At 34.5% G+C, this 72,089-nt stretch overlaps 6 protein-coding genes across 8 annotated transcripts; 2 read left to right on the forward strand and 4 right to left on the reverse strand.

The window, feature by feature from the left end:
* Positions 1–215: 215 nt before the first annotated feature.
* LOC147388581 (uncharacterized) lies at positions 216–4,399 on the forward strand. The gene is made up of 4 exons (XM_086419274.1): positions 216–303; positions 386–492; positions 3,927–4,005; positions 4,100–4,399. Exons 1-4 carry the CDS (start codon positions 301–303, stop codon positions 4,145–4,147), a joined length of 237 nt encoding a protein of 78 aa, XP_086275400.1. The 5' UTR covers positions 216–300; the 3' UTR covers positions 4,148–4,399.
* Positions 4,400–8,625: 4,226 nt separating this feature from the next.
* Positions 8,626–17,185, forward strand: LOC147388582 (WD-40 repeat-containing protein MSI4-like). Its single transcript, XM_086419010.1, has 15 exons — positions 8,626–8,840; positions 9,077–9,140; positions 10,362–10,448; positions 10,697–10,759; positions 12,125–12,190; positions 12,331–12,405; positions 12,760–12,835; positions 13,577–13,787; positions 14,414–14,495; positions 15,404–15,477; positions 15,665–15,776; positions 15,893–15,967; positions 16,122–16,201; positions 16,388–16,487; positions 16,942–17,185. Exons 1-15 carry the CDS (start codon positions 8,713–8,715, stop codon positions 17,041–17,043), a joined length of 1,395 nt encoding a protein of 464 aa, XP_086275136.1. The 5' UTR covers positions 8,626–8,712; the 3' UTR covers positions 17,044–17,185.
* Positions 17,186–27,251: 10,066 nt separating this feature from the next.
* On the reverse strand, positions 27,252–27,749 carry LOC147388583 (cation/H(+) antiporter 15-like). The gene has a single exon (XM_086418312.1). It carries the CDS (start codon positions 27,747–27,749, stop codon positions 27,252–27,254), a length of 498 nt encoding a protein of 165 aa, XP_086274438.1.
* Positions 27,750–27,873: 124 nt separating this feature from the next.
* On the reverse strand, positions 27,874–32,615 carry LOC147388584 (rhazimal reductase 2-like). The gene is made up of 6 exons (XM_086419314.1): positions 32,579–32,615; positions 32,035–32,154; positions 30,366–30,511; positions 30,131–30,209; positions 28,122–28,318; positions 27,874–28,003 (listed from the first exon to the last, which is right to left on the reverse strand). Exons 4-6 carry the CDS (start codon positions 30,147–30,149, stop codon positions 27,986–27,988), a joined length of 234 nt encoding a protein of 77 aa, XP_086275440.1. The 5' UTR covers positions 30,150–30,209; positions 30,366–30,511; positions 32,035–32,154; positions 32,579–32,615; the 3' UTR covers positions 27,874–27,985.
* A 6,495-nt stretch (positions 32,616–39,110) lies between these two features.
* Positions 39,111–45,386, reverse strand: LOC147388585 (uncharacterized). The gene is made up of 6 exons (XM_086419264.1): positions 44,618–45,386; positions 40,476–40,528; positions 40,288–40,375; positions 40,098–40,196; positions 39,384–39,511; positions 39,111–39,263 (listed from the first exon to the last, which is right to left on the reverse strand). Exons 1-6 carry the CDS (start codon positions 45,287–45,289, stop codon positions 39,227–39,229), a joined length of 1,077 nt encoding a protein of 358 aa, XP_086275390.1. The 5' UTR covers positions 45,290–45,386; the 3' UTR covers positions 39,111–39,226.
* A 2,636-nt stretch (positions 45,387–48,022) lies between these two features.
* LOC147388586 (beta-galactosidase 1-like) lies at positions 48,023–56,786 on the reverse strand. Of its 3 annotated transcripts, none has more exons than XM_086417651.1 (19): positions 56,434–56,786; positions 55,867–55,962; positions 55,670–55,770; positions 55,510–55,552; positions 55,325–55,417; positions 55,043–55,186; positions 54,063–54,151; positions 53,806–53,911; positions 53,624–53,711; positions 52,377–52,495; positions 52,131–52,295; positions 51,382–51,554; positions 51,151–51,260; positions 50,584–50,693; positions 50,389–50,499; positions 50,190–50,300; positions 49,439–49,644; positions 49,016–49,352; positions 48,023–48,476 (listed from the first exon to the last, which is right to left on the reverse strand). In XM_086417651.1, exons 1-19 carry the CDS (start codon positions 56,614–56,616, stop codon positions 48,366–48,368), a joined length of 2,496 nt encoding a protein of 831 aa, XP_086273777.1. In that variant the 5' UTR covers positions 56,617–56,786; the 3' UTR covers positions 48,023–48,365. The 3 variants fall into 3 exon arrangements, with proteins under 3 accessions (XP_086273777.1, XP_086273778.1, XP_086273779.1); XM_086417652.1 differs by having other exon boundaries at positions 56,424–56,661; XM_086417653.1 differs by lacking the exon at positions 56,434–56,786 and having other exon boundaries at positions 55,670–55,773; positions 55,867–55,968.
* Positions 56,787–72,089: the final 15,303 nt, after the last annotated feature.

Below are 72,089 nucleotides of genomic sequence, written 5' to 3' on the forward strand. Positions count from 1 at the left end.
GGCCCAACCCACCTAAGTAACAGCCCTAAGCAGTATAAGGAGGGCCCAATTGCTAGCACAAGACATGAGCAGTTCAAAACATCCGATGTCTGAATGAATCGGATTCTTGTTGGATCTCGAAACGCCCATAATCGGTTTGGATTTTCGATTTTGGATTTTGGATTTTGGGTGTGATCCAATCCATTGGTAGCCCTTCTAAGTAGAAAAGCTTGACTTTGGGTCAAAGAGCTCTCATAGGAATCAGAAGAGGGGCAGCGCAACTACTGTGACAGATCTTCGTCTCCGCACTAATCATAAGAGATGGTAAGTTTGTTTTAAACAGAAACCCATCTCAGATTCATCTCTAAGATTTCTAGGGTTTTGTCTGATTTTATGTATTTTAAAGGCTTCAGCAGCGAAACCCATCACGAGTCCCGTCCCTGTCGCTTGGTTTCCATCTCTAGCTGTTCTCATGCTCGCAATCGGTCTTGTCGTCTCCGCTTCTTTCTTCATGTAAGCGATCCAATTTAACATTCTGGATTTAATACAGATAAACCCCCAATTTTGCTTTTTTTTTTTTTATTTAAAAAAAAATGTTCGGATCTCCTTTGCTGATTTAAAGAAAAAAAGAGAGGATCTTTTTATATATAAATCCCTGAAAAAATTATATCTAATGCGAAAATGGTTTAGGTCTGAAAGTTGAATAAAGTAATTCATGAATCACATTTTTGTGATCCGATTTAAAATTCTGATCTTTTGTTTTTTGTTTTATTTTTGTGCGATTTTTAATAAAATTCTAAGTTGAAGTGTATGTTTGGATCTCCGTTGATGATTTAGCCCCCAATAAATGATCTTTTGTATGGAAATCTCTGAAAAAAATTATATCTAATGTGAGAATGGCAATTAGGCCCTGAAGTTGAATAAAGTAAACCATGAATCACGATTTTATTATCCAGTATAGAAATTTTAAGGAAATCTCATGTTAAGTTTAAGAGTATTTTCTTAATGTAATTTTGATACCTTCTTCCTACTGGAGAAAATCCCATGATTTGGAAATGGTGATACACGATCAAATGAAGTTCACTAAGAAAACGTATACTCAATTGTCTGAAATCAAGGATTAGCTATTCATAATTTTGTTAGCAGCTTTGGATAAAATTCTAACCACAAATTGTTTTATAAATTGGTGATTATCTATGCCTCACCTCCGCTTTCTCAGTAAATCAAGTGGTGAATCAGTTGATTGCCTGATTATTCATTGCACATTCATTAGGGATATTTAATCGCATTTTCCTTCATTATTCCATACATCATGGGTCTTTCCTATGTCTACTGTAGTATTATTCCATAGTTTTCAGATTAAGGTCTTATACTCTTATGTGGGATTTGGTTGGAGAGGAATAGTAGAGTTTTTCCGGGAGTCGAGTCTTCTTTTCAGGAGTTTTGTCTAAATATTATCGGGTTGTTGTTTTTTTGGTGTAAGTCCAAGGGGGTTCCTTTTGAGGAGTTTGTCTTGAGGTGGGAGTCTTTATGCTTGAGATAGTATTTTCTGTTTTTGCTTTTTGCTTTTTGTTCTTGTTTCTTAGGTTGGTTCACCTTGATGGTCTGTTGTAATTCTTTTCATTCTTGAAATAAAGGTATACTTTTAAAAAATAAGAATAAAAAATGTGGCCCATATCACCTTTTTATGGGTGTTGAGGATCCAGAAGGAAAGAAACAAACTTGTTTGAAGGAATAGAAGCAATCTATTACTTATATAAAAAAAAAGCAATCTCTTCAGGAAGTGATATTTAGTATCTTAGGCATTTTGTTTTACTGGTGTAAGCTTTTTGTGGAGTTCAAAGGGGTGTTTTTTGTTTAAATGGGACCTCCTGTTTTTTGGCCTAATTTAGATTGTGGTTACCTCATTCTTTCTTCGTAAAACCATACTTACAAAGAAATAAACATAAATCAAGGATTTTAAAACACGATTTTTAAGGGCAATCGACCGCCGCCCCTTTTTTTTTGGTAACAATTAGCTTGCCTAATAGCTCATATGGAAAGCTGCTCAAGTACTACTTGAATAATAAGAATTGGAGAGTTGGGCGTAGAAGAAGAGTTGTTCTATGGACCCAGAAGAACGTGTATTTATTCCCAAGAGTCATTGCAAGGGGATCCTTTTTTGTTGAAATACGGAATAGTTGGATAACCACCGAAGTTATAAAGTTATGAAGGTTCAGTGGTTGCTGTCTTGGGTTTATCTTTGAGTAATTCTTAGATAATACTGCCAATAGTTCTCTTAAATATGCTTTGTTTGGGATTTTTTCTAGTTGCATTGCTATTTTTGGCTCTTTTACCGTGCTTAAAAGGAAAACAAATTTCACAGGATTGGTTATCTTCTACTTTTTTTGTTTTTTCAAAAAAATATGAATCAGGAAACTTTCTGGGGTCGGAAAGATGGTGTTTGGAGAACCCACATGTCCATTTTGAAGGAGTATCTGACAACATTTATTTATATGACAAATAGCATCATCATTGACAATGAGAATAGCCCAATACTTGCAATATGATTTCATTTTTAGAATTACAAAACCTAGAAAAAAAAACACTGGCTTGGTTGCTTTCTCATCAAGCACGCTCTCAAACTCATATAAATTAATATTTTTCATTAATCCATGATGATTGTGTTTGATTTTCCTTGGGCATTTAATAATAATCCTGCATCAATTTCCGTTCTAGAATCCAATCAGATAATTGCACTCCAACACCTTTAGGAAATCTTTTAGTGTTTCTATTAGTTAATAACATCATACACTCTTCCAACATGTTTTTTTGCAATCTTAACTAGGTGGTTCAAGGATGTGGACACATTCTATGCGGGTTGACTAGATTTGATTGGCCAAAGTTCAGAATTGAGCAAATCTTGTTAAAGGGCCTCGCTGAAAGCATATCGCTTTCCCTATAGCTCGAATTTTTTACAATCCTTCCAAAATCTGCTGATTTAGACTCACCAGCCTTATCAAATCTTCAAGTTGTTAGAAACCTTAACCCTGCACTTATGAAAAAAGAGAGAAAAATAAAAACAAAAAGGGAAAACTTAATCCTGCTGAACTCGTGAGGCGATTTTTCTTTTGTTGTGTTTTCATTTAAGTTCCCTGACCTCTACATCATGGACCTGAAAATTGTTATAGCTTACACACTTAATATTTTTTTATGCTTTTGAATAGATGGGTGCTTGCCTATATTTTATTTAGTTCAGATTTTATCTTATTTTCTGTTCTGATTTAAGGAGATTTTTAATTTTAAATATGTATGAATAATCACTAATATATCCAGTTAATTTTCCTATTTACTTATAGGATCAATTATAGTAAATGGAGGTGCGGGGAATCGAACACTGTGCCTCTCACACGCCCATATGCTTATAATACATCAAAATGAGATGATACGTAAATTACTTTGTTCATACTAATGCATGGATATTATGTGTAATTACACGTCCTTTCTCCAATTAGTTTGTCATTTTTGTTATGTCTATAAATTCTATCAATAGTTTTCGAAATATTGCATTTTATATTTGAAATTTGATTATTTCAGTCAAAAATTATTATCAATATTCACAAAGTAAATCATGTTGTCCACCTAAATATACACCAAAAAGAAACTGTAGGTTGAATTTCTTACCAATTCTTGTGGAAATGGAAATATTTTGATATATTTAATGGAGATATGTTGAAGTTAAAATATTATGCTTTCCATCATTCTCATAAAACATGGACAAAGACCGGGTACGAAGTATTATAATACAGGTTATTTATTCTGTCAAAATTATGGGCATTTCGATGACAGTGTGGCACTATACAAAAGAAATCTGTGCTGAAAGTCTTTGAAGCATGTTGTTTCTCTCATTTGATGGCCTATCTTACCTTCCATCTCACAGTTTGGATAACAAAATGTTCCTTTTGCAGCTATGAAGCCACTTCGTCCAGAAGAAGCCGCAGCATAGCCAAGGAGCTTACTACTGGAGCAGTGGCATCTTTTTTCCTGGTACTTTGATGAATTATTAATTCTGTTTTCTTCTCATTTCATTATGAGAGACTCTGTCCATTTCCAAGCCTGAAACTTTTTCTCTCTTTTGCAGGGCTTTGGATCTTTATTCTTGCTACTTGCCACTGGTGTTTATGTTTGATTCTGGTGGAGTCTAAAGGGAGGGAGATTTTGACGAACAGAATCAAAGTATCGGTTTAATGTGATTCTATTTTTGACATTTTTAGTAAAAACTTGTTCATGATTAATGAATGTGACATGTTGAAGATTTGTTCTTAGTCTCTGCTGAGAATGTACCACCCCCACACACTTAGATGACTAGCCCAGGAATTAAATGTTTTGAGATATTTAATTTGGTAATTTTAATTGAAAGGACTGCAGGCAATTTGAAATATGTCCATCTCAGTATTATGCAATATATAGAAACAGGGCTGAAACCTGGGTAGGTTGGCCTAAACTCAATCCGATTGATGGGCGAGCTTGGGTCGAGATATGTAGAAAATGAGTTGAACCTGGGTTAGAATATCTCAACCCGAACCCAATGCTATATACTAATATATAAATATTTTTATATTAATTATAGATTTTTATTTAACTTTTTTTTATTCCATCTTATTATTATGACTTGTGTACAATTTGGTTATTAATGTGAACTCTGGTTTGTCTAAATATTCTCTCACTGATAGATTTGAAGGTTGTATGCAATTTTATTTACCAGTAGTTTTTATTTTTATTTTTTTATATTATATATATTTTTATTTATTTTTTAATATAAAATTTATTTGCTAATCAACATGAAATTAGATTTATTCAACGAGCCCAACCTGCCCGAAATTACCTAACTCGGCTAACTCGAACTTAACCCGATTTTAGAAGATCAAGCTTGGGGGTTGAGCTTGGGTTAGTGAGCTTAGGCCCGATGGTCAGGTTGAGGGTTCTGCTAGTTGGGTTGAGCCTGGGTTTACCTGGCCAGATTGCAGCCCTATATAGAAATACAACCTTGTAACGGGATGAGCGTAGGAGCTGGCCAAGGTTTAGAGAGTTTGCTCATGTTGGCTTGGCTGTGATCTTATAAATATTTGTATGAATGTTTTTTTCTTCTTCTCATATTTGTCTTATCCTTGTGCCTTACATGCTTGGGCTCAATCTTCTGGTGCCCCGCCCCTCTCTTTCCTTTTTGGATAAAAGATTAGTTAAGATAGAGAAGGGAAGAGAACAACATGAGTAGGTAGATGAGACTTACCAAGAACATGAAACAATCAGCACGTAATTGAACAAATAGGAAAAACAGCAAATGAAAGACAAGGGAGACCTTATTAACTTCCCTCCAATTAGGAAAATCTTCAAAGAGGGCACCTTGAATTTCTTGAAGGGTTTGCATCAAAATAAATAAGCAGCTTACAATAGATATGATGATGTTGATGATGATCTGCATAGAGTGCTCACATCCTTCGGTAGTGTGATTACTCCTTTTCTTTCAGATCCCTCGACACGGCCAAAGGGGTAGGAGTCAGTATGGAGGTGTCTTGTAAGCAAGCAATGTTTTGTAAAAGTGTTTTGAGTTATCAACGAAAGGTGTATTTTGAGTATTTGTTCACCCATGTTGTCTTTCTAGTAGTTGTGTCCTTTATGTGTCTTGGCATGTGAGGGTTTCATTTACGGGTTGGGATCCGTTGGCTCATGAAGAATGACTCATGAGAAAACACATGATCCCAACTGTTGAGATACAAAATCCAAAAGTTGAGATTTATGCGTATCTTGATAACACAAATCAAGAAGATACTTATCGTGAGGATAAATATCAACCATTGGATTTTGTGTTTAAACGATTGGAATCATGTATTTTTATTCCTGAGTCAAGGGATCTTTGGCCCTTCATGTACTTACTTGTATAGGTCACAACCTCGAAGTATGGCGTAATTAGCATCACAGATAACACTACCATGACACCATAAAAATGAAAAAAAATTCATTAAATATATATATTAATTAAATTCATTTGAACCGATTTGGAACGATTGATCCCAAAGGGAGTGGAACTAAAAAATCATTATGAATCACCCATCACATTGGTTCATCTAATGTTCATTATGAATCACTCAATATATTGAAAAACTCTACTAATCTTATGAAATTCAATCAAATGAACTACTTAATTTTTTGGATTTTTATCATAAGTAATCATTTTTCTTTCTAAATTTTAAAAAATGTCATCTATGCACAATAAGATTTGCAATTAAGCATCCATTAATCCACGTCATAATAGAAAGAAAAAAAAAAGTAATAATCATTTAGGGCATGTTTGGATACCAGGAGCAGAACTACTGTTCCAAAGAGTATGAGCTGAAGTACTCTGTGGAGGAGCTGGAAAAGTAATTCTATGCAGAAAGGGCGTTTGGCAATCAACTCTGTGAAGTACTGACAGAAGTACTTTTGTGCTAGAAGTCTGTATGTCTGTTTGAGAACCATACAGACTTCTCATGACTTCTACAAAAAGACCAAAATATCCTTATATTATACCAGTTACTGTTTTTTGTCTTTTAGTGTCATAATATGCCTTCAAACTATATTGTTTTTGACATTTTAACTATAAATATTAATATAATATAACATAAGATTTTAAATATTAAATATTAATATAATTTGTTTAAATCCATTATACTCAAAATTTAAAAAAAAAATTTGACAGACTGTCTTTTAGTGTCATAATATGCTTTCAAACTATACTGTTTTTGACATTTTAGCTATAAATATTAATATAACATTATATAATAAATATTAAATATTAAATATTAATATAATGTGTTTAAATCCATTATACTCAAAATTAAAAAAAAAAAAATTAACAGACTATTTTTAACATAATATTAAAAAAAAAATTGACAGACTGTCTTTTAGTGTCATAATATACCTTCAAACTATATTGTTTTTGACATTTTAACTATAAATATTAATATAATATAATATAATATAATAAATATTAATATAATGTGTTTAACTATAAATATTAATATAATATTTTAAATATTAAATATTAATATAATGTGTTTAAATCCATTATACTCAAAATTTAAAAAAAAAATTTAATATTAATAAAAGTTTCTTTCGTTTGATTTAAGGGCAAATGAATTAGGAATATTTTCATAGAAAATTAATAAAGTTAATGGTATTTTGGTAAAACGAACCGTTAGATTTTGACTCCCCGCAAGATGAATTTTGAGAAATAGGTTTTCTCGACTTCTTCACAAAGAGTAATTTCTTGCTTTTACACGGAGTAACTCTTCGAAGGAGTTGTTCATCCAAACGACTTCTAACTTCTCGCAAGAGTCAGAAGTAGCCAAGGAGTCCTACCAAACGCCTACTTAATATCCATACATATTAATTGAATAGAGATTTACTTGGTCGTAGACCTGATTGTTACATTTTTATTACAAAAACTCCAAATTAATTGAAGAGAGATTTACCTGACAAACCTGACTATTGCATTTTTATTACAAAAACTCCTTTAGAGTTCTGACAACTCGAAGTCTTACTTTACTAAATTGAGTTGTACTTTAGTGACCTCAAGATTAGACCTCACATCGCATCGCACACCCTGACGTGAAAGTAAATAGGAACCATAGATACTTTTTCACTCGTATCTCAGGAAAAAGCATCTATGGTTCCCATACACTTTCACAAGTGTGCGATGCAAGGTCAAATCTTGAGGTCACTTCAACATTATTTTACTAAGTTTGTTACCCAACGAACCTTCAATTGGGGATCCATGTCATAAAATTCAAATTGATGTGTTAATTTGTTACTCAACATACCTTGGAGTGGATTCTAACAACGTCAATTTGTGAAAAGTTGAAAAAAGGTAGCTTTCACTGTTGAATTTTATATTTAAATTTGGGAGTTTGATAGCTATCCATTTTCAACACCTTAGATCATGTTCAAAAAAGATTTTTTTTCTTTTTAATTTGACTTTTCCCATGAAATATAGAAGTATATAGTGTTGGATTCATGGTTTCAAACTCATCTGAGATGAGATGTATTGTCCGCGTCGTCTCGATATTAGGCATGAACGAGACGAATGCACAAGTCAATTTTTAGAATGAGACTAATATCTCACATTCATTTTTGAAATTTTTGGACAAAACATCTCAAACATATCGGAAAACTCGTCTGAGACGACTCAGTATCTGGCATGGACAAGATAAGACGCAAAACAGAGTTTTAAAATCATAATGGATTGCCAATTTGATAATCCACGTGGGCCCAACAACTCATAGTAAGATTTTAAATCTTACTAATCTAGTCATGCTTGCTTATTCCTAAAGTAAAGGTCTGTTCAGGTAACAAACATGATAAAGTAAGGGAGTTTTTGTAATAAAATTGGAACAGATTGGCCTGTCCGGTAAATCTCTCTTGAAACAATTAAATCGATTTGTAAATCGTCCGAGTTACGACTTATTGGTTTTACTGAAGGACTAGGCTATTTGCACCCACCTGAAGCACATTATTCATGGGATTCGGTGGGGTGTACGGAATAAAGTGGGTGCAAATAGAACGTAAAGCCCCTTGCTACACTTGGCACGCCTCTTTATAACGGATGGCCATGTCTGTTTCCCTCCCATTTTTATTTCACAAGTGTAAGAGAGAGTGTGTGTTAAGCGGGAAAAAGAAAAGAGAGCCAGCGAGGGCAGAGAGGAGAGAAGAGAGAAAATGAGGGATAGAGGGAAAGCAGTTCAGACATCAGTGGAAGAGAGGTACACTCAATGGAAGTCTCTGGTTCCCATCCTCTACGACTGGTTCGCTAACCACAACCTCGTCTGGCCTTCTCTCTCTTGTCGGTCCGTACACCTCTCTCTCTATCTCTCCTCTTATCTAACTAGGGTTTCATCTCTTCTTCAACGACTCTACTTCTCACCTATACTAGGGTTTTGCATCGGTGTACTTTGTTTTACAATCTGAAACTGAAACCCTAGTTGATCTAAACATGCATTTAGTTGCAGAAATAGATGAAAAAAAAATAGAGATCGTTTCTGCAAATTTATTAATTTGGATGAATTTTTTTTGGTCTGATTAGGTGGGGTCCGCATCTAGAACAAGCAACCTACAAGAATCGCCAGCGTCTCTACCTCTCTGAACAGGCAAGTGAACTGTAAATCTTCTCCATTTCTCAATCACATTGTTTCTTGATGTGCTTCGGCTTTTGACCCGCTTTGGTTCGTGTTCTCTTGCATATTGTACTCCATTTCTAATGCTCAAAGTTCCATTAAATGAAACATTTCATCATAGTTGGTAAGATCGCATGAACACTGTTGTTAGATCCGTTGATCTAAGAAGTGTTCTCTAATACTTCATTTACGTACGTGTTTTGGCTTTTGATCTGCTTTGGTTCGTGTTCTCTTGCATTTTATACTTCATTTCTAATGCTTAAAAGTTCCACCAAATGAAACATTTCATCATAGATAGTAAGATCACATGAACACTGTTGTTAGATCAATTGATCTAAGAAGTGTTTTCTTATACTTCATTTATGGATCAATGTAAACATTTTTTCTTGATGTGTTTTGGCTTTTGATCTGCTTTGTTTCATGTTCTCTTGCATGTTATACTGCATTTATTATGCTCAAAGTTCCATCAAATTAAACATTTCATCATGGATAGTAAGATCACATGAACACTGTTGTTAGATCCATTGATCTAAGAATTGTTCTCTCATACTTCATTTATGGATTGATGTAAACATTGTTTTTTGATGTGTTCGGCTTTTGATCCACTTTGTTTTGTGTTTGCTTGTATGTTATACTACATTTCTAATGCTCAAAGTTCCATCAAATTAAACATTTCATAATAGATAGTAAGTTTGCATGAACACTGTTGTTAGATCCATTGATCTAAGACTTGTTCTCTTATACTTCATTTATGGATCGATGTAAACATTGTTTTTTGATGTGTTCGGCTTTTGATCCACTTTGTTTTGTGTTTTCTTGCATGTTATACTACATTTCTAATGCTCAGAGTTCCATCAAATTAAACATTTCATAATAGATAGTAAGATTGCATGAGCACTGCTGTTAGATCCATTGATCTAAGAATTCTTCTCTTATACTTCATTTATGGATCGATGTAAACATTGTTTCTTGATGTGTTTCGGCATTTGATCCGCTTTGTTTCGTGTTCTCTTGCATGTTATACTGCATTTCTAATGCTTAAAGTTCCATCAAATTAAACACTTCATCATAGATACTGAGATCGCATGAACACTGTTGTTAGATCCATTGATCTAAGAATTGTTCTCTTATACTTCATTTATAGATTGATGTAAAGTTGCTGTTGATATTTGATTTGATTTTTTTCTTCTTCAGACTGATGGTACTGTTCCAAACACTCTCGTCATAGCAAATTGTGAAGTTGTAAAACCAAGGGTGGCAGCTGCCGAGCACATATCACAAGTAATGTCGCCGTGGTTAAATCTTTATTTTCTTTTCGTCTTGTTTACGTTTTGTTTGTTTTAATTAAGGCTTAAAATCTCGTCTGGATTTGAAAAACCATTACTGTTGTGACCAAAATATTCCAATACAATCTGGTTTCATATTGGTCTTGGCCGATAATTATAGATTCCGATATTTTGAATCATGCTTTAATTATGCTTCTTTCAATTTTCATTGACTTATGATTATTTAATTGACTGATTAATTAGTTCAATGAAGAAGCGCGATCTCCTTTTGTACGGAAGTTCAAAACCATTATACATCCTGGAGAGGTATGAACCATTCTTGTATTTAGTATTTGTATCCTCCATTCTACTAATCTTGAAAATTTCCTTTACTTTCGTGTAGTCCCAGTAGGCGCTAATTGAATCTGTTTGATTAAGGCTGTGAGTTTGGTATACGTAACTGGTTGAATGAAGATCGATTAATTGTCATTTGGTTTGTGTTTTTTGGATGACTAATTTTGAACCTTGAGCTATATGGCATTAGTACCACATGTATGCTTAGTCAAGTCTCTAAAAGGCCACATAGACATGGGTCGGCCTAGGGCTGTAAATGGATTGGATCAGATCCGAAATTCGATCTGTTTCAAACTGATAATTTTGGGTGTGGATTGATTATTTAGATTCTGATAAGGATCCAATCTCATATCTTATTGAATCAGATCTGGATTGACCATTTCCCAGTCCGATAAAGACCCATTCCGATAAAATGTTAGAAATGATATATTTATTTAAATACATAAAGTTCATATAGATTTTGTATATCAAATCGGGTTTGGTCCAATCTGGACCCAATCCGATTGTTATTGGATCGGTTTGGATCTCAATGGTGAGTTCTATTAAAAACCCCTAATCCGATCCTTATCGGATTGATACCAAATCGACCCTGATCCAATTCAAACCCGATCCATTGACAGCCCTAAGTTGGCTTAGCTAGTTCACATTGTCATGATTAATATATCACTACATGCATACCTAGTCTTGATTTAATGTCATCACACATAGCACAAATACTATGCTAAGTAGATCATGTGACATGTCACGATAATGTCACATACACTAATGTCTCATACCATATATCCTGGCCTCATGAGAACTTGTAAGGAGGATTTGATCGATGCATGGGACAAGACAAAGGGCAAGGTTGAGTGGTTTGAGGAGGAGATCCTCTATTGGACAATATGGCATTGATGCAGGACCTGATTCACTGGCGAAAAGGGAGCCCAAGTGAGCTGTCTTGTGGAAGAGACAATGATGTTTTAGGCTTGTGTGATAGGGCATTTTACTCTTCTTGTATCAAGTCTTGGCATGTGTAGGTACCAATGACACTAGTCATAACAAATTGGGGGTATTTCTCATACTTTCATAATCCGGGTGCTTCTCATACTTTCCTAAATCCTCACGTACTACCGTAGCCACTTCAGCATCCTTTGCACTTGGCGTTATTTGACAAGTTATTTTTTTCCATTAGCTTAATCAATTGGAAGTTGTAAATAAAAATACTGATCATTGAGTTTTGAACATAGCCATCCGCATTAGTTTAGCTTTTATTTTCCAATCATTTTGCATCTCAAGCATTTGTTTTAATTAGGCTCGGTGAGAAATGCCTCACTTTATATATGTTTTACTTTGTAGGTGAACAGAATCAGGGAATTGCCACAGAATAGTAAGATTGTCGCCACTCATACTGACAGTCCTGATGTAAGCAATCTTAGTTAACTATGTTTTCAATTGATTTATATGATTATTTTTTGTTAGATTAACTTGGTTTCTATTAATTTCAAAGTTTATAAAGTTAGCTTGGTCTAATGTGGCTAAGGTTCTTGGTACTTTTAAACCAGGTTCTCATTTGGGATGTTGAGGCTCAACCTAATCGTCATGCTGTCTTGGGAGCTGCAAATTCTCGTCCAGATTTGGTCTATTTGCACTAAGCTCAATATATACTCATTCATGATTATATTAACTTTCTGGCTGATTTATTTTAACTTCACGGAATGTCATCCTTGAGCAGATACATATTAGATAAAGATTTAGTCTAAATAGTCTTTTTTTTGTTTTGAAAAAGTATAATATATTGAAAAGGAAGGAAAACAGAATACAAGGAGGCTGAGAATTTAGTCTAAATAGTCTTAGTAGTTATTGTCCTGTTAGAGTCTTGGTACAAGACTAAGACTTATACTTTTTAATTATCTAATTTGAGAACTGCGTTTACTTCTGAATGACTTCTTCTTGTATAGCTCCAATTAACCTTGGACAGCATTATCTTGCAGATATTAACTGGGCATCAAGATAATGCAGAATTTGCGCTTGCCATGTGCCACACTGAACCCTTTGTGCTCTCTGGAGGTCAGAAAGCTCTTCCTTTTCAGTAGTTTCTTTGATTTCATTGGCAATATGTTTTTTGAAGGAGACTTGCACAATATGTTATATATGGAAATCATGAGATCTTTATTTTTTTATTCATTATTTTTATGAAGCTATTTTATCATGTATAGTTATTTGTCATAGTATTTGAACTATTGAGCCATGTCATAGGCATACTAATATACATTGATCATCTCTAGAGTGAGATTAGATTATTTAAACACATTATATTTGTGTGTAACATGAATTGCTAATTAATATCATGCTTGGGCATGATACTGAATTTTGTATTCTTAGTTGTGATTATGGTTTAATATCTTGTTTTGAGATAGTGTTATGGTCAGAAGAAAAACCATGATGGTCTCAACCAGAACATTCTGAGACAATCTAAACATTCCAGAATTAGTCAATGTTTCAGGGTCAATATTTTGTTCCGATCCTGGTCGATAAATGTTCTGCCCGGAATACTTGAAAACAGACAAAACTTTGAACCATGGTTGTGACTTTGCATCAAGAAAATTTATGATTTTACTTGTATACTATATTACTTTATTTATTTATTTTGATATTATATTATCAAAAAACTTCTTTGGAATACAAAAGTCTCATTTCCTTGTCCTTTAGCCTGGTGGAACAAAATTGGTTGTCTTTCTTCCCGCCTTAGCATTTGATATTTGCTTTTTTCCCCGGACGTTATTCTGATTGACAGTGCTCTTATGCCAGGGAAAGACAAGTCAGTTGTTTTGTGGAGTATACAGGATCATATCTCCACTTCAACCACAGATCCAGAGTCCACCAAATCCCCAGGTTCTGGGAGTAAACAAACGTCAAAGGTTGGTGGTGATAAAGCTGCAGATAGCTCTTCTGTTGGACCTCGTGGTGTCTACCATGGGCATGAGGATACTGTTGAAGATGTGCAGTTCTGTCCTTCAAGGTAACTGGCATGACCGTAGTCGAACATTTTGAGCATAGGACCCTAACTAATTTTCATGGTTGTCCTCTGCTTCTTATGATCGGTCATCTATTTGAACATTTCATTTATGTAGTAGTTCACATTTCTTGGAAAGAAATTTGTAGAGGAGAAAGAAGAATCCATCTCAAATTTCCTAGTTTTTCTTGAGAGCTGCAGTCGGCACCCCAACTTTTACTTATTGCACCCCAATTAAAAAAAAATTGAATGGTTGAGAATAAGTAAAAGTTGGGGTGCCATTAGAAGCTCTCATTTTGTTGTTGTTAGTTTTGTATTTTTAGGTTTTGGATTTTATATAGGCCTAATCCTAGTTGTAAGCAACTACTGAAATTATTTGAATGAGTGTTATAATGTTGAGATAATAACTTGAGCCAATCCTTTATATGTTTGAATAGTGTGTTTTAATCTTTAATTGGGGTGTGATAAATAATTTAAGAAATTGGGATGTAATAAGTAAAAGTTGGGGTGCCAATAGCAGCTCTTTTTTTCTTCCTTTCTAATTTTTAGCAGCAAGAATTTGAAAGCTTGAATCTGGTTTAATACTCATTCACAGGCTAACACTTGTTTTTATTATTATTATTGTTCTGAAGTGCACAGGAGTTTTGCAGCGTAGGAGACGATTCTTGCCTTATTCTATGGGATGCTCGAACTGGCTCTAATCCAACGATCAAGGTTATGTGCCTTTTTTTTTTCTCTTCATCCCAAAATCTACTTGACTTCCTTTCCTGCTTGACACTCATCCTAGTAAATATGGTCATGAGTACACGTACCATACTGTAAAATATAAATTTGCGAACATTAGTCATATCATGAGATGTGAATTCACTCAAACCGTTACAGTTGATTTCCACATTGCTGTGGATGGATACTCTTTTTTCTGAAATTTTTCACTTGTCGATGTTAACACCAGTGTGTTCATGTATTCATAAAAAAAAGAGAAAAGTGTGTTCATATCTCAAAAACAGTTTAGTCACATTGTAATTTATCCTCTATATTTTGTCTTTTTTTTTCTCCTTTTGTATCTTGTTTTCAGCATATGTATATACAATTTTCCATTGAGTTGTACACCATATGAAATTACTTAATTAAAAATCTCTCATAGACATGGAACAAACCATGCTGGTGTATTGGAACATCAGTTTCTTAGGTTGGTGTCTGGCACCATATCCATGTTAAGTTACAGAATTGTGATCATTTTCTTGTTTAGGAAGTAAGTGTTTATAGTGCTGGTCTTTATTTTGAATCGTATATGTTGTCTTAATTTGAACGATGTTTCTGTTGTGCCACGAAAATTCTTTTACTGTAGCGCTGACAAGGATTGACTATGACAATGATAACATCAGACTAGTATCTCAGACATTATTTAAATCTAAGTCATTACCCCTCTTTTTCTTTTTCTTTTTCTTTTTCTTTTTTCTTTTTTCTTTTTTCCCCCCATTTTTCTCTTGTATTTTTTCATGTAGTTAACCTTGGTAACGGTCAATAAAAGTTTCTCTATCCTGATATGCACAATTCTCTATTAGACAATGCCTCCTTTTGATTCTGATGTGTTTTGGGTGTTATTTATCTTGGGTGGGCAGGTCGAGAAAGCTCATAATGCTGATCTTCACTGTGTTGATTGGAACCCTCATGATGTAAACCTTATTCTAACTGGGTATGGGAGTTCTATCAATGTTTTCTTCTTGTTGCAGACATGTTGTTATCAGCTAGAATTTGCAAATAGAAGTACATAAATGTATAATGCTATTGTTTCCTGACCTAGTTATATGCCTAATTTTAATAGATGTAGAAGCTTATACAGCATTTTTGGTTATTTTCTATTCTTCATTCTTTTACTTCAGGTCGGCCGATAATTCCGTTCACATGTTTGATCGCCGAAACCTCACTTCTGGAGGTGTTGGGTCACCAATCTATAAATTTGAAAGTCACAAAGCTGCTGTTCTTTGTGTACAGGTATGGGATAATTTTCTTGGCTTATCTCTTCCTTACGATTGCATTGTAATTCTGTATTGATGCTTGGATTTTCACCTCCTTTCTTTTGTCTAACTGAAAATTCATTTATTATTCAGTGGTGTCCAGACAGATCGTCTGTTTTTGGAAGTGCTGCAGAGGATGGTCTCTTAAATATTTGGGATCATGATAAGGTATAGCAATCTATAGACATGTTACAACCTTTCCCCATCCTCAGATCATGTTCAAGTGTACAAGTTTATCTTGAAAATCAACACAATCACGAAACAAACAATGTCCCCCCTTTATATTTCAAAATTAAAATTAAAATTACTTCTTGTGTTCCAGTTCGGTAAAAAGAAAGAACGTGTTGGAACAAGGATGATGCCATATACTCCAGGCTTACTCTTCCAACATGCTGGCCACAGGTACGAAAAAACAAACCTTGTTCCTGAATATCTTCTAGTGTAGAATTTGGTGATGTTTTAACTTTGCGGAGGGTGCTCATTACGTAATTTCATATATGTCATGGACATGTGATGTTTATCTTCTGATGGAGTTCGTCCTGCTTTTATTTGTTGACCAATTATTAACTATTTGGTGTATGCATGTAGGGATAAAGTTGTTGATTTCCATTGGAATCCATCTGATCCATGGACAATTGTTAGTGTGTCTGATGATTGTGAAAGTACCGGTGGAGGTGGAACATTACAGGTAACTTCAATTTTACTTATTCCTACCGCTTTCTTTTCAGTATACCATACAAAATGACTTCATCACAAGTCTAATAGTAGCTGCAAGTTCTCTCTTGCTTAACTTCATACTATTTAGATTTGTATTAATAATAAACAATGTAATAAAGAAAAGAAAAGTTATCTTTGATTAGGCGATGCTAATCAAATAATCTATCTTTTTATGGTTACGAAAAATATGGGAAATGGTCCAGAGCAGTATCGGATCTCTAAGATCGCCTGGTTGTGTCAGTTTTTTACCCAGAAAATCTCCTTGGTCCTGGAACCCTAAATGTGTTTCATGTGTACGAAAGAGGCAGGGGAGACTGCCCGCCCCATTCTCCTGCCCTGACATTGCAAGTTTTATCCAATTTGTTATATTGTTCTTTCTAACTGTTGACTGCTTTTGTATTCGGTTTATATGATGTTTTGAGCAGATATGGCGGATAAGCGATTTGATTTACAGGCCAGAGGAGGAAGTCCTGGCTGAGCTTGAGAATTTCAAGTCTCACATACTCACATGTTCGTCCAGCTCTTGAATTGTAAGCACTTTCAGAAAAATTGTGGAGCCATGAGACACTCATTGTCTTCTTTGGCAAGGTCCTCGAGAACATGTTTGCTTTCTCCTTTAAAAGAAGTTAACGATTGTCTTTTCTCGACATGATTAGAGATGATTTTTTCTAGTGTGCTTTGGTAGTTAAATGGGTGCATGGTTACAATTTGGTTTACTTTCTCTAGTGATTATGATGGTTTTCATTCTTACAAGAGCATCTTTTTTTTAATCCTTCGGATGGAGAGGGTATTTAAAAATTCAGAAAATTGTAGATCATTTGCTTTGGGATACACAACAAAAAGATATTTGGTTATGCATATCCTGGGGCAAATGATCTACAGTTCTGTGATGGGGGTGTGGCGTTCGAAAATCATTCATTTTGAAATTTATAAAATTTCCAAAACATTAGATTATTCATTTTTATTTCAAAAATGTAAATTATCATTTTGAAATTAAAACATTATGGGTAAAGTGGGATTTTTTTAGAGTTACTATTGCCACGCCAACTTTTACTAATGCCACACTAACTCTGTGCAATTATTTGATGCTTTATATAAAGAATTGGTGTGTCATTAGTAAAAGTTGGTGTGGTAATAGTAACTCTTTTAAAAATGTTTTTTATATAAAATAATAAATGTTTTGTCCAGTTTAATTTCAATAAAGCAGTTAAAAATAGTTCTGCTTTATAAAACAGTGAATGTTTTCCCACTTTAACCCAAATGTTTTAATGCCAAAATAATAATTTATCATTTTTTAAAATTGAAATTAATAGTTTACTGTTTTGGAAAGTTTTCAATTTTCAGGGCAATTTTTTTTGTAGAACAGCGGAGGAGATATTAATTTTTCCAAGAATATTCTTCCATCAAGACAAAAAAATTTCTTGAAGAATATGGATTTAGTGAAAAATACATTATCATATTTATCCACTTTATTTTCAACAAAATTAGTCCTCTTAAGAACAGTGCTTAAATCCAAAATTAAAAATCATCAATCAGGCCCCGGTCTTTGGGTGTGTGGGTCCAACAGAATGAGACAATAGTTGAAGAGTTAGTGGACCTAGGGGGGCGTTGCACGTGGCAGATTTTTGATAATGGAGTTATGGGATGACCCATGACCCCGAGTCCATGATATCGTTGCCCCTTATTAAATATTTTTAATTTTCAATAATTTCAGAGAGCTTCTATTGCCACACCAACTTTTACTAATGCATTACCAACTCTTAAATTTAAACAGAAGTCTCTTTCGTTCACACATTTTCAGAAATTGAGTGGCTTTAGAATCTCGAGACCAAATTAATATGGTAGGCGTTGTAGCATCAGATTTTCTTTTTGGGATTATTAAGATTTAGCTCTCCACGTTTTGGTGAATATTTGAGATATCCAGGCATGTCCCTTGACTACAGTCTTTAATCAGAGAGAAATTTAAAATTACCTAAATACCCTTTTCTTGATCCTCAAACAAATAATCCTGAATTTCAACCCAAATATAGTGTTTCTTGTTGGGTGCTGAACAGAGGGGACCTTTAAATTGTGCTCCAATCTTCTTTGGTGCTATCTTTCTGTAGCATCTTATAGCACTTCTACCATAGTTGAAAAAATGTCACATTGAGGGGAGAAAAAAAAAAACCCTTTGTCCTTTAGGTTTCAAGGCTTATATTATTTTTATTGAAAAAAAAACTTATTTTGGTATGATCGAAGACTTTGCTAATGGACATCCACTGAACTCTCAAATTTAAATTGAGAGATTGTTTTGTCCTATTGATGTAGTGCTCTCTCAATTGTGAAAAACCCTACAAAAAAAGAGAGTTGTAAAGGATCCAATCCCATTAAAATCATTTTCTTTAGTGTTTAGAGTATACAGAGGTCAAGAGACGATTATTGTAGATTTGAGCACTACATCAATAGGACAAAACAATCTCTCAATTTAAATGGATATGCCATTTTATTCACCAAATTCGAATGGATATGCCTAAATTACTTAAGGGTTTGTTAAGGGTAATTAAAAAATGGGCATTGTAAAAATGGGATTCCACCTTTTGATTGCACTTGGAAAAATAGATGAGAAAAAAAAGAATAGAACAAAACAGGAGAGGAGGATGAGGAGAGAGAGACCCAAGGGGTTGAGCGGTTGGCTCAACTATAAAACTAGTGACAATTTGTAGTCATATATTTAAAATTGGGAGGTCTCTTGATTTACTTTATTACATGTTGGAAGACTTCTGTGGGGTTGGATGTGTGATTATAAGGCTAGCTCTAGATCGATGAGTTGATACCCTTTGACATAAAACAAGGAGAGAGAGAGAGAGAGATTTTGGAGATGGATTTCCACGGGCTTTATAGGAAAATGAAATCCAACCTTCAATTTTCAGACGGGGATGAAAATCAATTTTCCATTTGCAATCAAACACACCCCAACTATTTTTAGGTTGTTTGACCAAAACTAAAATAGTATTTGTGTAATTATTAATTACTGGTCTAATTATATATTTCAAATATTAATAAAAAATATGTATATACTATGTTGATATTTATTTACTTTTACTATAAATGTACCATCACTTTTGTAATTTTACTTTCACTAATGATTTTCTGACTCAAATTTTTTCACTCGGTTGACATGGCAAGTACACAGAACCCTAGATCTCTTTCCTTGTGCATCTTGAAGAAAAAATCTATGGTTCTGTGCTCTTGCCACTTCGATAGAGTGAAAATTTTCAAGTGAGAAAATCATGGATCTTTTACTTTTATGCCTTTTTTGTAAATATAATTTATCTTTCTAAAAAAGGGTATAAATATAAATTTCTAAAGCGATAAATAGCTATTTTTATTAAAAACTAATAAATACTTAAACATATACAGATTTTTTAATTAAATATTTATGAAAATGCAGTAATTTCAAAATCTTACATGCCCGTTTTCGTAATTTCATTTTGTAATAATTTTTTTTTTCAAAATTTAATTGTTTGTTTGAACTGTGCAGGCAAGTTGACATGTACGTTCTGATTCACAAAATGTGGCTAATCATCTCCTTAAAGTAATGAGGGTATAAATGGAAATGTCCGTACTTCATCAGACTACGGCGTGATATCATTTGAACACGTGTCTTAACTCTATTGGTCTTATATATTAGGAAACAGAGCTCGTTTTGGACCACTGTAACTTCCTTTGTCACCATTAATTGGAGAAACCTTTCGATACCATTGAACCGTTTATTATATAACCCAAAGTTGGAATTCTAATTCTCACGATTCAATTTCATTTTACAGTTCAGATCACTAACTCCCAAGAATTGTAATTCTTATGGCACTTTAACTCCCAAACTTTTGGAGCCAATGTGTTAAAGGCACCCCAAACAATTGACCATTTTTTTTTTTTGTTGTCTTACATGGGTTAAAAGTTCTGAAAATGACGAGGAGATTATACTCATCAAAATTATCTCATTCTAAAACTTCTTACTCTATCAAAAGTTATTTATAAAATAAATAAATAATTCACGATTCTTCAATTTCTTTTGATGGAATTAAAAGTTTCGAAATGGGCTGATTTTTGGTGAGGATGATGATCTCGTCACCATAAAGATCATCCTCACAAAAAAATCAATTAGTTTCCAAAACTTTTAACTTATATAAGACAAAAACTTTGGCTATGGAGTCGGGTGACCTAGGTAATAATTAGGGTGCTTTTAACACATCCCAATTCTCACTTAAAAGGGTTAATCTATATATACATGTTACCTTCTTAATAGTTCGAATCCTAATTAATGGATATGGAGTGAGATCATGTATGAACGTGATCATTGTGATTCATTGATTTTTTATTTTTATTTTTTCCTTCTTTAGGTTAGACAAACCAATTAATGAAATATTGTATTTTTTTTAAATCGAATATGCCTCGCTGACTTGCATATTCATGGATGTACGTAAAAGAGAAGCATATCTTTTGGTACGTTTATTGTGTCTAACTATTTATGTATTTATATTATTATTATTATTTTTCTTTTTTGATGATCAGGTATCCTTGTAGATAGCGGATCGATCCCGTATCTAGGCTTTGCCCATTCCATAGATCATGATCATGTCCAAGGACTAGTCTCGGGGCACGTGCAACGCTTGCACACCACATGCACCAAGTGAGGGTGTGCCCTCGCGGGTGGTCCTGAAGAATTAATGTTCATACTGAGTATCGAATTCATGACCCAAAGGCATTAACCACTTATCGATTCAAAATTGCCATTGAGCTAACCCCTTGGGATTAAATTTAGATCATTATGTGTAATTTTTTATTTAATTCTTAGATTTTTCAACATCTTACAGATATTTTTGTAACTTGCATAATTTAGTTATATTTACGAACTAGTAAACCTAAAAGAAACAAGAAAAGAGTTATCTATGTCTACACCTATGAATTGGGTTCGTTCTAGAGTGGTGAACTACGAATTGGAATTCAAATTCGGATCGAGCAAATTGATGAATCAAGTAACATAAAGGGTTAGATAAATCCAATGGGCACTCGACCACCCAACCTAATTCGATCATGCTAAACTTGACTAGATCAATCGTGGACAAGCTACATGTTGCCTACCTGTCATAGTTGTGATGCTTGCTTGTATCTTGTCTCTTTCCTTAAAGAGAAGAATAGTGATTTTTTGATGCCCCCTCTGAAGTGGCATGGGCTAGAACCACATATCTTTTTTCCTTGGGATACACAACTACACATCCCCATAAATATGTGCAGTTGTGTATCCCGAGGAAAAAGACCTATGGTTCTAGCACATGCCATGTCGAGGTGTATGTTAGAGGGGGCGTCCGAAAATCATTATTCTAAAGAGAATGTTAATCCTTCACAATTTTTGTAAATGAAAATATTAAATTAGAATATTAGCTGTACATTGTCCAATTATAAGGATAATCAAACCTTAAAAACCAAATATATATTTACAAAAAAGAAAAATTCCTAAAAAGGTAGACAAAAATTGAATTTTTTCAAAAATTGAATTTTTTTTAAAACTTTACCTTATTCATTTTCGTTAAAGTGATTTTTTCCCCTATCAATACTATAAAACATAAATACTTTCTTGTTTTAATTTAAGTAAAACAGTTAAAAAAAAGTTTTGTTTAATAAAACAATGAATTTTTTCTTCAAATCAAGCTCGTACAATAACTTTGGATAATGACATTTTATGTTGGAACCCTACGATGACTCTATCTTCATAAGATAAAAATAAGTTGATGTTTATTTTAAGAAATACTACCAATTCTCGATACTCTAACTCAATAACTTCACTTTCCAACTAAGCTTCCATATTTAAAAAAATTCTTACTAGTCGGGCAGGTCCAGATTCTGGAACCTTGTCATCAAAATAAAAAAAGTCATATATATATAATAAAGAGTCGTGAGTTTTTGACTCAAAAAATTTCACTCGGTCTGTACATGGCTGACGTGACCTCGACACATAATCGTTGATCTTTTTTTTTGTGTATCCCGAAGAAAAAGATCTATGATTTTGTGCCCTTGCCACGTCTGTTGCGTACAAACTGAGTGAAAATTTTTGAATCAGAAAAACATTAATGATATATAAATACACATGTATGTATTGACATATATTTGATTTTTTTTTTTTTCTAAAAATTCTAGCCTTCTACCATATCCTCCAAGTATGGCAAATATGTGTTATAAACTAGGGGTGTAACTTGGTCCGGTTCAAACCGAGAACCAAACCAAACATATAGCTTTGGGATGGTTTGGTTCGGTTTGAAACAAGTTGTGATTCGATTGTGGGGATACGAAAATGGAGAACCGATCAACTTGGTTCGATTCTCGGATCAAACTTGTATAGGACATAGATTAGTGATCTTTCTATATATATAAGAATTATTTTAGGAGTTAAGACATAGATTAGTGATCTTGTATGAATAAACTAATGACTTTTCATGAATATATTTGAGATTTATTGTATGAAAAATTTTAATTATTTTTTCATTAAAAAATATTACTTATAATTTATAGAATATTGGAAATCCATAGAATTGAATCGAGCTAGACCAACTTTAATTCAGTTTGGGTTGGTTTGGTTTCAATGAAATTTGGTTCAATTCTGATTCTTATTTAGTGGAATCGATCTATGTCAGTTTAGTTCCAATTTGACCTCAAACCAAACCAAATTACACCCCTATTATAAACCCTGTGCCGTGTAGTAAAACTTTTAGGAAAACCAGCAATTGTATTTCAAAATTATTTTCAAATAATTTCTATTTCTGGTGATTTTATTGCAATAAATTCAGGATTTGAAGCAGATTTTCTCTATCTGTGTTGCATAAAATCAAAGTAATCACCAGAGATTTACAATAAGGTCCACCTACTTCTTTGGTGTACGTGTGAGTTTTAAAATCAAAACCAAATAAAAAAAGGTGATTTAAATATAACCCTTCAGATTTTAGTGAATATTTGAGTAAGCTTTGTTTTTTCGAACTGATTACATACCCCTTATCGTAGTCTTCATTGATAAACTAATGAAAATGACTCAAATATGCTTCTCTCCTCTAGCAATTTTTAAGTTGTTTAACTTTTTTTTTTTTTTTTCCTAATTATTTTTAATCCATTTTACCTTATCTTCAATTTATGATTTTCAAACTAGTTTTAACCCTTCATATAAAAACTCTAAATTTTTCTACCCAAAATTCTTTGATTTTTTATTTTTTGAAAATCCTATTTGATTTTTCTTTCCTGAGTCAACCTTCCTCAACCTCTTCACCCTCTATGATAATTTATTTTTAATTTGTTTAACCAGAACTTCAATCCATCATTTTTACTTAGCTTTTAACTTATCATAAAGCTCCAAAATATTTTAGAGAGATTTACTCGACATGACTATATGTTGAAATTTATTATAAAATCTCTCTTACTTTATCAATTTTGTTATTGAACAAACCTTACTTTATGAATTAGGCTAGTACAACTAATTTAGTAAGATTCAAATCTTTCTAAGGGTTGTTGGACCCACATGGATTATCAAATTATCATTCTAAAAATTCAGATTAAAAAAAATGAGTTTGTTTTTTTTAACTTGATCGAAGGTGTTGAAAATGAATGGTTATTGAACTCCCAAATTAAAAACTAAAATTCAACGATGAAAATTAAAAGAACAAATTTCAAAGGTTTTAAAATTTTGTCCTTTATAAACCCGTGGCATCAGATTATGTTTTTTGATCCCACAAATTGATGTTATAGGATCCAGTCTAAAATATGTTGAGTAATACATTAACCGCATCAATTTGAATTTTATGACGTGGATCCCTACTCCAAGGTTTGTTGGGTAACAAACTTGTTAAAATAAGGTTTGATAGGTAACAAACTTCTTAAAGTAAGGTTTTCTTAGAGGTCTAAGTTTTTGTAATAAAAATGTAATAAGGCTTGATAAGTAACAAACTTCATAAAGTAAGGTTCTCTTAAAGTTCTAAGTTTTTGTAATAAAAATGCAATAATTAGGTCCACATGTAAATCTCTCATTATATATATATTTGAGATTACTATCATTTTTCTACTATCCTAAAAGTTATGTTTTAGCTTATAAAGGTAAAGATTTTTACAACTTTGACTATTGAGTAGAAAAATCAATAATTTTTTTACTTAAAGTTGAAGATTGGGGCATTTTGGTATTTTTCTTTAATTTCATACAGAAGACTGGGGTCAAGGGATATGTCATCAGTTTGAGAACATAGGAGGGTATTTCAAATATTCACAAAAAACCAAAATTGTAGAATGTTAAAGCTTAAGGGCATTTTAGTAAATGCAACCCAGAAAGAAAAAGGCCAAAAGGGGTTTCTCGAGGTAATTTATTTCCTAAACAGCCAACCGACAGATCGTCTGTCCTCTCCTTTGTTGGGCCGCTGTTACTATACGATTCCCGCCATTTCTGCTACATTTGGCAGTAAAAATCCTGCCACATCATCACCTCCAACTACTCCTATCCTACGTGTCACTCTCTTCCTGCCAACGCAGCATCTCTTCGCTGTCACTCTCTCCATCCAACCACTATTTATACCGGCCACTCCTCCTCAGCTTCTTTACATTTTTTTGCTCTCTCTCTCTATATCTCTCACTCGTGCCCTCTCACGTGCTCTCTCTCTCTAGAAAAATGAAAGAAAGTCGAAAGAGGCCAGAATCTGACGACGCCGTCGACGTTCCAGCAAAACGTCAACGATCTCCATCGATATCTGACGACTACAACGACGAAGATGACTTCTTGGCTGAGTTTCTGATCCAAGAAGAAACAGTAATGGAGATGATGAAGGGTTTAGAAGAAGAGTTAAGCTGTCCCAACATCATCGACCCTTCATCTTCATCATCTTCATTGGTTACGATCAATGGTAACGAAGAGAGTTGTGGACCCACTTTTTCCAACTCTTCATCAACTGTGATGGCGAGTTTTGATATGGGTTGTATCAGCATTTCGTATCTGACGTCTCACAACGAAGAGTTACCCTCTGAGTCGTCAATGGGTTTTCAAGAGAAGGAAATTGAGAGTGAAACCACCAACGGTTGTGATGTTGAAGAGAGTGATGATGAATGGCTGACAAGGGTTTTGAATGTGGGCCCATTTGAGTTTGAGGATGTTTTGATCTGAAAAAAAGTAGAAGAAAAGTTGATGGGTTTCTAGGGTTTTGTAAAGGGTTTTACATTTTGTTTTGTTTATAATAGAAAACAGAGATGGAATGGGGGACTGGGGAGTTATTTGTCTTTTTGGGGTTTCTGTGGGCTTTTTTTTTCCCTCCTGAAATGGACAGAATGATACAGTGATACAGAGTTGCAGTGATCTCTATGCAGCTTTTTGCTTATTGGGTTTTTTTTAGTACTTTTTGGTGATTCATCTGTTCTTCATGCGCATCTGTTTCCTTCATTCTTTTTTTTTTTTACTTTTCTTTTTTGTCTCATTAAGGCTGTGTTTGGATTGAGGGAAGGGGAGGGAAGAGAAACTCATTAAGGGAAGGGAAGGGAAGGGAAGTTTCTCTTCACCCTGTTTGGATTGAAAGAGAAGAGAAGAGAAAAAATCATGTTTCTCCTGTTTGGTTAGGATTCATAAGAGAAGAGAAGAGAAATTATTATTGTTAAATGACTATTATACCCTTCATAATCTAAAAAATAAAATTCTTCTTGTATAATGATACAAAATATAAACAACCAAACATTCAAGATCAATTTGAGGTACCTTTCTTTTTGAATGCGTATAAATGAGAGTTTCTATTGCCACACCCACTTTTACTAAGAACATCCTAAGCAAAAGTTGGTGTGGCAATAGAATCTCTCTAATATAAGGATTTTGTTAATCAAACACACCCTAAATAATTTTCCTTAAAATAGAATAACTTCTTCCATGTATTTTTATTTTGGATTACGACCTCCTTCCTTGCATTTCTAGCCACTCGAACAAAATTAATTGATTTGAGGTTAGGATTAAATGCTTTAAGGACCCGTTAAATTTTCCATGACCCATGATTTGAACAGTTTAATGTTATGAAAAACACTTTCCTTACTTAGCTTAATAAGATTTTAAGCTTTCCTAAGGGTTGTTTTGCAAAAATGGATTACCACATTGGCAATCCGACACTTCTAGATTTCTTGAAAAAACTCAGATAAAATAAAAAAGAAAGAAATTGGATCTTATGACCACCGAACCTCCATGGTACTCCTAAATTTAAATTTAAAATGAAAAATAATTTTTTTTAAAAATATTTAATTTATGAAAGCTCATGGAATTTCATCCTCTACATCATCGAAGCATTGGATCATGTTTTTGTTTTATTTTTATGCCACAAGGTGAGCCCAAGGACTGCCAACAAAGCGTGTACTTAGCTGGACTGATCACAAGATTGGACCTCGTATCCCACATCTTAACGTGAAAGTGGATAGGAATCATAGATGCTTTTTCACTTGTATCTCGAGGAAAGTATCTATGGTTCCCATACACTTTTACATCCGGGTGTTCTTTAAAAAAAAAAATATTAGGTCCCCAACTAGAACTCGCCCAATCTGGAACTCGCTGGAGTAATACATTTTCACGTTTCATATCCCTGTATATTATACCTGTATAAAAACAATGATTTTCCATGAAATACTCATGTTTGTTTGATGACATAAATGGGTTAATATGAACGTGTTTTTAACAATCAACAAAATTGAAAATTGATTCTATCAATCACTAGTGTTTCATCATGAACTGTCCCACAAATTCATCATCTAACTTCATCTCCTTCTCATCATCATAGTTGTTGTTGATGTTATCAGCCAAAAGGAGTACCATAGTGAGGCTAGTGCTTGGCTTCCTAGCAATGAAATTTGCATAGGGCAGCGCTTCATGAGAATCCTCTCCACCCATGAAAATAACAGCAACATGGTTCATTGAGGAGGCCAAGGAACGGGGCAGAACATTCATGTGTGGGTTTTGATCAACAAGGATTCCAACCGAACAAGGTGCATTGGCCAGGAGGCTAGAATTCACCATGTGAGATGCATTATATTGAGTATAGTCTCTCCATCCTGGCTTGTGGAAGGGAACAATAATGAGTGGTGCCTTTTTTTCTAGTGCAAGTTCACAAATATCACGATACATCGTGTTGGAAGGAGACACAGCTGTGAATGCCTGAATGCTACCATAGTGATTATGTGTTTGCTCATAGATCTTCAAGGCCTTTACCATGAAGTTGGAGCGGGCATACTGGAAGATTTAAGATGGCTGTCATGAGTTATAAACATGGCATTTGCACCATTGAGTTCAACAAGGTGGAGAGCATACACTGAGATTGGGCTATCTTTGTTTGAATGAGAGGCTTGAAGGAAGTTGATGAGTCCAGGGATACTCTCTTGTTCATGAATGCAAGCGACAATCCTGATTTTACAATCTAGCTGAGAGTGCTGCACATTCCTACTCCTTTGTCAGTGCTCTTCACTGTTCTATTATCACAATATATGTTCACATTCATTAACTCCAAAACTGACTTCAGTGTTAGATCCTTCACAAGATGATGATGATGTATGTGTCGATCATAGTAACCCATGGAATCGATGGTACCTGATTCACAGCTGGTGGGACTGATGCATGTTCTAACAGCCGTTCGATCTTTCTACAAGAGAAATTGCTCACACCAATGGACTTACATATCCCCATATCCAAACATTTCTCCATTCCAGCCCAGGTTGACTCCATGTCCAACTCTTTGAAGTCTTCTTCATTAGGCACAGCATATGAAGCCCATTCCTTCAATTTGGCTGGCCAGTGTACAAGGTACAATACATTCATATTAGTAAATCAGAAAAAAAAAAAAACAAATGAAAAAACAGGATCCAGAAGTTATAATATATTCATATTAATGTTGGAAACGATGAGACTAACATTTACTTGACAAAAAACTATCACACGCAAACAACTACTAATCATCGCTTGCCTAGCCAAATTAAAGACGTAGTGAATTGCTCTCTAAACAATTCCTCTTGTTCCTTGCAAATTAAATGATATATCATAATGGTAAATACAGGCTTATTTTGGGATAAATAAAGTACACAAATCTCTAAGAGCGAAATCCCAAAAAAACCTCTACATGAGTATCTATTTTATTATTATATATGCATTTTAGATATTTCTTAAAGAAATTATATAACGACTAATTCATTAGTTTCAAAAGCAATGTATTAACCACCAAATGGAGTCTCTTGCTCTGTTTTATTGTTATATATACATGTATATTTCCTTTCCATTAGAGATACATATATACATATGTACAATGACTATAATTCTAAGCATAGAAATATGTATACAATAACTAAGAGGAAAACTTTCAAAAGAGAGAATTGCACATGCCAAAACTAGTTGTATATTCACAATTTTGTATGAAAATAATTTGGAAAGTTAGGTAGAGGTCTATTTCATTTAGTTCATAGAGATTTGAGGTCCATTTAATTGGTAAGCAAATTGTTTTGAAGGTAATCTGCGCATAGAATGTCCGAAAAACACATAGTGGTTATATACATAGAGGATTCTATATACAATACACCAGTTATCATAATTTCTCAAACTTTGTTGAAGTGGTTAAGCCTAGATAGTTATGCTTCACCTCTCATTATGGTTTGTGAAAAATAGGGCTGGATTTTGGAGTCCAATGGCGTCTAATGTAACATTTCAATCTTGTAATGTACTAAGTAAAAAGTTCTTGGTTAAGAAAGAGGTAAACCTGTAATCACATATAGCTAACCTATTACATTTTCTTCTGTTTAGATTTCTTTCTAGAACTAGTTATTAAACGGGTCTAGTTATAATTTACTATGTACACAGAGCTTGAATGTTAAAGACACGTGCATAAAGGCTCTTGTGGCTGGGCTCTGCTTCCATGCTTACCAGCAGGTGAGTTTTTTGTGTCGCTTTTGTATCTTATCCTAGAGTGTCATTATGTTTACCATGCTGTATTTTAGCTTACTAGCACTAGGCCATTGCTTGATAGCCAATACAACATACTAAGAACATAGGGCCACAATGCTGAAGCTGCACTTGCATATTGCTCCCACCATTGAACTTTGGAATATGCGAGTGCTTTCTCTGATTTGATCATTATGTCTTTGAGTGCAGAGTCTGTTTCTTGTAAAATGCTTAATTTATTGGTTTGAATATGGCAGGTTTCGTATATGATATTACAGAGGGTTTCCCCTGTTACACACTCTGTGGGCAACTGGTGTGAAGTGGGTGGTCGTCATTGTGACCTCTGTACTCTTCTTTCGAACACCTGAGTCGGCTATACTTTTGCCATTCATTGTGATCCATGCCATAAGTTTTACTCTAAAAACATAAGATTTAGGCCTAGCCTTGAAATATGATAACAAATGACTCAAAACAGGTCAAGTGAGTCTTGGTTGGTGTGGGAAGGGAGCAAGTTATCAAGTGTTTTAGACTTTCACCTCAATTAGCTACAGTTTAAAATTCATACATATTGGACAATCCCAACTCTGAGGTTTGAACCCATGACTTCAAATTTTTTTCATAATGTGTCAAACCAACTGTAACTCACAATTCAAACATGCTCATATGCATACCTGAATCAATTGATGCCATTGCAAGCCTGTACTACTACAACACCAGCAACATCACCAAAGAGAGTACAGGTTCCTCTAGCTGTTCAACAAACATATTGGGAAAGAGAATCAGCATCAATTACTAAAACATTTTTAAACCCATCGCCTTTTATATGACAAGTAACCGAGACTAGGCACAGCACTAACCCACTACAGACAACTGTAATGTCATAGGCCAAAGGACTTGTTTTACTACCCAGTGATCTCTGGATCTGAGGAGCACTGCCAAAAAGATCCTCTGGCGTAGATGTACACATAAGGATTTAGTCCACTTCATCATGATCAATTTGAGCCATCTAAAGAGCCTTTATGTACTTGTCTTCAAACCTCTATTTATTGAAGCTGCTATTGGCACCCCAACTGTTACTTATTAAATCCTAATCTGATAATAAGATCTTTACAAAGATAAAAAAAAAAGGGCTAAAATTTATAAGAAATGTATAAGTTTGGACACACCTGTAAAGGAGTATAAATGAACATAAAGGGGAAGGTCAAGCCCTCACAAGGAAGTAGCCACAAAAAACAAAGTAAAGAACATTCATCAATAGCAACTGTCATTTGGAAATAGAAGGAAAAAATTTTGAATAAGAAAATAAATTAAAAACAAAACAAAAAAGAAATCTCGAAAATCAAGGTAAGAGCCAATGCTAAATCCCTTTACACTAAGGCATGATATGCAAGGTGTAAGTTATTTCATTTCAATGTTGTTTCAATCAACTCTTGCAAATTCAAGCACCATCGTGAAGAACCACCGTGAAGACCCTCGAAGTTGCAACATTTAATTTCTTGTTTATTTATTAGACCAAGTAAGACTTCCCTTAGGAAGTATCAATAAGGATTTTAACCAAACGAGAGAAAATGTGTTTTTTGCAAGTATTTTTATCATCTTTTAAAGCCCATTATATTGCATCACTCGGCTTATCTTTCCACTCCTGCATAAATTGGCCTGTACTTAGTACCACTCGGGCATTATCTATACATACTAAGGAGTTATAAATACTTTGCATTGCTACGTAATTTCTTCTATATTTTCTTTTTAACATTGGATAGAATAACTTCTAAAAATTAAAGATCATTAGGTGCATAATCTGAGGACAATATAGCACTGCTGCAAATGTAGGTGATGGCGTTTGAGTGAAAATAAAAAGAAGCTTCATTTCCATTACAAGATACCAGCATCAGAGTTCTATAGGTGAGCTTACTGACCATTCACACAAACAGGACAGCATGGCTGGAACCAGCACATGCAGCTGATATGTGATTGGCTAATTAGCCACCAAAAACCATTCAAAAATAGGGCATTCCCATAACATACAACCAGTAAAAATAAAATAATAATCAAAACACAAATACATAGATAAACAACTGGAATAAGGGTACAAAAGCAGAAGTGACACAACATACAAGGAACACTCAAACCCACCAGATCCTCTCACAGACTGAAGACACTTCCATTATGTAGATCAGGTTGGTCATCCCGATCCCCCCTTTCTTCTAGTAACAAAATGCTTATCAAAAGAAATTGCCAAATATATCTTAAACGTGGTAACAAAAAAACATTCAGGCATTGATTGAGAGGGAGTTGACAATGAGACTTCAAGCAACAAAACAATAGAAAATGCATAACCCTTAATCATTTTCTATAGTAATTCAACCCTTCAAAATAAAATTTAACAAGAAACATCTAATAGTAAACCACACTCAGATTCTAACAAATCCTCGAAATCATTTAATTCAACCCTTTTTTATAGCAAATTCATGGACACAATGAACAAGAAGAAACATCTAATAGTAAACCACAGAATGAAACAAATCCTAAACAATTTCACACTGGAACAAAAAGTGCTAAAATAGAAATTACCAACCAAGGGAGACACAATGAAGTCAAATCCACCAGAGAGATTGAAATTTAAATCCTGATGCATGTCATCGTCAAAATCAGTCTCTGTACCACAGTACCGTGAGTCGCTTTTATCTCCTATTCTCTGTCCAAGTGACATCTTTGGTCCAAATCAATGGAAACGAGAGAAAAGAAAACTAAAAATTTCCTTGAGGTTAGCTAATCAGGGAAAAAACAGAAATTGTTATTTGGATTCAGAGACAAAAATCTTCAAATCATTCATAGATGATTTGAAGATTGAGTTTCAGAAGTGTTCGAGACACGAATCTGAAACTAAAGTAAGAATTTTTGACCGAAAACAACTTCGAATGAGATAACACCTAATCTCTAGGAATCGAAAAAAGATTAAAATGAAAAGGGGGAAAGCTCAATCCAGACCCTAGATGTTACAAACAATCCATCCAAAGAGAGAATCGATCGATATATCTTTAACGGAAACATGCACGAACCGATCGATCGATCAATCTCTGTTAAATCAAAATCAAGAAAGAAAGAGAGAGATCGATTACCTTGATGTGATCGATGAGAAACCCTCGTTCCTCTCTCCTCTCTCAGTAGGTCTGATTCGATTTTGAAGAAGAAGATTAGCATGGGTAGGGTATCTGTAATTTGATTGTGTTTGGGGTGTAAATAGTAATAAACGACCTGTCAATATCTATTTCTTTTGGAAATTTAATTAAAGATTGAGGGCAATTTGGGAATAAAAAATATGTTCTTTTCCCTTCCCTCCTCGTCACTCCGTTTTTGGGGGGAGCAAAATTTTACCATTTTTCCCTTCCCTTCCCTCCATTTTTCTTCTTTTCCCTCCTCACTTAACAATCCAAACAGGAGAAAAGAAGAGAAAATTGTAAATTTTCTCCTCCCTTCCCTCCCCTTCCCTCAATCCAAACACAGCGTAAAGCTTTGATGAGAGTTGTCTTGGGAGCGGGGCTGTTAATGGATCGGATCAGACTCAAAATCCGGTCCATTTAGATCCGATAACTTTGGTTATAGATTGAGGATTGGTATCTTACCAGATTGATTCTGATAACATATAGGGAAAGTATATAAATTATTTTATTTAAATATTTGAATTTTAATTAGATTTTGTATATCAAATCAGATATGGTCCGATCTGATTCTTATTGGATCAGGTTTGGATCCTAATAATGAGATCTGATATAACCCAAATCGAGCCAATTCATTGACAGCCATAGATCAGACTAATATTGTAGTTTTAATGGGTCCCACATTTTCAGATAGGTGATGTGGGACCATTGCGAGAGTTTCCAACACTTAATTGGAAGAGCAAAATTTTGCTGTTCCTCTTAAAACAAAAGTTTGATGTTACCATTTGTAATGTCTTGTAGAAAGTGTTTGGTGGGCCAAAGAAGGTTTCTAGTTTTAATTTTCTACATATGTAATAATAAGGATAATGTTGAAGTAAATTTCTAACATGAATGTGTGTCAAATTCATAGATGTTTTTCATTGAGATTTCACTCGTATCTCAATGAAAAATATTTATGATTTTGACACACATCCATATAAAAAATGTCCCCTCATGATGTACATTTCAATGTTACTCTAGCACGACTCTAATAATAATCTATAAAAAAGAACATATGGGTATGTAATTCACAAGGTCTTACCCACCAGGGGTTAGTTAAGATGTTAAGAGCGATTGGGTTTACTCCTTCAAAAGAATTGATGGGTGTGTAATTCACAAGGTTGTACCCATCGAGGGTTAGCTGAGATGGTAAGAGTGTCTGAGTTTGCTTCCCATATCGTGTCTTATATATGCCCCTTCACAGAATGTGACTACTTAAATGGTGTTACGTGATGGGGTGGGATGGTGCCTGATGTCTATAAATTAGTTTTGATGGATTAGGTTGTTGTATGGGTTAGGCAAAATCCGATGGACAGTGCACAACCCACTAACAAGGCCGTGTGATTACAATTCTCTTGATTTTTTTATACCAAAATGACCATGTTTAAATATAAAGATGTGGGCATTTGTGAGTTTCAAAATTTTGTAACTCGTTCCACTATGTCTTCTCTATAAATATATTAAATTTTATTAATTAGTGAGAGATATTTCTATTTTATTAATTGGTGAGAGAGGTTTCTTTGTTATTTTACAGAACGTTTAGAAGCCCATGATTCCCAATTTTTCATCCGATTTGTCTCTTTAAAGAATGCCAAGCATAGTTTTGATAGAAATTGATTTTGTAAATATCTATACCAAAGTTGGTTGGACATGTTTTTGTAAAGTGTTTAATGAGTTATAAAGTATCTCTTATATATATATATATCAGGTTCAAGGGTCATATGAGAAAACATATGAGAAAACTTTCGTTTATCAAAATAAGGGTTAGAGGTTTTGGATTGAGCTGATTTTTTGCAAGGATGGTCACTATGATGAGAAGATCATCCTCACAAAAAATCAGCTCAATCAGAAACTTCTAAATCCATCAAAAGTGATTTACAAATTAGTGATAAAAAGTGGTAAAAAATCGACGGTCCACATTCTAAATCACTTTTAATGAGGTTAGAAGTTTCAGATTGGGCTGATTTTTTTTAGATGATCTTCCCATCATAGAGATCATCCTCACAAAAAATCAGCTCAATCCAAAATTTCTAACCCATATTTTAAAATTTTATTAAAAACGAAAGTTTTCTCATATGTTTTCTCATATGGCCCTTGAACCTGACCCATATATATATATATGGGAAATGTTCAGCACCCTAAGTTTTACCACACACTTTAACAAATGTTTTTTGTCTTACATGGGTTAGAAGTTTTTAGATGATCTTCCCAAAACGCGTTTGTTAAAGTGTGTGGTAAAACTTAGGGTGCCGAATGGGACCCTATATATATATATATATATACATATATATATATACATATATATATATACATATATATATATATATATATATATATATATATGTAGAATTTTGATAAAATGATGCAGTTTTTAGCTTATGCATGCCCTCCTAGAATTGAACAAGCCAATCATTCAAAGGGGCATACACTTATCGAAGGGGGAAGGGAGTCCAAAACATCGAGGCGGAGCTAATAAGGAGCAGGTGGGGGCAATTGCCCCACTTGTCCCCACTCCCTCCCCTCTCTCCCCCCCCCTCCTCAATTTTTTGTTGATGACATTGCCTCTTAACCGGACCTTCTCATATACTAATTAGAAATGACCTCCATATCATTTTCTTCTAATAAAAAACCTTTGAATTTCTCCTTAAAACTATTCATTTTCAAATTCTTCAACTATACAACTAACCATTGTTTGCCCCCACTACAAGAAAATCTTGGCTCCGCCCTTGCAAAACATGTTGATAGTCGTAAAGAGCCACTCAAACTATTTGGACGTAAGTCACATTACTAGTAGTCTTTAAGGAAAGTTCAATGACATTGCACTCGTTCATAGCTTATGTTCCTTGGTACACATTAACATTCCTCGTTTTCTCTCTCCTATCTATAGTGAAAAAAAATAATTCTGATTTGATCACCTTGTGACATTCAAAAACATGATCTGATGCAATGGAGTTGTAGAGGACAAAATTATATGAATTTTTTTTTTTTTTAAATTTAATTTTTACCGTTGAATATTATTTTTAAATTTGGGTGCTCGCTGGCCGTTCATTTTAACACTTTGGATTTAGTTTGAAAAACAATATATATATATATATATATATATATATATATATATATATATATATATATATATATATATATATATATTATATATATATATATATATATATATATATATATTTTCATGAAATCTAGAAGGCTGTGTTGTTGGATTGTAAATGTGATAATCAATGTGGGCCCAATAACCTTTTTTAAGATTTGAAATCTAAAAAAAAATAAATATGTGGGCAATGGGCAAGAGAGAGAAGCTCTTTCTATATTGCTGATGTCATTCACACCACATGTCAAACGTTGTTGGACCTTGCGCCAAAACGACGTCATATTATCAATACTAATATAATATATATAATCTAACTTCAGTTCTTTATTTTTTATTTTTTATGATAAGAATATGTAATACGAGTAAGTGTCAATTAGCTTAATTGGTAAAGTCTTTAGGTGATGATACCAGAGACTTGAGTTTAAATCCTGTCAACACCAAATCATTGAACTCATTAAAAATAAGCTTAGTGATCAAATAAAATAAAATGTAATACGACTTATATTATAAAAAAATACATTATTATTTGTAATATTTTTAATTTTATTTTGGTACACTTAGTTGCCCGTAAGTGAACATTGTGTTTGTAACGCATGTGATGTGTGTAATGCGTTAGGACTATTATGAAAAGTGCGTTTTGCACATCACATATGATTGATTGATCTTAGGGCCATATGGTCATCTATTGGGTGATTGGGCACAAAAGGGTGTTGATTTGGTTTTATTGGCCCGTTATGTGATCGGGCACAAATGAATGTGTTGGTAGGTACGTGAATGGCTGTATTGGTTTTGATCAACCCAAACTAGGCCCTCACGGGCAAGCTAAGTCTTGATAAGCTCCTCAAAAAGAGTAGGTCTAGTGTTTGAAACCCCATGAAATTACTAATTCTTTGGGACCACCCTTCAGGGTCCATTTGACTCTTGACTCAACCTGTTACACGTAGGTCTTTTCGAGGGGGTGGTGCGTGTGACCGTAGGATTAGTTGGTGTGGATACCTGCAATGTCTAAAAAAAAAGATTCTCACGAACAAGGGCGGAGTCACATAGGGACGAGTGGGGACTATATTTTTTTTTTAAATATTAAAAATACCCCTAAATTTTCAAATATATGTCATGCATCTTGAGTAGTTTGAAAAGGGGAGTTTTGAAAAATATCAGATATACCCCTAGAATTTTCTAACAGAATGAAGGCATCCTACTGTGGAGTCACGTAGTTTAACAGAGAGTCAGGTTAGCCTGACTAACTTAGTAACAATTCAAATCTTACTAAGGATCATTGGCCCCACAGCCTTTTAGATTTCATTGAAAAACTCAGATTCAAGAAACCCAAATTCCAGATCTTAGGAGCAAAACTTTGTTGTTCACTGTAAAACAAAAGCTTGATGTTACCATCTGTAATGTCTTGTAGAACAGGTTTGGTGGGACAAATAGGACTTCTAGCTTTAATTGTTGGTATACGTCCTTGTATAATAATTAGAGAAAAAAAAAAACATGAACATGAGAATTTAGTAGGTAGGCTGCCTAACACATGAGGATAGACTGTTGGCTGAATCAGTTGGTTTGTGGGGACTTAGAAATGTTTAGTTCCACAATCATTCGGCAATGCATTTGTGGGGGCGATTATGAAAAACATCTTTTTCTATTTTCCACGTCACATGATCTGATTTTTCCAGTTCGTGTCCATCTGTTCGTCCATTGTGTGATTGGGCACGAAGGTATGACAATTTGAATTTGATTGCCCATCATGCAATTGGGCGCGAACGATGTTAGGGTGTGTATGTGAAGGATTGTGTTGGTTCCGATCTACCCAAACTAAGCTCTAACAGGACACATTGAGCTCTATAAATTTAAGAGTCTTAGATGGATCAAGATTATAACTAGCAAACTTGGAATAGATAGAATGACTAGGATTTTTATTTTATTTGTGTCAAACTAATTGGCACTATTTGCAATTATCTATTAACAAAGATTTGTGATAATTCAGAATTAGAAGACTCCAACTATAGGACAGTCCCTTTTGATGGGGTCAAGGTCTGATGCTTTAGGGAGAAAAAAAGAAAAAAGAAAAACTAAGAGAGAGTACAAGAACACGTCCTAAGCATGAGCAATTTTCATGATTGATTCCTAGCTTTTGGTACTAAACACTAAGTCTATATATATAGATACACAGAGTTGGTGGACCCAAAAGAGTGCCAGAGAAATTTTATTGTTCCACAACATCTAGCTTTTCTAAAGAGAGCTGCTATTGTCACACCAAGTTTTACTAATGCCGCACCAATTCCTATGTAAATCACCAAAGAACTGCACAGTTGTTGTGGCCTTTGCAAAAGTCAGTGTGGCCAAGGGCAGATTTACTTTCTAATCGAGATACGAGTGAAAAAGCATCTATGGTTCCTATCCACTTTCACGTCAAGAAATGCAATACGAGGCTCCAGCTTGAGCTCACTCTAGCGTGACCCAAAAAAAAACTAATCTTAGTTGCTCCCCCACAAAATATTTTTTTCACTCAAGTTGCCCCTCACAAGGGCAAAATCCTGGCTCAGCCCCTGGGTGTGGCAATGGTAACACTCTTTATTTCTTGTACTTCTCCAGGAGCCCTGTTCTCTACCGGTTTAACATACTTTTTTTTTTTGTGGAAACTTGCTTAATGTATCCTAACAAAGGGTTTTCTTTCTAACCATCCTCTAATTCTGGGGGTAACTTAACACCTCTCAACTTAAAAACACTAGTTTCAAGTATTCAAATACCCTTTTATCACCTCTTTTACCTTAAAATGACGATCACTTAAATTGCTAGTTTTGTGCGTAATAGTCGTGATTATGGTATCACAATCATTTAATTTACACTATATTTAAGTGATCGTCGTACTATAATAGCATCTTCGGTAACCATCTCTACAATATTATATCTACTTGCTATGGCAGTAGTGACCAATATAAGATGTTTTTTCACAAAATATTATTTTAAAAAACCTACATTTTAAATTTTGTTTTCAGTTGAAATCGCAAGTTTTACTTGATAGCATTGAGGTCTACATCACTAGACCCAAAAAAACAACTATCTCAAAGACAGTTATTTTTTTACTCTAATGGCGAAAACAACAATGTTTCTAACAACTTTAATGAAATTCTTATTTACGGTAATTTATGATCTGTAAAACACTAAAAACCCCATTCACTTTTACTTTAATCTTTTCTATTATTACCAAGAAACCAAACTTTTTTGAGAACAAGGTATACATCATATTGGGGTTGGGGAATTTAGTTTCACCGAAAAAGTTAGCCATTACAAAGGATTAGCTTCTAATGGAAAAGATCAAAAGAAAGTAAGGTATCACCATGGGGCTTTCAAACAGACACAAAAAAAAGTGTACATGCCAACCAAAAAATTCGTGGGAAAATGCAAAATTTTGGGTGGGATGAACATACTGCTTCAGGGAAAACCCACAAGATGAGAGTATCAGTATAGCATTAGTTCATGCACGATCTCAGCTTTCCATTTCTTTGCCTGTAAAGTCAGAAATGAAAAGTATGGTAAGCGCAACGTAGAACAAAAAAAAAAAAAAACCAAAAAAAAAAGAAAAGAAGAATTTTAATCATTATAATTGTGATTAACAGTAAAACCAACCAAAATGTATCCTTCTTTTCTTGTGCAAGTAACTCCTCAAATGAAATATCAGAAAATTCATCGTCTGGGCTTTCTACCGGCTGTCCTGAGCTGGCTTTTGACTCCATGCGAGCGCAGATTTCAAGCATCTTCAAAAGATGGGGAGAGGGCGAAAGTTAAAAATCATGGGAATTCTTGTCAAGAGAGAATTGAAAACTTGGTTTTGGCATGTGCACGTCTTTGAGATTTTGATACATAATCTTGTACAATTCCATAAAATAGTTTATGAATCACTAGGAGAAAGTATTAGCACCCTTGGAAATTAACCAGTACATGCCAGCCATGTCGCGCCCATTTTTTATTTTAGAGTAAGTCCAGTCTTACTAACTTAGAAAGATTTGAAATCTCACCAAGGGTCTTTGAGCTCACCTTGTGCCATCCAAAACATGATCCGATGCAATATGTGTGTAGAGGACAAAATTCTATAACTTAAAAAAAAAATGTTATTTTTCACCATTAAATTTTAACTTATAATTTGAGTTCTCTAACTGTCCATTTTCAAAACCTTGGATAAAACACACAAAATTTTATTTATATTTCAAAATTTCAATTTTTTTTTTTTTTTTTGAATCTGAGTTTTTCCATGAAACTAGAGGGCTGTGGTGTTGGATTGCCAATTTGGTAAACCATTTGAGTTCAATGACTGTTAGTAAGATTTCAAGATGTTAAAAATACCTTTTTGTAAGCTGGTGAGAGCTTAAGCTGTTGTTGAAGCCGATTGTAAACGATGGCATCCTCCTCTAATCTCTTTTGTTCTGCTTCCAGTTTGTATATCTGCAGATCTCAATACATTAAACCCACACTTCCATAGGCGACAAAGAGAAGATCAAAAGAAGCTTTGATATAGATGAAGAACTATAGAAACCTGTTGGCTAAGGCGGTCAAATGAAGATCTGTCTGCCTTGAATAGAAGAGCCTTTGATATCGTAAACTTACGTTGGATGATTTCAGACCTGTCGGAGGATGAGAAAGATCAATTTGCGTTAGAATGAAAACAATGGGAAATGACAGTTGAAAGTTAGTTTTTTTGATGGAAGCATTGAGGGAACATACTTGTGTTGTAAGTCATTTCTGGCCTCAATCAAGCAATTCACAAACTGACAAACCTGGCATACGTAACAAATTAACACGATGGATTAATTTGAAATTTCAGGTTATATTTTAATTAATTCATGCAAGTTTTTTCATTTCATGATCCACTCTCAAAACAAGGAAACACGATAGTTATAGTTCAATCTTTTACATATTAGAGTCACATGGCTTAAGAGCAGATTTGCTTCTGACTTACCTGTTAAAAAGAAAGCTTCTATTGCCACACCAACGTTTACTAACAGCACCCCATGATTTGCATTAATTCTTTGGTAGTTTACATATGAATTGGGGTGCTGTTTGCAAAAGTTGGTGTGGCAACAGAATCTCTCTAAAAAATGTACATAGAATAAGTACAGCCAAGATGAGGATACAGACCAGTGTTACAAACATGACCTTGTTCAAGGAAACCTAGAAGTATCCAATAAGTGATAAAATTGTTGGGGAAACACAGCTTTCATGTTTCCGTGTGAATCAAGGACATAATAGACGTAATAAAAATGCAAGCAATCACACAGAAAGAAAGCAACAAATTTTCCGTGGCCCTTCAATGTAAAGGAAAAACCTACTGGGTAAAATCCAAATTACTATGATTCATAATGGTTGCAGCTTTTCCTTGAGTAAGGGGGATAACAAGAACAAAATTTTGAGCTTTCATTAATGGGACCGAAGAAACTTCTATTTTCTTACAACCTGTTTGGTTAATACTTGGTAACATACACTCCCAAACTTACATTCTAGTCTTCTAGGTAAGTGTAAGAGGAACTAAACTTCACTCATCTGGAACCTCTTCTAGAAGTCTGTGCAGGACTGTAGGTTGACCCAGTCACGTAGAAGGTTAAAGGTATCAATGAAATAATTACAAATAATGGTAGAAAATCCCTTAATATAATAGCTGAATTTCTTCAAAATTTTTCCAATGAACAAATCAATCATTGATTTTGCCAAGTTTTCACAGCACTAACCCATAGAGGTTTTGGAAAAATCTATTAACTATCTGAGGCTCTCCGTAAAGACCGAGACCATGTTTACTCCATGAAGGGACTAGGGAGTACATCGCACATCCTGAAAACAAGTGTGGTGGACCTTTGACCTTCCTTAGGGTCCACCTAAGGAGAACGTTGTTTTCCTTCTCTGAATAGCAAGGAAATAACTAATAAGCTGTGAAAAATAGTGGGTTGGGTTTAGAGTTGAGATGTTTTGATCCAGTTTTAAGTTCTATCAAACCCAACAACCTAGATTTGGATACAAGTTCCATGACTAAACCAAATTAAGTATACACCAAACACAAGTGAGCATAAAAACATACTTAGGAATGATTTGTCCATATAAACAACACTAAGGCTCATGAATGTCACCACATGTACAGCTGGAACCTTGTATTGACATACCCTCCTAGTTAGATTGGACTTCTGATTTGACTCACTTCAAGTTTGATCAAATTTGACATTTTAAATAAAAATCCCATAAATCAAATGATCCATTAAAGCATGCAACACGTGTACTGAAAACACAAATCACCACTATCATCAAAGCCTTAATGTAAAAATATGGGATTGGCTACATTGTTCCTAATCCTCCATTCAAATCTATCTAAATCCAAGTCTTCTGTTAATTCATGTGTCTTCCAATCTGCTCTCACCACATCCACATTTTTGTGATCTTCATCTTGCTCTTTTAGAATCTTCAATGTGCATATTGCTTCTAAGTGGGACTGCTATTGGTCTTCATTGTGCATAACAAACCATCTTAGTTGACTTTCCTTTAGTTTTTCATCTATTGGGGCTACTCCTACATTTTCACCAATGTGTTCAATACTAATTTATCATGTATAGATTGACTTTTCCATTCAAACATCTCAGCAACTTCACTTGTAATAGGAACTTATTTGTCTCCTCACCATTTGTTTTCACACTAGTCACAACTCCCTCACACGTGTCCTTAATTATATTAATATCCACTTGAGACATTTTTCGAAGTATAAATTCATTCGAACGAAGAAGAAAATATCCAAGTGGGCTGAGGAGACCTACCATACAAAAAGAAAGCTACCAAAAAAATGGAGAAACAAGTAGAAATACCACAAACATAAAAGCATAGCTGCAACTAAGAACCAACACCCCCCTCCCCCCACCCCGATTACAAGATCCCATCTACAAATAAAATTTTCAAAGAAAAGCCTCAAAATTATTGGATTTAACTTACAAAAAACGAAAGACCCAAGACCTCAATAATGATGGCATGAATCACCTGCTGTTTACCATTGAAAATCCTCATGCCTTTTTCCGTCCAAAGATCCAACAAATTGCAAGCCGAATCAAACCCCACAAAATTCTATTATTGGATCTTAGAGTCATGGAGTGCCGTAGGTACAAAAGATAAACTGAATTAGGAATACAAAAATGTTACCAAACAACGAGGGAAAAACTACAATAATGGGCTATGAATTTGCCGTTAGCTTTGCAAAGGAGCTAGAAGTCGACGAAGATAATTCCATGTGGGATAAAATGTTATAAAGTTAGGACCTTATCCCTGAATATCAACCAAGAGAAAAAAGCGACTTTTGAATGGATTCTAGATCTCGAAGAATGGGAGCCGAGGACCCTTCTCTAATGGAGATGACGTAAAATTAACTAACAAAGTAGATCCCCTTTCAACTTTTCTTCCAAACCCAAATGTCTTCAATTGAATAAGAGAGTGGTGTATCAAAAATGTGACTGATACGATTGGCTAAAGAGTTCACCTCTTGATCATTGAAATTTCTCCTACAATCGAACTTCCAAGAATAGCCTCCATTATCTCTTACAATGAAATCTTGCATAGTTCCATCTTTTGTTAGAAATAGAGATCAAGTCAACTAGAACACGCAAACAGGGCTGTCATTACACCACCTATCTTCTTAGAAAAGCACCCTTTGGCCTTTGCCAACCTTGAAATTCTCTTTTTCTTAAAATGAGAAATAGTTCTTTGGATAATCTTCCAAACACTACATCGTATTTCAATCTAAATTTCCCAGTCTCCCATGTGAAAGTGTTATAGATGCATGTTTTACAGATGAATAGCCTTCTATGGATAGGATGATCAACCTTTAAGATTTTATGTACATAAACCAATGAAGAGATAACTATGACTCTCATGGAATTGAATTTCCCAAGATTTTTTCAAGCGTTTGAAAAGAATATACAAGGACTCCCCAGTTTCTTGGTCATACCATATTTTCCATGGCTTTTAGAATGTGAAAATTCCCAAATATTGTATGGAACAAAAAGATATTGCATTTGTGTAGTTTAAAATATGCAATGGGGAAAAAAATTCCCAAAAACATTATGAGAAACAACAATTATCCCATGGAGCAATATTCCAAGTTTCTATATAATACTGTGTTTTTCCTTCTCCACCTTGCTTCCATCTTTTTTCTAATGTCCTAGTTGCAACAAGCCCTAAGAAAATTTAATATTTTTTTTTTTACACATCTCACAATTTCAAAGGCATGGGGAAAGCTTGGGCAACGCTATCTTAAAGGATTTGCATGAATAAAACACTAGACCAAAAATGGTGGAGGTGCCATCTACAAAGTCTATTGTAGAAGGTTTGTTCAAAAGTTTGCTAACCAATCACATCACTAGCTATTGAAGGAAATTCTCAACGGGTTCATGTTCGGACTCAACAAAAATACTTTCCATTTTTGTGGGGTAACCTTCAACCATACATGGTGAAGTGGTGTCGTCTACAAATTCTATTGTAGCAAGTTATTTGTCATTCAAAAGTATGTTAACCAATCACATCACTAGCTACTGAAGGAAATTCCCTACAGGTCCATGTTCAGACTCAACAAAAATCGTTCCATTTTGGACATTGTAGGGTAACCTTCAACAATTTAACGAACATAAAATCATATTCAATGCTATAATTCACTACTTGCCTATCCTCCAAATGAAATCTCATTCAATATAGGATTTATCAATAAATTATAGGCAAACATTGTTTCAATCCTCTACTCTTTCACGTCGATTTTACCTAACGAAAACAAAATTGAAATTGAAACTTCTTTTTTCAGCATTTATCATAAACTAAGTTAATCCTACTAAAAGAAAAGAAATTAAAACCTGAGCCAATGTCAAGCCCTTGGAATCATGAGACTTCACAAGTTGATCATACTGTTGCTTGATCTTCCTCTGTGTCACACTCGATGAAGAGGTGAATGGATACAAACAATCCAAACAATGCTTATCCTTTGAAGCTAATAATTGGCTCTCTAAACTCGGGTCTTCGCCAACATCTTCTGATTGTGAATTATGCCTTTTCTTCTTAGCCCTTTTCTTCTTTTTCTTCCCACTTTGATCCCCACTCTTCCCCAGATCGTCTCCCACCGTATTACCGCCACCATCGTTATCTAATTCCAACCCATTATCACCCACATCACTACTGTTACCATCCACAGAAAAATGGGATGAGAGAGAAGAAATTAAAGATACCAATTTGGGTGGATTAGAGGTTAGGATATCTAAAAACAGGGGATGGGTTATCTTCTTGGTCTCATGGGTTTTATTAATGGTTGAAGAGAGAGAATATCTGAAGATTGAAAGAAGGGTTTGGGTTTGGCTTGATTTCTCATCTTCTACTCTTTTTTTCTTCAATCTCTTAAACATCAAAATGAAGAGAAGGAAGAGAGAGATGATGAGAAACAGAAAACACAACATGGGTTGTTGTTGTTGATGTTCAATGGGAGATGAAGAAATGAAGAAAAGAGATGATGATGAAGACAGTATAACCGCCATGGCAACGCGTCATTAGAGGAGGACACCAGAAAAAGCAGAGAAGAGAGAGAGAGAGAGAGTTTTAGTTCTTGAAAAGTGATTCCTCTCTCTCATTCTTATATGTGAGAGATATTTCACACTTTCTTTACTTCATTTGTTGGAATTTGAGGATTCTAATTTTAGACAAATAGAAGTCTCACATCTTCTATTCCTTGCTTGTTTGCTGTATCTTTTGAGAAAACTTTTGATATCTCTACATCCAAGAGCTGCCACGTGTACATGATTTGCTATACTTAATTAATAGAACTGCCATTGGCACCCAACTTTTACTTATTACACTCTACTTAAAAATAAAGAAAATAGATACTTTTTCCAAAATGTGCGCAACTTATGTCCAAATTCCTATTTCGATATATTGTTCATTTTAATTCCCAAAAGCATTTTCAGTGATTTCATCATTTTTATAATCAACGAATTCATTGATGCTGCGAGATCATTGATAAGGCAAAATTGATGGTATTTTATCGATGAATTCGTAGATTATAAAAATGATGAATTCACTGGAAAAACATGTTTTGAAAATTAAAATGAATAATATTGAAATTCTAATTTTGTTATATTCAACACACCAAATAAAGATTTACTCGAGAAAATAAGTGAATGATTGAGAATAAATAGAAGTTGGGGTGTCAATAGAAGTTCTCTCATTTTCCCTTATGTTTCTATTTTTTGGGTTTTTAGGATTTTATTTGAGACTAAATATAATTGTAAACAACTATTAAAATTGTTCGAAGGAGTGTTTTAATGTTGAGATTATAATTTGAGCCAAACCTTTCTAATGTCTGAGAGTTTATTTTAATTTTAATTCATGTGTGATAAATAATTTAAGAAATTAGGATGTAATAAGTAAAATTTGCTTATGGTGCCAATAGTAGCTCTCTTAATTAATTATAGTAGAATTCTGTTATAAGTAATAAGTCTACTAAAAATCAAACATTAATGACAAATAAGCCCTTCAACCATTCTTTCCCATATTCTATTTCTTTTTTCTACCATCTTACTATCATTAATTTTTTTTTTTCAAGGTGGATGAGACACTTTTTGTTGATTTAATAATTTATAACTTTTTTATTTTTTATTTTTGTTTTTTTCCGAGTCATTCTAGGGTGACACATGTGGACATATCTGACGTGATGGTACGCACATAAGCATGGATGCTTTTCTACGGATACCAGTAAAAAAGCATTTATGATTATGTGTGCACCACCACATCAGATGTATCGCCATCGTGTCACTACAGCATTAGTCTTAGTAGGTAAAATGGGGCTTAGAACTTATAATAGAATCCAGTAAAGAGTGATTAGTCCACTAAAAACAAACATTAGATTCAAAGAAGCACTTCAACCATTCTTTACCATATTTTTTCTACCATCTTACTATTATGCTTTTTGGTGGATAAATGACACTTTTTTTGTTGATTTTTTTATTAGGCGAATGAGTTTAGTGGTAAGTAATTAGTAGGTAAAATGGTATTTTGAATTTTATAATAAAATCATGTCCCCAGTGATTAGTCCTCCAAACCAAACATTAGAGACAAATAAGCACTTCAACCATCATTTCTCTTTTTTTAATTTTTCTTTTTTGAATCGTGCTGATGTGACCTCATGAAAGTGTGTAGGAACCATAGATGCTTTTTGACTTGTATCTTGATGAAAAGCATCTACGATATCTACACAGTTTCATGTCAAGATGTGCAATGTGAGGTACAATCTTAAAGTCACTTCAGCATTTAACAACTTATAATTGTTGTTTTTTATTAGGCAAATAAGTTTATAGATAAGTAATTAGTAGGTAAAATAGGGTTTTAAACTTAAGTCATGGTATCAACACATAAACTTCAACTAACTTAGCATGTTAGGCATCTTCTAACAGCTTAATACCCACATTTGTTAACAACAATAAGAAAGAAGATGACTGATTTCCAACTTTTGCTAATGCCACTCCAAGATGTCTGTTAAACTGGTGATTTACATGAGGCCACGTTAGCAAAAGTTGGTGTGGTGATAAAATCTCTCTAAAATTACTATAGCAAATAGGAATTGGAGAAACAAATTCCTTGGACTCAATGAAGCCGAAGTATATGGTGACTGATCGAAGAATCATTGTGAACACAAAAATCGTATTGTACCCCCAGTGTTTGAAGATCCATCGGGTGTGATTAACATCGATGACACTAACAGTCAACCTAGATGGCTCGAGGGTTGCACCATTCAACTATGATCAACAATCAACACAGACCAATCATCAACTGGGTCAAATGATCAAGCACCAATCAATCATTCAACAATCGCGATTGCAAAGGTCAACAAGTCAAATACCAAAATGACAAGTGAAATATAAGTCAGAGAATGCAAAGTCCTCCCCATAAGCATTCAAGTGCACTACTTCTACTTTTATGTATAAATAAATGTAACAGTCTCTTTTTTGTGTAATAAAGAAAAAGTGAGAGACTGAAGATTTCTGTTTTAATTTTAATTTCCCTCCAAAACTTTTGAGACAAATTTAAAATCCATTTGAAATACAGACACCCAGAAAAGGTTACTTTTTGAAAAATCTAAAGAAAATTAAATGTTCAACAGATGCAGCATATCAAAACAAGCATTGTACATGATGGTGCATTTAATTGTCATTTAACAAAGAAAATGTTACAAAAGAACCAAAAAAAGAAGGATAAAAGTAATAAACAAGTAGAAATGCTTTCAAATTAGATTGAATTTGTTGCCATATTGATCCATTCTTGGCTCAAAACAATGAACAGTGTGCTCTATTGAAAGCCCTTTCGAACGTCATGTTATGTCAAGAGGGCTCTGTTTTAACAAATAACAGTTAATCTATATATACAACATAATGGGTTTTGGCAAAATAATGTGTTGCAATTTTATACAACTTCATTGTTGTGCCAAAACCAAAATATGCTTAATGATTGGGCGTATACAATCAAGTTACTAAGAAACCCGAAAAGCCGCATTGTGACGGGTATATCGCAGAGAAAAATAATGAGGGACTCTATTTGATTTAATATGGATGTTGCCAACTATCAGCTACAGATGGCCTCAACCGAGAGCTTCTTCATGATATTTGGACATGGATCTCCTCCAAAGACTTCAGGAGCTATAGTTACTGAGCAAGCTTGCAGCCCGATGCATCTCTGCAAGAGACCCCTCTGAGTTAAATTTTCAGGAAAACATTTTTCAAATAAAAAAATGCAACTACACATCACAAAAATGGGATGGAGTCGAGCAAACACATCTGCTGAATGGTGGTTTTGGCAGTTAAATTTAGTTTAATCAGTTTTGTCAAAGTTGGAAAAGTACTGACCAAGAATAGACTGGCAACCAAAACTTGACTGGGTAAATTTGGTGAATAAGGTGTCATGAATGTCACGTAAAATGACCAACAAATGAGGAAAAAAAATGACTTCTTTCTCTGAAGAAATTGTTAACCAACCAACTACTCCAAAAGACTGATCAGTAGGAGAGGGGAAGAGCTATGAATATGAGAGGGTCATGGGGATTAACTGGAGTAAGACACACTTCCCCCACTAAACAGAAATGCCATGTTGTGGCCTATACAAGTAACCTGGATTTCTACCTTGTTGGTCTAAAAAATGGCTTGGCATAGCTGAGAAGAAATTTGATGTAGTACTTGGTACATGGAGTACAAGAACTACTTAGGAGATTTATATACCTTTTCAAAAGCGTCGTATGACTTGTGGGCATGACAGTTCCCTTCCCTGAAGCTTCCGCAGACCCCTTGTGGAGTTCCAAAGCTGGCAAACTTTATAGATGAGATTTTCTGCCCAGGGGCACACCGGAGATGGGCTTTGGGCCTTATGGGCTTGTCGACTATGCCAGAGGCTTGTCTCTGGTAATTCAATAGCGTTGGCTGCCATTCAAAAATATCAGCACAAATGCTATCAACTGTTCTTCTGACCAAATAAATCCCGTTTGGAACACCACCCCATTCTTCAAACACAACCAATAGGTTCCCAGTAGGATTCAGCCATGAACGGGGAATATGATACCTGAGATTATTAGGCATTAATTAAGTTATTAGTCTTTTAAATAGCACAATCTATGTAATTAAAACAAGTAAGCCTTATTATCTCACCATCTTTGAGACGCCTCTCCACAATTACTTAAGCATTTCTTTTCATTAAATGTTCCGGTATAACTACAATTACCACAATTACCAGATGCTCTGTAGGCAGGCCAGTAACGTCCAATGCTCTGCCCATTTATCCATACCTGACCTTTTCCCATGCTACCCATATCTAAAGCCAAGGGATCGTCCCCGTCCGGTAAGTCGAAAGTAGTCTGCAAGTACCACAATTCACAACATAGTAAAGGATACAATGTCAGCCCTTCATAAAATGTGAGTTGGAAATTCAGAATATAGCAAAAATTCGAGTTCTATTCCATTGGTTTATAATGAGAGTATTGAGGTTATTTTCCATTGATTTATATATAAAAAAAAAGACCAAAATCAAGGGCCAAATCATCAGTTTGGAAAATTAATGTGGTATCTCAAATAAATGTAGAGGGCAGTCATTATTTTTGAAAAAATGAAGGGACGTGTCACCTAAAAAGAGGGATTCCTCCAAAATTTTGCAACATGGCTGCTTCAAAGTCATACTTGTGTTACACGTTACAACTTACAAGTTTACACTTTATGACATGCTAGAATAGCATTTTTTCGATTGAATTTTATAAAATTCTTATAAAAGTGTTTTATTCATTTTTTCTTAAAATATGTGAATTATTCCAAATAATTCAATAATCTGGAAGAACTTTAAAAAAAAAAATTGTGAATTTTTTGCGAATTAATTGGGATACTGCTAACAAGGGTTCAGGGTCCTTGCCTTGTACCATGTCAGTGGCTGCTGTTGAGCCACTAATAATCCGTCTACCCATTCAACAGTGGAACTTCCACCGAGTGAATGAAGACTCAAATCTTCACCTTCTAGACCAATCTGCATGGGACCACCCAAAGAGGTGAATGTCTATCTCATGAAGTCCAAGGATGGAAATCAGAAGTATGAGAATAATTAGAAGACAAACCTTGTAAGACCATTTCTGCCATGACAAGTCTCTTCTCCCCTCATTGAGACCATTCAACATGACCGGGCCAAGTACACCAGCATTCCATGTCTCGAAATGTGGACCAATATTCTAAAGTTAATCGAAACAGTGAAAAGCTTAGAGCATAAAATACGAAACACATTACACATTGGACATAAGGGAGAGAGAACAAACCGGGAGGCCAACAGCAATGCTTAATAGGGAAATCTTGTTAATGCCAGCTCTCAGCCTCATATTATTAATAAATGTCAGTTTTGGGTTTTCTAAACTCCCATACACAGTTCCTGCCAAGACGACACACAACTATTATGAATTTAAAATAATAATAAAAAAACTCTAGACTCGTACAAGGAAAAAAAATGTGTACTTGGTCCTTCGTGTTGTGAATTTGGAGATACCTGCTCAATATAATTAAAAAGAAAATAAAGAACAAACCAAAGAAAACCAAGATTTACGTGGTTCAACAATGATATCTATGTCCATGGATAGATCCAAACTTCCTCACCAAGAAACCAAAAGGAGAACAATAAAAGAAAATAACATCCAAGTTTTTAATCCCAAACCCAAGCCTTGGAACCCTTGTACACACCTCTCCCTTTCTCTCTCAAAAAGTAAAAGAAAACCCTAATCTTTAAAAAATCCCAAACATTGCTATTTATCATGTTCCAAACGAGGAACCAATCCTAACCATTAAATTAAAGCACGAAAATAACACTAGGAAACCTACAAAAGCTTGCCTACCTGATAATTGGCCATTGAGGAAAACATGCAAAGCATGGCCAGCTGATAACACGGTGAGCACCGGATATTGGCTATTCTTCAAGAATTCTTCATTTGGGTCTATCTCGACACTGAAGATAAAGAGAGAAGAATAAACAAAAATGATAGTAATACGTGTTTTAAATTGATGAGATAGTCTAGTTTTTCGGTCTCTAAAATACAGAGGAAACCATAAAGTTTTTAATTACTTACTCTGTCGAGTACCACAAATAGTCGGAGGCATCTCTCGTGATATTTATCTGTTCCAACAACCCAATTGCCGTGTTTGAATTGTCACTGTAAGAGGCAGCCTCTTCATTGTACGACTGCCAAGAGAACCCTTCATTCACTGGTGTCATCTTCATCTGTGAGCTTTGAGAGCCAACCTGTTCAGAGATTTGGATCTATGTCATGAGTTTCATTCTTGAAAGTATTGGAACACCAACTTTAATCATCACACCCAATTTCTTAAATTGTTTATCACACCTTAATTAAAGATTAAAACACACCATTCAAACATTACAAAACTTTGGTTCAAGTTATTAATTGAACATTACAAACCTTAAAACACATTCAAACAACTTCAACAGTTGTTTACTATTAGGATTATGCTCATATAAAATCCTAAATCTAACAAATAGAAATCTAGATAGAGAGAGAGAGAGTTCCTATTGGCACCCCAACTTTTAATTATTCTCAGTTATTTATTTATTTTTGTAAATTTTTATTGGGGGCAATAAGTAAAAGTTGGGGTGCCAATAGCAGCTCTCTTAAATTATCTCTAGTTTTTTTGGGTGGGGTGGCTTAAATAGAAGAAAAATATATATTAACATTTGGAGATGAAAATCCCATATAAAGGCCACTGTTTCCATCAAATTTGAGATCTTACTGTTTACTGAGTAATTAAAAGATACTTAAGGACATTAAAAAATAATGAAAATATGTCATAGAGTGATCCTCACCCTTGCAGTGTTGAAGACAGTGGTTTTGCAGTCGGGAAGGATGCTGATGGACCAAGGAGGCAGGTTGTAATGCATGTCCCCGAAGGCCACTCTTGCAAAGGACTCTGAATTATAGTTCGCGAGGAATGCAGCACAGCCTCCCGACTTATACTTGAAGACGTGAGCCTGAAATGCAGATAAATAGAAGGATCAGTTTCAAAACTAGTTTAAGTATGGACACTTACTTTCTAGTGAGATGAAGAGAACCTCTTGATAATTTCCAAGTGAAGTCACACTGGGTTCTCCAGAAACTAATGCAGGTTCGCATAGCTTGATGGCTCTATGCAGATCTTTCAAATGTCCCCATTTAGGTTGTCTTAGTAATCCTATTAATAGAAAAAGGAACACGGTTAGACCATGTGGAGAATCTTAGCTTAACCAACATGGCTTATTAACAAACATATTAGATTCACAATAGAAGCAATGCTTCTCTAGAGCGGAATCCATCTCTAAGTGATTAATATTGAACTTTCTCAATACCATTCAAGCAAACCAAATTACAATTTATAGTTGATCTTGTTGATTGGCACAGATCCTGATATCTAGGAAACCAAGTAAGACTTCCTTTGGTGTACAATAGTCCCTATTCCCTAAACAACTTAATTGAAAAGAACTTAAAAAAATGGAAAGGAGAGGAATAATATATGTTTTACAAGATTATGTTGGACTATTGACTTAGAGAGATGCTATTGCCACACCAATTCCTATGTAAATCGCCAAAGAATTGCACACAGTTGGGGTGGCATAAGTAAAAGTTTGTGTGGCAAGAGCAGCTCTCTTGATTTAAGATGATCTTAATATTTATAATTTCCTTTACTTCTGTTATAAATAAACTAGAGTTTGCCCGTGCCTACGGCGTGGGCATCCTCTTTGGGGTGGGGGGTAAAAGAGGAAACTAATAAAAGCAGAGGGGTATTATTTAAAAAAAATTGGGGTTAAAGGAGTAAAAGGGGAAAGATTGTAAAGTTAGAGGGGGGAGGAGAAGAAAGACAATAAAGTTGAGGGGGTGAAGAAGTAAAGTGGAGTAGTGCGGACAATAAAGTTTATCCCCCATAACTGTAGTAGGAGTGGGGTCTACCATTGTTTATTATTATATAGATACCGTAAGTGTCCTGCCCATATCCATATCTATTCTATTGACGCTGGTAATATGGTCCAACCTTAAAATCTCGTCTTGAGGCAACATATCCATCAGGGTTCAGGAGAAAAACTGAGACTGTCTGACCAAGACATTCCAAGACAATCCAGAATATTCAATGCTTTGTTCCGATCTCGGTCAAAACATTTCTAAATGGTACAGACATTTAAACCATGATTTGTTCATATATAGGTATGCAGGAATTACAGCTGGACAATCAAGAAATATGCCAATTTGTCCCCAAAAGAAAATTATTAGATGGTTAAAATTATCTGATCGAGACCATTTTTGTCTCAAAAGATCTTATATGACATACCATATTCATCAATAGGAGCATTGTAGTCGTAACTGGTGGCAATAAAAGGACCACCTGCAGTCCGCGCAAAATTTGTCCCTCCATGGTACTAAACCAGAAAAGTGGAGAACAACTTCAGTTTAACCGAGCTGAGAAGAATTGGATTGGTGTCATTTTTAAAAACAACAAATACATCAACGTACCATGTAGTAGTTAATGAAAGATCCACCTTTCTGAATAAACCTGGCAACTGAAAATGCCAAGTCTTCAGCTGGTCGGTAAGGAACCGGACCACCAAACTCAGTAAACCTGAGGTAGCACACATGTTGGGGTGCTCTTAGTAAAAATTGGCGTGGCAATATAATCTCTCTTTCTTAAATTAGGCATTAGAGAAACAGATATTCATGCCCAATATCGAAATTTGGTAGATTTCAAGAGTGGTGAGCAAGAAATTTTTTACCAGCCAGTCCAGGCTTCTGTCCACATCTTGGGTTTATAGGCCTTGTTAGGAGAGAACCAGTCGCAGTAGAAACCATTGCAGGTGTTTATCTGTTGCAATATCATTAAACAAAAATTAAAAAGAAAGGTGAAGGGAACAAAATCAGGAAACACATTTAGAAGCTCCAGACGCTCAATGATATCACAAGAACACCTCTCAAAGATGGGCTTAAACCCATTGCTTGGTTGGTTTGACACATTGCAAAGGAATTTTGAGGTCGTGGGTTCAAGTCCAGCTTACTCATTTCAAAAAAGAAAAAAACACCTCTCAAAGTTGGGCTTAAACCCATAGCTCAGTTGGTTTGACACATTGCAAAAGAACTTGAGGTCTTGGGTTCAAGTTCAGCTTACTCATAAAAAATAAATAAATAAAAAGAACCCCCCTCAAAGATGGGCTTAAACCGATTGACACATTGCAAAGCAACTTTGAGGTCGTGGGTTCAAGTCCAGCTTACTCATCAGAAAAAAAAGAACACCTCTCAAAGATCATATGTGTGTAGCACAATGGTAGACAAATCCAACCTGAATGCACAAGAAATAAAGCCCGAAGAACTTCAAGTAAAAGGTGCCTTTTTTTTCCCATTTTATCTCATAAATTGGAAAAATGCTGACGCACAAATGACTAAGAAGGTTTGAACAACAAGCCACATACATCATATGTATTGGAAAAAAATCAAAAAGCCACAGGAAGCAACATAGAGACAAGACATAACAGATAGATAGGACCCAAGAAGTGCAACTGGGCCATGTGCAGATGTTGTGATAGAAGAAAATTATTCTGCTTTTCAATTTCACAACCACCCAAGCATATTGGTGAGTAGTAAACCCCACTGAGAAAGTGAGGAAACACGTCACATGAGAACCACCAAGAATGAGCATAGTAATAGGAAAATGACAAGAAAAAGTGAATGAAAATTGTCAACAAGGTGAACAATCACTTACAATTGGATCAGGTGCATCATCTTGCTTGCACATGACCCATGGGACTCCAGTGCCAAGACCCATTGCCATCTCTGCAGCAAATTCAGTATAAGCTCGACCAGGAGCACCTATCTCATACTCCATAGGCCCATACTCATTCTCTATCTGCACCCATCAACATTTCAATGAAAAATTGGCAAATTAAATAGAAAATTAACTTTAATCAACTAAAAGAATCACAACCCCATTTCTTGAAAACATGGAAATAGGAGAATAGATAGCTTAGACAATTGATTGGTTTACCTGAGCAAGAATTATTGGACCTCCTTGAGATTCAAACAACCCTTCTTCTTTCATTAAGTTCACGATTTTTTTTGTAAATTGTTCCATTGCGGCCTATTATACAAGCATTCAAGAATTACAATCAAATTAACAAGAAATAATTGATACAAAGAAGCAAGACAATGAAGTGAACCTAAGTACCCAACCTTGAATGGCTCATTGTCTGTTTTGAGCCAAATTGGGAATCCCCTGAATTAGAGACAGAACAGATTGTTCAGCATCAAGAACACCACTAGATTAATTTTTTTTTTCTTTTTTAAAGATAGATATAAAGGGAAATAAACATCGAGTTGGAATTATTATTACCCAAAGTTCCATTCAGCACAAACATAGGGACCAATCCTGAGATGAACATAAAGGCCTGCTTGCTTAACCAGCTTAATAAACTGAACTAGATCATATCTCCCCTACTACAAATATTAAAAAATTAAGGGAAAAAACCCATTAATCACTCTGCACCAAAAATTTAAGAAATAAATGAAAAATTAGAATAGTTCCATTACTTCTCCTTGAGAAGGCTCATGACCATTCCAGAAAACATAGGTCTGGATAACATCTAAACCTCCTTCTTTGGCCTTCTGAATAAGATCTGGCCACATCTGCAACCCAGCCAGAAAACATCATTTTTAAATAATAATAAAAAAATATAACCTTGAAAGAAAACTCAAGAAAACAATGGATAAACAAAAGAAATAGAGACACCTCACTTGCGAAAATTCGAGAAAAATTGGACGAAAAAAAGAAGAAGTATCCATATGGGAAAAATTTCAACAAACAAAAAAAAATGCAGGAAACAAGATGATCAGAGATACCCATTCGTGAAAAATTCCAGAAAAAACCAAAAATTGCATAAAACAATAAAAACGGGGGTGGGTACCCCATTGACCAAAACCTTTAAAAAAAATGCAGAAAACAAGAAGATTAGAGATATCCACTTGCAAAATATTCCAGAAAAACAAAAAATTGCATAAAACGAGAAGAGTAGAGGAACCTCATTGGCCAAAAACTTGAAAAAATGCAGAAAACAAGAAGATTAGAGAGACCCATCAACCACATTTACAATAAAATACCTCAGGAGTGCTTCGTGGGTAATGTATGGATCCGGAAATAAGAATTCTCCGCTGCCCATTTACGATTATAGCTTTTTCGTCGTAAGATACAGAAGCTGTGACAGACGAAAACCATGAAAATATGAATAAAATCAACAAAGATTTGGTTCCTAACACGCTCCACATTACAAGCCTCGAACCCATCTCAAAGCTTTGATCCTTTGTTCCTTTGTTTTTCTTTCTTTTCGATTTATATACTCTTGCTAAGAAAGAGAGGAAGGAAAAAAAAAAAAATAAGAAAAAGAAAAGAAAGTTAAAGAAGAGAGACTGAGACACTGAGACTCTGAGAGTGGCAGATTTTTTTTTTTTTTTTCTTTTTTACATTTTCGTTTTTGGAGGAGAGACTGAGACTCTGAGAGTTGCACAGTTAAAAGCGCGTCCATGTGTCGAGTCGGTTCGCAAAATGGGGAGCTTAGCGCATGCTTCTAAGTAAGACAGAAGTATCTGTGCTCCCAGCTTATTTAAGTGCCACGTGGACTTTTTAAAATATTTTTATCTGATGTACTGATTCATCTATGTTTTATTAAAAAAAATCTTTATCTCAAAGATTTGGGATAGGTGTGTTAAGTTACCCACCCAGGTTTTGGATCCTTTTTGTTGGGATCAATTACAATCTAATCTCTTGGAATGGAGTCAATTGACAAGTTAATAAGAGTCAACAATCAAAATTGTTTAAAAAAATTTCTAACGATTTCAATTTTAATTTCTAAAGCCTATAAAATTTAACAATTTCGATTAAGACTCTTAAATGACTCAAAGCCAAGACCATTCCATTGATATCCCTAATATGAGATTATGGTTTTAAAACTCAACTTCGCATCTTTTCTCGTTCATGCTAGATATCGAGTTGTCCCATATGAATTTTCAATAACATTTAAGATGTCTTGCTCCAAAATTTGAAAAATGACTGTGAGATCTTAAATCTCGTTCGAAAAATTGATTTATTTGTCCGTCTCGTTCATGTCTGATATTGAGCAGACTTGAACGATACGTCTCGATCTCGGAGGAGTTTTGAAATCATATATAAAATAGGCTGAATCAATGATGCTTTTGTTGTGCAATTTAATTTAAAAATAAAAAAAATACTCTTAATCATCATTTTTCGTCGTTGGAATCATCATTACATGTGTGGGGTTGGAATTTCCCTTTGTGTTTTTTCCTCAACCTAATATTTGAAAAATATTCTAAACTTACGGATAGAATTATATGATAAAGTTGATTTATGTAGGGCTACTAAAGAAAAAGAAAAGTCAAAAACAATGACTGAGTATGCCCAAAAGATTGTGCTAAGTGTACCACAAAGGAGACAGGAGTTGGATTGCAACTCAAGTTCGAGAAGTAGTGGATCCCCACTCTTTAATGAAAGGACCTTGGGAAGGAATAAAAGTGGACCCATGTTTTTGTCCTTCTTTCTTTACCCTCATCTTTACACCCTTTACCTCTTCGACACAGCTTCATCTAGATTTCGTTGGAACTGATATTGCCAGTATCATTATTTGTATGACCAAGCACAATGGTGCATTACAGCACGGATGTAAAGTACCTGATTATGTAAAAACAATTGCCTGGCCTCACATACCTTTCTTCCCTTTTCTTTCATTTTTTTACTTTTTATTTTTAATAATATATATAAATTTTTTTTTTTTATTTTCCTATTGAGGATGATAACAAGCAATAGGCTGTCAATGGATTGGATTCGACCCAAAATCCAATCGGATACGAGTCAATAACTTTGGATGTATATCCGATCTCGTAAGACAGCTTATTGGCTGAGTTTTAGATCAATCGTGATTCATCTAATAAGGTCTTGATGCAATAAAATACGAGAAGGTATGAATTTTTTTTTTATATATTATGTTTAGGTATGTGAATTTATTTTTATTTTGTATAACAATTTGGATTTGATTCGATTCAAACCCGATATGATTGTTTTCTGATTGGATTTGACTTGTAAAATTGAGGTCCGATAATAAACCCAATCCCACTAGTTGGATCGATTTTGGATCAAACATTACGATCCTTACCAGATTCCTCCCAGATCGACACTATTCCATCCAAACTTGATCCGTTGACACCCTACCAAAGTGCTGGTTGATGATTAAAAGTTAATTTTACCTTATAATTTAATTTTTATTTAAACAAGCGCAATCACCAATCCAACAATCCAAAAGTATCACGAGGCATATCCTTTTGTGGTACCCACATTTTAGTGGGCCTACTCCTATATCGAGTCCAGACTGTAGGCTCAACCACCAAGGGCGAGGCAATTGGACTTGTAAAGCTCAAATCTCCTAAGTGCATGTAATATCCCACAGACATACATACTAGGTAAGTGGGATAAATCTCTATAGGTGGCCAATGAGAAGTTTGAACTAAAGAGGTTTATGAAATTGGCATCTATGCCCACCACTTGTTGGTTTCAATCTAAATTTTAATTGTTAGATTTGAGCCTTTTCATGAAAAATGAAAATTATCTTTTTAACTATGGTCAATGAAAAATAATTTAATCCATTGACTACCAATGATTGATTAAATCATTATGGCAATGGCATTTTTCGATTTGAGGTTTTATGGCTCCAAGTCAAGTCTGAATTTGATTTAGCTACTCACATCTAAATGTATGAAGCGTTATGAGGTCAACACATCATCAGATAACCCCAAGAGGTTGGCTCAATGGCAATTTCGATCTCAGAAGCGATTAATGTCCATAGTTTGTGAGTTTAATACCCAATATGAGTATTAATTCCTAAGGGGCTACCAAAGGGTGGTTAAATACCTTATACCTTAAAACATGTGGGCATGCCCTCATTGTTTACTATGGCGGGACCTTTGAGAAGGAAACCCGCTATAGTATCTCAATCTCACTTTCTCGAGATGGTATACTTCGCTACATCTCGAAGTTCCATCGTAGGATGATCAAGACGCAAGACTGCAAGGTTGGCTGCACCATTGCTATAGTATCTCAATTCGTTTACCTATCATTCTTCTCTATTTCTAAGTTGATATTGTTGGTCCGAGCATCAAGACTATGAAAGAGATAGCTCGATGGGTAAAAGTCGACAAATTATTCGTACAGCTCAGGATAGCTCATAAACGTACCATCACTTACTTGGTGTATGTGATGTGCGAGCGTTGCACACGCCCCAGGATTTATCCTTGGACAAGACCATGGTCTATGGACTGGGCAAAACCTAGATATGGCCCCGATCTGTTGTCTACAAGATACCTAATTATTAAATAAATAAATAAAACACACACACACATATCATCATCCGATTATCTATAGAAATGATTTATCGCCCTCCACCTGGTCTTGTGGTACACTCAATTGAACCCACTAAATCCATTGATGATTTTTTGGTGGACTAGTGAACACAATCAATCAACTTTATTGGTGATTTATAATTCTCATCTTGATAATTTGTAATGATGGATTCTTAATCATAGATTTGACCATTTTTTATAACACTTATTTATCATTAATCATTTGAACTTGTTTTGATTATAACATTTCAAAGTGCCACATGTCATTTTGACAATGTTTGGTATAGTTTTTTCGTGTAATCATACTAACATCAAACTGGTTTCTCCCTAAGGTCACATGACTGGCAACATTGTTCTTAAATGTGTGCTATTAAAGAAGTAAGTGAACGTGATTGTAGTTTTAAATTGTTTAATTAAGAACGTTTTTAATACATTTTTTGGATTATAGGAAAGATGGAGTGTATTTTAAACGCAAAAACGAATCTTTTTTTAATCCCTAGATGGTCGGTCTACATATCTAAGTGGTGTTGTATTATTGTATAATTAATAAGTTCGTAATAAATAATGTATGATACTACCAGGCACCTATTTGATATTGTCAGGTTGGGCACTTGCCATAATTAAAGTAAGGTTGTCGATGGACTTGATTAGATCATTCTAATCCATTGATAGCCCCATTCATAAGATTTCACACGAGGCTTAAACCCATGGGCCATAGCTTTGTTGGTTTGTCACATTGCAAAACAACTTTGAGGTCATGACAATCTCAACATGACTCATGAACACGACACGAAAGTAGTGGGTTTGGGGTCAAACTCAATCCTTCTCTAACAACATTATTAAATGGGTTAGACTCGGATTAGGGGCGTCAACTAGTTTAGTCATTCTATCATTAATGTGTAATTTTAAATATATCAACAATTATTTACAAAAAAAAAATTTAATTACCCATTTTTTATGATAAAACTTGATGTATGTTTTGGGATATTTAATTTATATCGATAGATATTAGTTTATGATTGTGTGACTTTATTTTTAATAGTTATATTTTATTTTTTAGTGGTGGAAATGAAATTTATTTTTTTTCAATAAAGATTAGAATTTTATTAAGTAGATTATATATGGGACCCGACCCGACCTGACTCATTGTCACCCCTACATAAGAAATAGGATTGTTAATGGATCGAGTTGGATCCATGACTGATCCAATAAGTATTAGATTTGACTTTTTTTATTGGAACTAAATATTAAGATTCATGTTTGATCCATTAACAATTGAATAGGGTCTGGATTGGGCGAAATCTGATTTTATATACAAAATCTAAATAAACTTCGTACATCTCAACAAATATATAATATGATTTATATACTTTCTAACATAAATCAGATTTTGTAGCCAATCAATCCAAATAAGCATTGGATAAGACACTAGTTGGATTTGATTTTAGTGGATCTCAATAATTCAAGTCAAATTCTATCCAACAATAATTGAATCAGGTCTGGACCCAATCAAATCCTATTTGATTAACAAAATATAAATAATATCTAGAGTCCTTATCTTATCGAAACATAATTAATCCAAAATCAATCCGGTAGATTATCAAATCGGATCCTATACTTTCAATTCTATAATTCGGTACTTAGAAATTTTTGCTCCAATTTCTATTGTGGAAATTGTTTAATTTTTTTCTTAAAACAATAAGACAACAATGCCAAAATTTAGGAGAATTTACATTACTTATTAAAAGCATTTTAACTGTTCAAAAAATATAACTTATGTACCAAAAATACTTTTTAACCAATTTTGTAAATAGTTTGGAATATGTAATATCCTTGCAAATTAGATAATTTCAACACACATTTAGGTAACTCACCTGAAAAATAAATTTCAGGGTTATTGAAGGGGAAGAAATCATGGTTTTTTTTTTTTTTCGGTTGCTATTGCTTGTAGATGAGGGCAGTAGGGTCAGTGTTTAGTAGTTTATTAGAAAAGACTGAGGTCAAGGCGTATATATGCCATCAGCTTTAAAACGCATGGGTGTACTCCCAATATTCTTCAAAGGGCAACACTGTGGCTCTGCCCTACACCGAAACATACTTTCACGACTTTGGTAAATAAGTTTTTGATTAATAATTCAAAGTCTCGTATTATTGTCTATTCGGCTTCTTCATGGATGATACTAAGATGACTCATTCGAGACTCATTTGGGTCTCGGACGAGATTTGGTACCTTGGTTCGAAAACATAGGGACATCTCTACTATTGACCAAAAATGAGTGGCACATCTAATAACTTTTTCAATGATTTAAATATCGTTATCTATTTGAAAATTAGATTTTGTGACTGAACAACTGCTAATCCACCTTATAATTAGAATATAAATCATAGAATTATATTAATAGGACCAAACGGTGACCTAAAGGTATGTTCAATTGAGGGTATTTCAAATTCAATGGAATTTGAATTTGATGGGAAAATGAAATAGTGGTAGAAAAGTGATTTTTACATTTTTTGCTAGAATAATGATAACTGGACTCCCCCTCTGACAAACTCCCCCCCCAAACTCTCTCAACTGGGTTGTGCATGAAATAACCCCAAACATTGAGTCAAACAATCCATATCTATATAATAAAATGCAACTGAGTTGGAATAGTCGTGTATGATATAAAATTCCCATCATCATAGGTTTGTGAGTTATACCTCCCATCAAATTATAGTGTCATAGGACCCACTGTATTTCCTTTATTATTTATCTTCTCTAATTTTATTATATTTTATCTTCTCCTCATTTAATCTACTTTATTATTTTTCATTTTTTATCTTTTTAATCTCAATTTTTTTAATAATAGCCCCAACGCTAATTATTTTCAACTTTTACCCCCTTTAACTTGAAAGATGATGTCTCTCTAACTTTTTTATATTTCTCTTTTACCACTTTAATCCATTTTATTGTTTTTCATCTCTTATCCTTTTAATCTTAATTTTTTTTTAAAATACTCATTCCATTAAGATATAATTCATTGAGATAAATTTTATTTTATTTATTCTTCACCTCCACTAACTTTATTATATTTTTTCTTTTACCCATTTAATCTCAATTTTTTTTTTATAATAATACTCCTCCAACTTTATTTTTTATTCTTTTACTACTTTAACCCAAGAGAGGATACTCGTTCGTAGGCACAAGTGAATTGTAGTGTATATATGGGTTGAGATCTGTTGATTCAAGATATGACACAAGATTTAGACTGTGTAAATATGAAATCCAATAGTTCAAAACTATATGGGAAGTGTTTGGAGGCCCAAAAGAAAGCCAAACTTTGTGCCAAACATTTTTCAAAAGATGGGTTAGAAGCTTTGGAATGACCTGATTTTTTTTGTGAGACTGATCTTTACGGTGAAAAGATTCTCCTCACCAAAAATTAGCTTATTCCGAAATTTCTAACCTAATTTACAAGTTGAAGAATTGTGAATCATCTGATTTTTGTAAATCACTTTTAATGGGGTTAGAAGTCTCAAAATTGGTTGATTTTTTGTGAGGATGATCTCCTCATCATAAAGAGCAACCTCACGAAAAATCAACTTATTCTGAAACTTCTAATCCATACATTGAAAAAATATTTAGCTTTCTTTAGGGCTCCGAATGCCACCCTATATATACATATAGGGTGGCGTTCGGAGGCCCTAAAGAGAGCCAAACATTGTGCCAAGCATTTTTCAATGTATGAGTTTGTAATAGGGTGGCGTTCGGAGGCCCTAAAGAGAGCCAAACATTATGCCAAACATTTTTCATTTTTCAATGTATGAGTTTGTAATAGGGTGGCGTTCGGAGGCCCTAAAGAGAGCCAAACATTGTGCCAAACATTTTTCAATGTATGAGTTAGAGGTTTCAAAATGGGCAGATTTTTTTGTGAGGATGATGTTTATGATGAAGAGATCACCCTCACCAAAAATTGGTCCATTATGAAACTTCTAACATCATCAAAAGTGGTTTATAAAAATTGGACTGTCCACAATTCTTCAACTTGTAAACTAGAGTTAGAAGTTTCGGAATGAGCTGATTTTTGGTAAGGATGATCTCTTCACCATAGAGATCATCTTAAAAAAAAAAAAAAAAAAAAAAAATCAGCCCATTTTGAACTTTTAACCCTTATTTTCAAAAATGTTTGGCACAATGTTTGACTTCTTTAAGGCCTCTGAAACGCTTCCTATATATATATATATATATATATATATATATATATAACGTATCAAGGGACATATGAAAAAAACATATGTAAAAACAATGTAACATTAATAAAATTTCAAAATATAGGTTAGAAGTTTCAGATTGAGTTGATTTTTTGTTAGGATGATCTTTAAGATGGGAAGATCATCAAAAAAAAAAAAAAAAAAAATCAGACAATCTGAAACTTCTAACCCCATTAAAAGTGATTTAGAATGTAGACCATCGATTTTTTACCAATTTTTGCCAATAATTTGTAAATCACTTTTGATGGATTAAAAGTTTTAGATTGAGCTGATTTTTTTGAGGATGATCTTCTCATCATAATGACCATCCTTGCAAAAAATCAGCTCAATTCAAAACCTCTAACCCATATTTTGAAAAACCATTGTTTTACATAAGTCCCATGAACTGTCCCTACATATATATATGGGAAATGTTCAACACCCTAAACTTTACCCTACACTTTAACAAACGTGTTTTGTCCTACATGGGTTAGAAGTTTTGGAATGGGCTGATTTTTGGTGAGGATGATCTCTATGATTAGAAGATCATCCTCACCAAAAATCAGCCCATTTCGAAATTTTTAGTCCCATGTTTACAAGTTGAAAAATCGTGGACCGTCCATTTTTTTTAAACCATTTTTTATGGGGTTAGAAGTTTTGGAATGAGCTGATTTTTGGTGAGGATGATCTTCTCATCATAGAGATCATCCTCACCAAAAATCAGCATATTCCAAAATTTCTAACCCGTGTAGGACAAAACACGTTTGTTAAAGTGTAGGGTAAAGCTTATGGTGGGGAACGGACCCTATATATATATATATATATATAGGATAGCGTTATTACGACCCCTATTACAACTCACATCGCGACACACCGTTTGTCTTATATGGGCAAAAATGTTTGGAATGGGCTGATTTTTTGTGAGGATGATCTCTGTGATGAGGGGATCATCCTGGCAAAAAAATCATTCAATTCCAAAACTTCTAACCCCATCAAAATTGATTTACAAAAATTGGACGGTCTAAAATTTTTCAACTTGTAAACATGGGGCTAGAAGTTTCATAATGAGCTGATTTTTAGCAAGGATGATCTCCTCAGCATAGAGATCATCCTCACAAAAAATCAGCCCATTCCAAACATTTTTGCCCATATAAGACAAAACGATGTGTCGCAATGTGAGTCATAATGTGAGTCTACGGAACCCGACCCATATATATATATTTAAAGTTTTTTTTTTTTTTTTTAATTTTAATAATAATAATCTTTACTATTATAATGATAGAAGGCGAGTAGAAGTGGATGAACACCAACATTTGGATCTCACAAATGCCCCTATCTTTATTTGAATTTAGCACAACTAGAGTCGTTTTGATAAAAAACCAAGAAATTTGTAACCAGGAGTTCAAAACGGTATTTTAGAAACACCATGTTGTTAAACTAGTGATATTAAGTTTACCCCTTGCAAAATGCAAGATTAGGTTTATCCCATTGGTCCATTGGCCGCAAGGCAACGTTGTTAATTATTATTATTATTATTATTTACATGATTTAACATTGAAATTTTTATTTAGTGATTTAATATTTGAAGAGCATTTTGAAAGAAAAAAAATAATCTAAATTTCACCATTAAATCTTCAAGAGAAGGCAACGTTGACTTACGTTAAGGAGGTAAACATAAGCATCCATTTTGCTAGGGTCAAACCTAATGCCACCAATGTGTATTATAGGGCATTTCTAAAAGACCCTCTTCACAATTACAAAAATGTCTTTTTACGATGTAGCCTTTAAAAACCCTTTAGTTAATATTTTAAATTAGGGGTGCAACTTAATTCGGTTTAAACCGAGAACCGAACCAAACCGTGTAATTTGGATTGGTTTGGTTCGGTTTAGATTGATATCGGATCGGTTTCGGATTTAAAAAATAGAAAATCGATAAATTCGGTTCGGTTCTCGGTTTAAGTAATATAAAAAACCGAACCAACCCGAAAACCAAATAATATTAATTTAAAATAAAAAAATACAATTTATATTTATATTTTTATTTTCTTACGAAAGCAAACCTAACCTAACAAAACCCTCGTCTCTCTCCCTCTCGTCTCTCTCTCTTTGTAGTCTCTGCGGCCTGAGGCCTGCGACTGCCACCGGCTGCCTCACCTCTCTCTCTCGTTCGTTCTCTCTCTCTCTATCTCTCTCGCTCGCTCGTTCTCTCTCTGTCGTCTCTGCGGCCTGAGGCCTGTGACTGTCATCGGCTGCCTCACCTCTCTCTCTCTCTCTCTCTCGCTCGCTCTCTCTCTCTCGTCTCTGCGGCCTGAGGCCTGCGACTGCCACCGGTTGCCTCACCTCTCTCTCTCGCTCGCTCGCTCTCTCTCTATCTCTCTCTCTCAGGCTGCGACCTGCGACGGTGAGACATGGGGCTGCGTCCTGCGACGGGAAGACCTGCGGCTGCGACGGTGCGTCCTCCGACGCTGCGATGGTGTGTCCTGCGACGATGCCACCTGAGGCTGCAACAGGTTCCCCTTTCTCTCCCTCTCTCTCTTAAGCTGCAAAAGAATCTAAAGAATTTCTGTCTTTCCTTGATAACCCATGGAACCGAACCGAACCAAACCGAAATAAGGTCGGTTTGGATTGGTTCGGTTATAGAATAATTCGGTTCGGTTCTGGTTCTCATATAATGGAACCGATCTTGGTCGGTTCGGTTCTAATTTTACTCTAAACCGAACCAACCCGAACCGAGTTGCACCCCTATTTTAAATTACAATCATTTGCATGAGACACCTTTTAATAATAATAATAGTTTTTTGAAAAAAAAAATTGAACAACACTTTCCTTGATAATTTTTAAATCATTTTAAGGGTCATTTTGCTCAAATGGATTGCCACATTGGAAATCCAACACCACAACCCTATTGATTTCATGTAAAAACTCAGATCCAAAAACAAAAAATCAAAAAAAATCAAAAACAACTTTTTTGGGTTTGATCTATGGTTTTGAAAAAAACCAAACTCTGAAATTTGAAACTAAAATTAATGGTGGAAAATAACTTTTTTTTTTTGAATTTTTTTAAAGTTCTAAAAACACCCTCTATCCGCGGGTTTTGGATCCGCTTTTTTGTGTTTGGGAGTTACCACCTAGTTTTATGGTCTAGGAACCGAAACATGACTCAAAATCGGAAAAAATGTACTAATTTACGAAAATAATGGGTCTGGGGATCACGTTACCGGATCGGAAGGTGTTAAGCACCGATCCCACCCGACAAACGTTGGTCTCTATTTTTTCCAAAAATTATTACATTACTAAAAATAACCTAAAAAAATAAAAATAAAATAAAAACCTAACTTACCTGGGTGATTGCGACAATTGGTTCTCTCAGAATTGGCAGAGAACGTTCTTGTGTGAGTTTTCCTATTTTTTTACAGTCATGGGATCTACTTTCGATATTCAAGATGAGGTATTTTCCTCTTAGATCTAAGTAATTTTTTATTTTTGGGTGTTTTGAGGGTTTCTGGGTGTTTTTGGAGCAAAAACTGGGGTTTAGATTAAGGGTGTCAATGGATAGCCGAAATTCGAATTCGAATTCGAAAAATCGGATATTATCCAAAAATTTCAGATATCGGATTCGGATTCGGATGGTATTTTAAAATTTGAATGAATTTCGGATACGAATTTGGATATTGCGATATTCGATTCAATAATATCCGCTCCAATATAATATATGTATTATGTATTCATGTTTTACAACAAAACATTTATATATGTATATATATGCTGTGTATTCATGCTTTACAACAAAAACTTAATTTGTTTTTATCTTCTCTCACCCTAAACCACACAAACCAGTCGAAGTAAACGGAACGAGGGTGGGGTTTCGACCGTACGGGGTTGCGAGCTCCTTCTCCGGTAGGCGAGCATGCAGGTACATATTTTCTCTCTCTCTCTCTCTCTCTCGGTAAAACCCATTTTTTCGATGGTGCGAACTCCATAACCATCGTCTTCTCCGGCCAAAGAGCATCAACATACTTCCTCTCTTTCACACACACACACACACACACACACACACACACACACACACACGTAGAATAAAACCCCATTTTTTTTATTCAGATTCGAATGGAGTTGAAAAAATAAGAAAATTAATTTTTTTTTTACAGTCAACCCTTATCCCTTATCGTTTTCCATGATCTCAACCCCTCGCAATCATTGTCGAAATCTCTCTCTACAGCTCACCTTCGGCATCGGCGTCCATTGACAGGTCGAATCGGTCAAAATCTCTCTCTCTCTCTCTCAAAACCCATTTGATTTTATTTGTTTTTTTTTCGGATAATTTTTGAATTGTAGATTTCGTATTCGAATCGGATTATATCGGATATCCGATAATTTATATAGATACGAATTCGAATATTCGTTAGTGATATCTGTTCGGATTCGAATTCGAATTCGGAGAGTATTAAAAATTTTCGGATTCAAATTTAGATATAACACCATCCGATCGGATATCTATCTGTTGACAGCCCTAGTTTAGATGTTAGATAGGGATTTGAGGCTTTAGATTTAAGATTTTGGGAAGGCTGGAGAGAGTTTTTGGCCTCTCTTTTCTAGGGTTTTTCTTGACCTATGAGATTAAGTTGTGGAGACTCCTATTTATAGAGTTTTTTGGGAGTTTTTCAATTTGACTAAGTTTCTTTAAGATAAAGTTGATTAGGATTTTGAATTAGGATTTTAAATCTCACGAACAATGAATATTTTTAAGTTTTTTTCGGAGAACCTATCTAATTATATTTTTAATTCTTTAGGACCCTAGATGGAGGGGTCTTTTAATAAATATTATGTAGGCCCTCACTTAAATAAATGGGTCAACACTTAAAATTTGGTTCGTGGGCTTGATTGATTGATTTTATTTGTTAAAATTTTTAATTTGATTTATTAATATTTCACTTTATGTTAATTAATGTTTTAATTATTAATTTTAAAATTTTAAATTTTTTGGATTGAAAAATTATTATTTTGTCCTCAAAGAGGACTTTTGTGTTAAGATGTCGTTTTTTGATGTTTTAAAATTAGTTTTTTTGTAAGGAATTCAATGGAAGTTTTGGTTTATGTCACTTATGGATTTTTGAAGTGAAATGGTCATGAACCCTATGAGGGGCATTTTCATAATTTTGTTAAATTTGGTAAAAATTGGTGAAATAGTTCATTTGGTTTTAATTTGTTTTTATGTATTTGAATGAGTTTTCCTAAGCGTAATGTGGGCTCTAGAGATGTTTTGATGTTAGTGGTATTTTGATAATTGGGTCATTTTTTATGATTTTTTCTTTAAAGTTTCTTTTTGTCTTAAAATGATGATTTCTACGTTTTAGGTCATATTTTCCAGCGTAGCGCAGTTTCTAAAATTTTGATTGTTTGGAATATCTTATCCGAATTTTTAAAATATATGTAGTAACAAAATAAAGCATTGGAATATTCATCCATCATTAGGAATCGTCACAATCGGGTTGACGAGTTAATTAATCAGGCGAGTGCGAAAATGAAGAGTCTACAAGTTCATAGAATTTTGTCTTCCATAATTCCATAGCATTGGATCATGTTTTTGATGCCACAAGGTGAGCTTAAAGAACCTTAGTAAGATTTGAAATCTTGTTAGTTAGTAATGCTATTTTTCCTAAAATTATAAGTATAAGAAAGACACTTTTCTCACTAACTTAAAAAGAGTTTTAAGTCTTACTATAGGGGTCCTTTTGCTCGAATGGATTACCACATTGGCAATCCAACACCACAAACCTTTACATTTCATGAAAAATTTCATATAAAAAAAAAGCTTGATTATTAGGATTCAGAGGCTCTTGCACAAGTAAACCTTCATTGAACCATGATCTGTTTAGGCTTATATTGAACCTGTTGGAATTTAATTCGATATTGAAATTGGACCTTTGTGGGTCAAGATGAGCTTGATTGTAATGGATCTAGATGCTCAAAAATGTTCAAAACAAGAGTTTGGGCCATAAGAAGCTTGATCACTAGGATTTAGAGGCTTTTTGGCCAATGATGCCAGAAGGAATTGGGCTTGTAAAGTCCAATACCGAGTCTAAATAGTAGGCTTAACCAGCAAGGGCGAGGCAATTGGGCTTGTAAAGTCCAAATCCCCCAAGTATGTGTAATATCTATTATTAGGTAGATAGTCGAGAATTTGTTTTCACAAAAATAATTAGCAAAAAATGATTCAAAATAAGTAAAATCAGAACTCGTTAGAAATCCAAATTAAACAAATTAAAAATTGATCAAGGCTTGTGTTGAATACAATGTCCTTAAGAAAATTTTGTTCCTGTAATTAGGTGCCTACAGATCTATGAACAATTATCTCTCAAGATACAACGATCATACGTACAGAGGTAACACTTCAATCTGCCACTTCAATCTGCATGTCTGGCGAACTGAACGCTAAATTTGTACTCTCAAATAATACAGTTGAAAAATTCAAAATGTAAGGAAATTGGAGAGAAGAGAAAATCGAATAAATGACAACCAAGATCGAAATGACTTATTTATAGAAAAAGAAAAGACATGGTGACTCTTAGAAAAAAGGTAAAGTGTCTCTTAAGAGACAACCCACAATCCAAGAGAGGTGTCTTTTTGAAGAAAATATTTCTGGACGAACATTTACCATGGAAAACGAGATAGGAATTAAGGGACGTCCCTTCAAAAGAAAATCTAAAATTCAGATTCGGATTAAGCCCAAGTGAAGCCAAATTGGCAAAATTTGCACCCCCCTCCACGCGCATCGTGTGCATGCACAAGTATTAAGAATTTTTTATACCAATGGTTTAAATCTTTCTTGGGTCCATGGGCCCTTTGCGCGTGCGTGGGCTTACCCAAGTCTCTCTCTCTCTCATATTCACTTAAGTGATATGAAAAATTTTATATAAGAACAAGACAAATTTCTTATTTATATCCGATGTGAGACTAAAGAGTTTCACTAATAAATTTCATAATTCTACAAACCACATACTAACAAACCATGGTTAGTAGGGATTGTTTGGAGTCGATTTCTCATTCACCAAAAGGAATTTTTTTTAACTTAATAAATGAAATTATTCTCTTCAAAGAAAAGAATAAGTTTTCAAGTAGTTTTGCTTAAAATAAATTATGGGCCTCACTTAAATCATAGCTCAAAGTGACCCATTTGATCATAAAAATCTGTAAATTTTTGCAGATTTTTCCAACAATATCTCACAAACACCCATACCAGGTAAGTGGGATAAATTTCTGTAGGTGGCCAATGAGGAAGTTTGAACTCAAGAGATTTATGAAATTGGTATCGATGCCCATCACTTGTTGGTTTCAATTTAAATTTCTAATTGTTAGATTTGAACCTTTTCATGAAAAATGAAAATCATCTTTTAAACTATGGTCAATGAAAAATACTTTAATCCAATGGCTGCCAATGATTGATTAAATAATTATGACAATGGCATCTTTCGATTTGAGGTTTTATGGCTCAAAGTCGAGTCTGAATTTGATGCAGCTACTCACATCAAAATGTACGAAGCGCTATGAGATCAACACATCATCAGATAATCCTGAGGGGTTGGCTCAATGACAATTTCGATTCGCGAAGTGATTAATGTTCATAGGTTGTGAGTTCAATACCCAATATGAGCATTAGTTCCTCAGGGGCCGCTAAAGGGTAATTAAATACCTTATACCTTAAAACATGTGGGCATGCCCTCATTGTTTACTATGGTGGGACCTTTGAGAAGGAAACCCGCTATAGTGTCTCAATCTCACTTTCTCGAGATGGTATACCTCGCTGCATCCCGGAGTTCCATCGTAGGATGATCAGGATGCGAGACTGCAAGGCTGACCGCCTTGTCCAACTCTACCTGTCGTTCTTCTCCATTTCTAAGTTGATATTGTTGGTCCGGGCATCAAGACTATGAAAGGGATAGCTCGACGGGTAGAAGTCGACGAACTGCTCGAAGGGCTCGGGATAGCTCACAAACGCACCATCACTTACTTGGTGTGTGTGATGTGCAAGCGTTGCACGTGCCCCGGGACTTGTCCTTGGACAAGACCATGGTCTATAGACTGGGCTAAGCCCAGATATGGGCCCGATCTATTGTCTACAGGAT

This window comes from Akebia trifoliata, chromosome 12, assembly GCF_017979445.1.
Source record: "Akebia trifoliata isolate Shusen 1 chromosome 12, ASM1797944v1, whole genome shotgun sequence".
Lineage (NCBI taxonomy): Eukaryota > Viridiplantae > Streptophyta > Magnoliopsida > Ranunculales > Lardizabalaceae > Akebia > Akebia trifoliata.

Bases quoted from the DNA above. Each gene is read 5' to 3' on its own strand.
- LOC147388581 (XM_086419274.1), top strand. The intron at 493-3,926 runs GTAAGCGATCCA...TTCCTTTTGCAG, and splicing joins GTCTCCGCTTCTTTCTTCAT to CTATGAAGCCACTTCGTCCA. The intron at 4,006-4,099 runs GTACTTTGATGA...TCTCTTTTGCAG, and splicing joins CAGTGGCATCTTTTTTCCTG to GGCTTTGGATCTTTATTCTT.
- LOC147388582 (XM_086419010.1), top strand. From the start codon at position 8,713: ATGAGGGATAGAGGGAAAGCAGTTCAGACATCAGTGGAAGAGAGGTAC. The intron at 10,760-12,124 runs GTATGAACCATT...TTTACTTTGTAG, and splicing joins CCATTATACATCCTGGAGAG to GTGAACAGAATCAGGGAATT. The intron at 12,406-12,759 runs GTCTATTTGCAC...ATTATCTTGCAG, and splicing joins CAAATTCTCGTCCAGATTTG to ATATTAACTGGGCATCAAGA.
- LOC147388583 (XM_086418312.1), bottom strand. From the start codon at position 27,749: ATGGTAAAGGCCTTGAAGATCTATGAGCAAACACATAATCACTATGGT.
- LOC147388585 (XM_086419264.1), bottom strand. From the start codon at position 45,289: ATGGCGGTTATACTGTCTTCATCATCATCTCTTTTCTTCATTTCTTCA. The intron at 40,197-40,287 runs GTTTCTATAGTT...TGAGATCTGCAG, and splicing joins TTGACCGCCTTAGCCAACAG to ATATACAAACTGGAAGCAGA. The intron at 39,512-40,097 runs GTATTTTTAACA...CATCTTTTGAAG, and splicing joins TCTCACCAGCTTACAAAAAG to ATGCTTGAAATCTGCGCTCG.
- LOC147388586 (XM_086417651.1), bottom strand. From the start codon at position 56,616: ATGGGTTCGAGGCTTGTAATGTGGAGCGTGTTAGGAACCAAATCTTTG. The intron at 55,187-55,324 runs GTAAACCAATCA...TGATGGGTGCAG, and splicing joins GTCCAATAATTCTTGCTCAG to ATAGAGAATGAGTATGGGCC. The intron at 52,296-52,376 runs GTTCTCTTCATC...TCTGCATTTCAG, and splicing joins CACTTGGAAATTATCAAGAG to GCTCACGTCTTCAAGTATAA.